This window comes from Serinus canaria, chromosome 2, assembly GCF_022539315.1.
Source record: "Serinus canaria isolate serCan28SL12 chromosome 2, serCan2020, whole genome shotgun sequence".
Taxonomy (NCBI): Eukaryota; Metazoa; Chordata; class Aves; order Passeriformes; family Fringillidae; genus Serinus; species Serinus canaria.
The window spans coordinates 74,231,730-74,303,818 of record NC_066315.1 but is presented as its reverse complement, the minus strand read 5'-3'; positions in this window follow the sequence as shown (position 1 = coordinate 74,303,818).

Sequence of the window (72,089 nt, the reverse complement as noted above, 5' to 3'; positions counted from 1 at the left end):
ATTAATACCCCTAGGACACAATAATCCCTGCATCAAGGAAAATAAAGAGATCAAATCTTTGTTAAAATTCAGAAGATATTAGTGAATGTGCACTACATGAAAATATCCATTTCAGCAAAAAATAATAATGGAAGCAATTTTCTGAGAGTGCTATAGTAGTAATCTTCAGCAGCTTTTTCTAGATATTGAAGACAAGTTTCAGAGGAGTGATGTATGATACATGAAACTTTGACATGTCAGCTGTTCAAAAGAAAAGACTGATAACAATTTCATTGCTCTTTTAACTAGTCCTTGTATTTCTATTATATGTTTTCACTGAAATTTAAATGTAAAAAGAAGGGAAATGAAGTTGATAGTAAGGAAGCAATGGCAAAGATGTTGGCACAGTACTGATTTATAACATCCGTAAAATGAAATTCTCAGTTCCAGTAAGATGACTCCCATTTTGCTCTTTAAATAAGAACTCACTTAACCTTTTAACTACAAAAGTTTGGTTCATCTCAAGCTTTTTTTGATTTTTTATAACTTTGAAGTCATAATGAGATGTAAAATAGATTGTATGTCAAAACTCAACTCAGATAATATGTTATCTTCCATGTCATAAAGAGAACAGAATTGACATTTCTATGTAGAATAAAAACAAATGCATATAAATGTCAGAATCCAATGAAAAGAGAGCAAGCAAAGACAAAAATGGTAGGTATTTATGGTTTTTTTGCTGTATTCCTTGAAAGCCACACTGAAGATTCAGCTGAAAAAAAGCAACCCAGCTGAGAGTAACTGCCTCATAACATCAAATAGTAAATTATTTTTTTGAAAAGGGAAATTATTTACCTATCTGAAGTATCTTACAATAACACAAGCAAACAAACTGATTATCCTGTCTATGAAGTAAAATATTTTTCTTATTTCTACTACTTTTAAACACTTTTTTTTTGATGGGAAATATACAGCCCACAGAACAGCTTTGCTTTAACTGAGGCTGGTTTCTTTCCACATTTCAAGCACGTCTAGATCTTATGTTCTAGAGCAAAATTTCATTTTGTTACTTATACATGAACAACAGACGCTGTTACAAGTGTTTCTAGGCATTAAAATTTTTTTTTTATCGCAGCTTGATTTATTGAGCTACAAGACAGAAATAGAATGCTAAAATTCTCGGATGCGTGATCACTTCCTTTATTCCATTATTCATAAAATCTTTTTTTTTCATGTGATGTTTCAACAGTTCTTAATTTGGATTTGCATTTTAGAAAGCATATAAACCACTGGTGCATAGCAAGAAGAAAATAATGGCCCAGTGTTCATGGGTGGCAAACAGTATCAATGATCTGTGATAAATTAAATTTTAAAACACGTTTATAAAGGAGGAAGAGTATTCTGTTGAATTTGTTTATGACTAGAGAGGGGTTAAGGGAAATATAACTTTTAAATTCAGCCATGGATTTTGATTACTCTTATTTACTTACAGCACAAAATTTTAGTTCTGAAATGAAAAAGCAGGTTTTTCTGGAAAGCAGATGAAGAGCTTGTGGAATTAATGGAACAGAAATGTACTGTTTTCTACAGACTACTAATCAACTGATTTTCAGAAATTAAACTCAAATGTCATTCTAAGGCATGTTGAATTTTATTCCACAGAAGTTTTTTTTACAGTCAGCCAATCTATAAAGTGACATGGTACACAAAATACAGGCAAGTGATCAGGTTATTTGAGACAAAGTACTTACTCCATTCATGCAGATTTAAAGTGGTTTCCTTGTTTACTGGACAGATATCTTCAAAGAACTCTTGTTTGGAGTATGTTTATCTCTCAGTCCGTCTGCTCAGTTTTTGTGCTGAATTCTGCCACAGCCTGCTTGCCTTAAATGTGATTGCTTGTTCAAATGCATACCATGAAGTAAAATGTCTGAAAAAGGTGCCTGGTTAAGAGCTTAGACTTACATGACATCTATAAATTGAGAGCCCTGGTGGCCAAACCTGTATGTATGCTAACAGAAGTACTGACACCCTGATCCAACCAAAATCTACTTGTGACTTTTACTTCCAGCAATTTGAGTTTTAATTCATGCCTGCATAATTCACACCTTAAACACCTCCATAACTCTCTTAAATTCTGTCCCTATGCCCCTTTACAGCTCAATTAAGTTTACATTGTAACACCTACAAAGTTTAAAATCTCTATGAATGCACAACCACCCCAAATTTAAAGATGTAATTTTAGACAAATAAAAGAAGTAGCCTGCAAACTGAATGGTAGATTGCCACCCCATTGCTCTTCTATCCTCCATCCAATTTAATTAGTCTAAGCTGTTTCTGATTTTACATTCTTATCATGCTGCTTCTTATACATCTCCTTCCCTGGAATAAAAAATACAAACACTACCTCACCCACTGCTCAACATATTCATAGTGAGTCTTTCAGAGCAATTTGAGAGACCTCTGAGATGAGATACCCTATATTGCTTCTCATATTAACAACACATTTACAGACTTAATGTTCTTATTAAGCATTTTGGTTTTACTTTTGAATTGAAATTGCTCACTGAGCATCCTACAGCAAGTTTTCCGCTTTAGTAACCAGATCACTTTCTGGAGTGGGTGCATTTAATTTTGAAATCTGTATCAGTGTGCAGTTACAGGGTGTCATCCCCTCATACAACTGCTTTACCTTCCTAAACACTTAATTTCTTTCAGTTTCATGGTACACATTGGTTTATTTACTCAGCTGCCTTTTATTTTCTTTCTGGCATAATAACCATCTTTACCATCACCTGCCAACTTTGATCTCTCACTGTTTATCCCATGTCCCTGATTAATGAACTAAACATAAATCAAAACTTTGTTAACCTGCTGTCATGGTATAAGCTGCTATTAGGTCATGGTCTAATGTTTTTGCACATGACAGAACTTAGAAATGCACCCCATCTTGTTCCTAATTTCCAGGTTTGGGGTTTTTTTTCAAATTTTGGCAGTCTTTTTCAAAAATATATTTCATTTTGAATGTTTTTGAATACATCATGGGAGAAGAGTCATATAATATTAATGCTTTAATCTTATACTAAAAAAAATCTATTTCATATATATTCAGAGGTGAACAGATATTACTGGATCCAGTTAAAAGATAACTGACTTCATCAAACCCGATATGTGAAAATATAGATAAGTACTAACAAGTAAATGCATCTTAGTAAGACTTAACCAATCAACAGCTTAAAAAAACCCAAGACACTGAACATTACTTCATTCTTCCAGAGTCTGCAAGTTTTATAGGAATCTAGAGTAATTTATGTAACAGTTATGAAAAGACTTTTTATAGTTTATTGAAAATATTTTTACTCTGCTAAAACAGATTGACCAATCTCTCAACCACTGAGCAAGTACATCAGGCATTGTCAGTGTATCAAGGTCTCTCCAATGCTCTGATAAATCTAGTCAGCAAATAGGAACTATAATATGAAGGAAAAAAAACCCCAAAACAACCCAAACCCAAAATATTTGCTGTGAAATTCACACAGTGAAAATCAGATCTACTTCGAGAAATGTACTGTAGAGATGCTGAATCTGTCAGGGTTTTTCCAGTAAGCCAAATCAAAATTCTCTAAGCTGATGGATGACAGGTACCTGAAAATCACCTAGTGATGCTAATTTTCACGTTGACATCTAAGGAGGTGATTGCAGATATTATTCTCCAGAAAAGACTAATATCATGGTTTAAATAAAAACAAACCTTTACCTTATAGCATTTCTGACTTTTGGCTGTCCTTTCATCTTTTGTTTGCTATCTATAGAAGCAGCAAATACAACAGATTCTTTGAAAGAGCATTCATTTCAGAGAAGCTCATATCTTCAATTAATATATTCCTAATTGTTTCTGCACTCCTTTGGAACTGCCAGAAGTAATTGCCACAAAAGTTGCAGTCATCCTCTCACTATAATATGATATTGAAAGACCATGCACCTATGTATCTATTCAAGATAATGGGATTCGTGTATGTCATACTTTGCAAAGTAAATGAAGCAATAAAGAGACACAAGTAAAAAAGTCCCAAAACAGTAATTCTGAATGAAAACAGCAATTGTTACATATCTTAGATTTAAGTGTACGAATTTTAGATCAGCCTGTGTCAAGCTTTTCTCAGGTTTAAAAGCCATTGAAATGTTCCTTTTGCATATATTTGAATAAATTTAAAAATAAAATTACACTGTAGCATGTTTTCAGCTTTCTTTAATCCTCTTTGATTTTGCTTATCAACAACCATCATCTTTGATCGTTCAACTATGTGATGCTTGCTGTCAGGTGTACTGCTTGTTTCCAAAGGAAGAACATGAAGGCTCACAAAATGAGCAGAAGCTTAATGTCATCAACTACATGTGACATATAAAAAGCCAAAAGGTGAGAAATAATACTGTGGGGAACTTTCAGTGTAGCCAAACCTGAAGGCCTGGCCAGGGCATTCTGAGCTCAGTATTGTGTTTGACTGATAAATTCTGATCTTGTTAGAAGATGATGTTGGTATGCACAGACATGTCTTCTCTGATTTTGTTTAATACTTTTAAAAATAATGACATGATACTAATAAAATACTAATAAAACTTCAGAATAAGCAATAATTCCTAGTTTTCAGCAAAAGAAAAACCCCCTACCACTCTGACCTTTAAATACTGTTTGTGAGACAGATAAGCTACCAGCCTGCAAAGAGCTAAGTGTTTGGATTTTCTTAGAGGGCCAAAGTACAGGATCCTAAATTCAAGTTAATTAATTTCGTTCTAAAGAATGCACCTCTAACCATTTTCAGCACAGTTTGGGTTAGTTTGCTGAAAATTTGGTAATTTCCATGCCAGATATTATGGCCCATATGTTTAAGATTTTGTTCCACACCAAGTACTCATAAATGATTCAATGAAAGAGAAAGAACTTCCCTGTGCTTGGTAAACAAGAAGATAAAATTAGGTTGTGACTAAAGTTATACTTAAAATTCCCTAATATGACATTAATCAAAATTTAGGTGTCAGCAAAGGTAGGAAGCAGTGTTTATCATCATGTTAGCTAAGTGGCAGGCAAACCTGCCTGGAAATGTAATCCAACCACACAGGAAATCTCTTCCTGATGCTTGGAAACATGAAGATTTTATCTCCTCTTCCTGAGGGGATTTATCTTATCTAAGGGTGTAGCCTCAGTAATATAAAGAATTAATCCTTTAATGCTACAGACTTTGTGTTAGTCATAGCTTGTAGCAATGACTGCCAGAAAATAATTAGTATTGTGTAAAGAACTTAAATATTTAGCTTTTTTAAAATTAATTGCTTTCTGTTTCATTAGTACCTTTGTCCATGTATTGTGAAACAGCTAGCAAGAATCTCATTGTGTAAGATATTCTTTACATAAGAGCTCTCGTTTTCAAAAAGCCCTATTAGTTACTGGTATTCACAAGACTTAAAAAAAATTAAATTAGAGAGTCCATATAAATACTCAAATGTTTCATTAACTCATTGACTCTTTGTTTTCTCCTATTTGAGAAGTGTATTAATGTCCAAATACAGAACAGCTGGAGGGTAACTGTGCTCAACATTTTGAAGTAGTTCATTCACAAGATCTGTGGTTGAAGTATTGTGCTCAAAACAGAATGTAAAACAACTGATTGTCTGGTACTGGGAATTCATCTCCTTCTCAGGATTTCAGTATCTACTCTGTATGAATCTGTATTTGAGTGAGCTGCTTCAGCTTTTCAGTCAATAAAATGAAATTCATAGTTTTAGGCCATGAATCTTATAACCTCTTTCAAACATTTTCTTTAGATTAAGATCAATTGTGCACTTAAAGCATCTCTTTCTTTTCACAGATTATAAAGTTAAGCTGCACAGTTCAAAAGTGAACATTTGATCCAGTGCACCTTCCAGTGTAAAGCTACCTCACAAGTTAAAGCTGCCTGTGTGTGCATAGCTGAAACCAGGACTAGTATAAAAGCTATTTTTATTGCAATCTCATCTGTACAAACATCTCACAAAATTACATCAAAGAGTTGTAGGCTCGTTTCCAGTGAAGGATGTATCCATGTTGACAATACTGGCGATTTACACAATATGGTAATTAAATTTCTGAACAGTCCGTTGCAGTGAGTTGACACTGGCCCAATACCAGACACACACCAAAGCCTCTCACCCACTCCTCTTTCACAGATGGACAGAAGAGAGAAAATTTAATGGAGGGTTTATGGGTTGTGAGGAGGACCAGGAAAAATTGCTCATCAAATACCTCACAGGCAAAACAGGCTCAACTTTGAGATATGCATTGATTTTATTACACTAACAAAATCAGGTCAGGATAATAAGTAAAATAAGGCCTCAACACCACATTCTCCCCACCCCTCTCTCCTTCTCAGCCCTATCTCCTACTGCAGCAGAACAAGGAGACATGGAATGGGGGTTTTGGTCAGTGCATCCCTGAAGGTTTTCTCCTGCTGCTCAGGGAGAAGAGTCCTTCCCCTGCTGCACCCTGGGGTCCCTCCCACAGGAGAAAATTCTCCAGAAACTTGTCTGATGTGGCTCCATCTCATGAGCAGCAGCTCCCTGCAAACTGCTACAATCTGAGTCCCTCCCATAGACAGACAGTCCTCCTAAAACTGCCATGGCATGGGTCACTCTTTGCAGGATGCAATTCTTCAAGGACAGGCTGCTCCAGCCTAGGAGCAGGGCCCCTCTCTCCATGGGTTTCTCATGGGCTCACAGCCTCTTCTCAGGCATTCACCTGCTCAGGTGTGGAGCTCCTCCACGGGCTGCAGGTAGATCTCTGCATCCCCATGGCCCTCCATGGGCTCAGCTGCTTCACCATGGTCTGCACCACAGCCTGCAGGGGAATCCCAGATCTGGTGCCTGGAGCACCACCTGCCCCTCCTTCTTCACTGACCTTGGTGTCTCCATGTTGTTCTACATGTTCTCACTCAGCTGTTCTCTGGCCACAATTAAAACCATAAAAAAACTTTTTGTTTTGATTTCTTCTTAAATATGTTACCACAGAGATGTTGCCACCATTCCTAATTGGCCCAGCATTGGCCAGGTGCACATCCATCTTTGGAGCCCTCAGGAATTGGATCTGCAGGACATGGAAGAAGCTTATATCAGCTTCTCACAGAAGCGACCCCCTACCACTATTAAAACCAGGCCAGGCAAAACCAATACACCTGTATTCATCCTTGTTTTTTTTAAACAGTAGGAGAGGACCCTTATACAATTCTGACACTTAAAACTTATAAAATTGGTGCAGTTATGACAGAAGTTGATGACTCTTACAGGATTCATCTTGTTACAGCACACTTTCTCAATACAGAGTTCATAATAGAAGCATATTGCATATGGCACTTTGAATCCTCATTCAGCCAGGCTTAATTGATATCTGAGAAACAGCAGGGCACCTTAAAACCACTATGGTAGCTGATGCCGCTGATGCCAACGTCTGATATCTACAACTCCCATAACACAGTGACTTTGCAGATGTGGCTTTAAAGGACTGCTGTGGGCTTTGATATCTCACAGAACAAAAGGATTGGTAGTCTGAAGGAGAGCAAATTCAAAAGTTTTCTAAATATTCTCATAGCATAAATAATGATAGACTGTAAAAGCTATGAGTTGATGTAATCAACACCATGCAGTAGGAAAATAAGGAAATAAAGCTAGGCTCCATATTACAATGCCCATGACAAATATTCTGACAAAACCTATCACTAATTGTATTCTCTAAGCTGAGGTGGAATAAACTAATAAGCTTTTAATATCAGAAAAAGAAAGTTGTGAAGGCTGAACATCTGCATGCAACAATGAACATTCTTTAACTGGAAGCAAAGACAAAGGAAATACCAACTGTTGCACTGAAAATTGCTGAGATTCACTCTTGATTTACTAACAGCTGGAATCTCTAATTATCTTAATATAATGAGGCACTTTAATCTTCACTAAAGTATGTTTCAAAAATCTATCCAAAGATTTTTCTTCATCAGAAAAATGCAGTTAAACATAATCTGTCAACAGTGTGTACAATCTGATTAAATTCTGTTCTTGGCTCCAGCCATTTACTTTCACCTGTTGAGGTGACCTAAGTATTTCTGTATTGCAAATTTAATTTAGAGTGCAGCTAAAAAAAAATGCCATTTAATTTACAAATTTTATTTAAAGATGTGGGGTTTTTATAAAAGAAAACCCAAAGCAAACAAACCTCTCCCCCCCCAAAAAAAGAAAAAAAACAGAAAACAACAACTATAGAGCAAGCCCAAAATTTAACATTTGTATTTTTTCATTGAGTTATTGCAATTGCACACTTGACAGGAAACGGCCTCTGCAAAGCCATTTTCAACACAAACAATAGGCATCTTAAGGATACCCAGGCTGCTCATTTTGAGTATGCATTCTGTAATGATATTCCCTATTAAAACTGGAATAATTGTCTGTATACTTACAGTTCACATGCTGGAGAGGTTTTCTTGTCACAAGAATTTCTTTTTCAGAAAGATTTTCCTTGTCAGAAGGAAGTAGACTTTTCTCAGGTATTAGTGTTTTTGTATAACAATAGGTCCAAACACAACTTGGTACTTCAATTTAAGAAATAAGCAGAAACAAAAATTACATTGGGGGAAAAAAAAAAAAAAACAAAACAGAACCAAACTCAAGATGGAATCCAGAGGAGAAATGGGTTTAAGTTCTAATATTCTGCATGTCTAAGATTTGGAGGTCATAACCCTAAATCTTTGAAATGCATTATTAAAAGATGAAAGAGCGGAATATTCCTATTAGTTTATTTTCTCTAGATTTAAATATCCTTGTTACATTTTTTGAGCTCATTTTGAAGTTATCCTTACTTTAGCTGTCACTACTTGGGATTTCCTTAAAAAACAATGGTGTTATAAAGCAGAAGTGGCTAAACTAGCATTGGGAGACATTTTATAAAACTGTTTGCAAAGTCATTTGGGGGATATAAGAGTGAATCCTATCTTCATTTTTGCTAATTCCTTCAGAAAACTTTTAAAAGCAGGAGGCTCTGATATCTTCTTAAAAAAAAATCCATTCTCAAACAGACCACACAGATCCAGATGCTGACTAATTAATACAGTTTTTCATATAACTGGTTTAATAATGATGTCAGGCTAATATATCTGTACTTTATTATATCTCTTTCTAGAGCTTTTTTTATGTCAGTGCTGTATTTTCTATCCTAGCTTGGTAGCAAGGAAACTGATAAACACCTGTTTAAAAATACTATGAGTCATTTATCTGCTCTACCCCTAAGTTCTGATAGAAAGTAAATACCATTCCAGTCCTGCTGACTTGTGAGTGTACGTGCTATCAACTTGTTCCATATCCTCCTCAATTTTAAACTTATCCTCTGCTGCGCCATCTGCTATGATGAGTTCTAGCATGTGAATTGCTGTCATTCTTTCATAGTGTTACCTCTTCAACAAGTTTAGCTTTTCTGTCCAGGTCTTGCCTTCTCTAAGCACTCTTTAACAACCTCATCTGCAACTAAATTAGCAGAATTGCTAAACATTTTTTTTTTAATTTTCCTGTCTGAAGAAAGTATTGCTGTTTATTGCTGTTGTTTCCTATGTCCATTGCTTTTCAAAGTCTTTTGGATTAATTTAATTTTAATATATTTTTGCCAAGCTTCCTCATATTTTCTGCTTTCTTTCTGAAAAAGCTCTCTTCAGCTTTTTATAGATATGAGACATTTTCTTATGTGTAAAGTTTTTTCTTATCTTTTAGCTAAAACACCTTTTTTTAAAATCATTAGTGCTGCACTTTTTGGAAGGTATACTTCAATAATGGCCACAAAACAGATAAGGATTTAATCCCCTTAGCTTTTCTCATCAGTTTCTTCCTTCAAAGTGTCTTTATTTTCACATGGGTTACTTTTCAATGACCCTACTGGCTTTTGCAAGTCCTGTGAGGATGCTAAATATGATGGTGATTATTGTTAAATAGTTACTCCTCATCAATAAAATCTTTACCCAGACCCTGAACACTGCTTGGCACCAAATCACAGATTGCACCTCCTCTTGCAGCTCCCTATACAGCTGTTCCATGAAACAAATAATCAGCAGATTTAAAACTTTCATCGCATCCTGATGTTATGTTTGCCACATGTACAAAGCATAGGAAGAGGAAAAGGGAGAAAGTGGAGAGACCCACCATGCTTTAATTTCTCTTTTTGCCTTTTTATGTGTCTTGGCATATGGTAATAAATGACTGTCTGAAGACTCACTGCAGAATCTGCATTACTTGCTAGGATGGTTATTTTATTTGATTTGATTCTAGCTTTCTTTAACTTACACCACTAATTTGTAACCAAAATGTCTTACTGTGATTTTTTTTTGTAGTTAAGTTTGAAAAAACCAGACCATGGTCCTTCCAGAGGTCTGCTATTGAAGAGTATGTCAGAGACATATTGGATGGCTAGACATTCCATCTTCCTTCTTTGTCACATTTCTCTCTCAAAATTAGGTGACACACAAAGTAAATGTCAAACAGAGACTAAAAGAGATTATTTTTATATATTGAACATGGCAAGGGTTCTGCCTAAGACATGTTATATAATATTAATGATGACGTTGTGGGTTTTAGTGTCAAGAAGGAAAATTGAAGTTAGCTTTTGAACTGCAATACTTGGGAATAAAACAAACCATGAGACCCAGCAGTAGAGACTTTATTATTAATGTCTTTTTCTCTCTTTGATTATTTTACTTATTGCTTTACGGCTATTTTTTTGGATGACAGTCATCAGCTGTTACTTCTACAAATCACAGTCTGTCATGGTCTTTTACTTTGCATTTCTTACATGCCTCCAATTTTCCAGGCAACTGAGCAGAAAAAAGTGGCAAAGTTCTCTGCTAGTGTTCTTTATGTACATAAGGCTTTAAGGTAGGCTTTGGCTGAAATCCTTTGAAAAAAGCCTTAATTTTGAGAATTTCTATTCTTCAAGCTTTTAACCAGAAGTTAGTTTTAATAAAAACCTAGGTATTTTAAAATTTTAGAGAACAGTGTAGTATAGTTTCCACTTGAACAGCAAAAGCCATTTCTTCCCTGTAAAGTGAAAGGATATTTGTTCCAAGAAATACAAAAGCTTTTTCAGAATTATCAGTACTTTTAGGGAAGGAGGCAGGACATGACACAACTGGGCAAGAAGGTGATAATATAGTTCAGCTATTAAATTCTTATTATGTGAGTGTAAGAGTGACAAAAAGGTACTATTAGTTTCTATTTTTACCTCTAATTATATATTTCTGAAGTCTATACTCTGTTTTGAATTTCCATTCTAGTTAGAGTGAAATTTACTTTTCCGAAAATAGGAATTTTGTCAATTAAAGCACTGAAGAGGAAAAAAATTATTAATTTTAAGATTGAAGTTACAGGTATTCAAATTTTTATCCTTTGAATACATATTTTTGACAGAGGTACTAGACCACTGTACCATCCTGTGAAATACATCAATACTAAATGTGGATTTACAATTTACAGCAGTAGTAACACAAGGCTAATTACCATGCCAGCCATTTGCTTGATTTTATTGAATGGTGTTGATTCCATCTGGTGATGCTTCATGGTGAAATATAACCATACTGTAGTTTCTCAGAATTTCAGCTTTTAGAATGTTTTTCTGAAGTATATGGTAATTTTAATTTTCACAAAATTATATACCAGAACAGGCCTTCTCGTGTTGTATGATTGCCCAAGTTATCAGAAGTTTGCCCAAGTTATTAGAAGTTTATTGCATAAAGAAACCTCCTGATAAGAACTTGACTATTTGAAATATGAGCAAAATTTAATCATATCATTCTAATTAAAATGCCATTTTTAGCAAATGAAACCACTTCTATATTTATTTCTACAATTATTTTTTCTCTACAATGAGATCATTCATTGGCAGATGGACGCTGAATCCAAAAACATGGCCTATAAATGTTCCTCTGCATTTTGTTTCTGCTGTTTCACGAAAAGTGTTCTGGAATTCATCTTAACATGATTTTCTGACTATATATATAGAACTACAGTTGCTTAAATAAAGTCTTAAATTTTTATCAGCCTAGAAAGCCTTTTTCATGTTCAAGTTTTAGAGATTATACTGCAACTGTGAAAATTTGAATTGTTTCATATACAGATCACTCCCAAAGCAGACTACACAAAATGAAACAATACATGCATACATGTACAATTGTTGCTGTATGTTTTCTTTGTTCAACAGGTTCACTGCTTAATTTTTGGGTTTGTTCACTGTTTGATCTGTGGGTTTTGTAATCCCCCTGTATTGTTGTCCCCCCCCCCCAGCCCCGCCTTCAGAGTGGCACAGACATTTTTTATCTTGTGTTTCTAAAACTAGATGTGCTCCCTCATTGTTATTCAGTTCAGTTAGATGTCAATCTCTTTGTTGTCACCCAGCCACTCCCTACAAAGTGTTAATCCCCAGTTGTCAATCCCTCTTGTCCCTGCCTCCCCCAGAATGTCAATCCTCCCCTGAACCTGCCCTCTCTTCTGGAAAATTCCCTGTCTATCCTGTGTCTTTTAGAACCCTATTGGTTTACCCAAGTTATGTTCCTCCCCATTGCCTCCTTATTGGTTCAAGTGTGAAATGTCCCACCTTCAACCCCCCTTCAGCCATACCTCTATTGGCTTGCTATCCTAAACCCCTCCTCCCGAGTTATAAAAGCTCTTGTTTGCCCCAAGTCCTTGTCTTGCGTCCCCAAGTCTTGGGCCCTCATCTTGGGTCCTTGTCTTGGGTGCTGGTCATGAAATAAAGCCACCCCACGACCTGTGCTGCTGCCTTTTTGTTCCTGCGCTGAACCACTGCTGGTAGCTGGGATTCGCAGAACTTGTAAGGGGGATCTGTCGCACCCCCATTGTCATTGTCACCTGGCCAGGCCAAGGTCAGCGCCGTGGCGTACAATGAATAAGTGAATCATATTTGTTTTGCTTCAGAATGCAGTGTACTGAACACACCGTTTCCCTTATTTTCCTCCTCTTCCACCTGAAAGCATTAAACACCTGTAATATCCTCAGTGTGTGGTCAAATGTCATCACACAGAACCCAGTTATTCTATTAGCTTTTCTCAGCAATTTCAAATTATTCATCTAAAAAAATTTTTTATTATAGGAAATATTTTTTTAATCATTGATTTGATAGAAATTTTGCTTCTAGGACTATTTATTTGAGATTCAAACCCCAGACATTAGAACAAAGACGTGATGATTAATTAAGAGCTTGAGCACTCAGCTCAGGCTGTGTCTTCAGGATTACAGCAGACTCTAATTTATAGCAGGTAGGCTCACAAGCTTAAGATACAAACATTTCTTGATGCTAATTTCCATTGAAGTGGTAATTCTTTCCCTTTCTAATTAGCAAGTAATACCCTACGGATTAATTGCTCTTTCCATGTATTTTCTTCTTTTCTTCTTTTTCTAGTATTCTTTCTTGTCTCATTGTGCAGGAATATTTACTAAGTACGTATTCAGTACTATCTATTCTGATACATTCTCCATGAGTATCAACAGGAACAAGGAGCCAGACATCAGAGTACAAAGAGAAACAGCAGAAGATGAAAAAACAGTGATTTTTAGAGGTAGCACATGCATGTGCTGGTTTTGGGTGAGGTAGAGCTAACCATCTTCACACTGGCTGGTGTGGGGCTGTGTTTTGTGCTGAACACAGGGTTGATAATTCAGAGATGTTTTTGTTATTGCTGGGCAGGGATTACACAGAGGCAAGGCCTTTTCTGCTTTTTGCACTGCCATGCTGGTGAGGAGCTTTTGGGTGTTTAGGAGGTAGAAGGAGACACAGAGCAGGTGACCCAAAATGACCAGGGGGATGTTCCAAACCATATAAACGCATGCTCAATATATAAAGTGGGGGAGAAGTAGGAGGAGTGAGGGGAAATTTGGAGTGATGGTGTTTGTCTTTCCAAGTCCCTGTTACACATGATGGGGCCCTGCTGTCCTGGAGATGGTTGAGCACCTGCCCGCCCTTGGGAATCAGTGAATTAATTCCTTGTTTTGCCTTGCTTGTGTGCATGAATTTTGCTTTCCCTCTTAAACTGTCTTTATATCAAGCCTTGAGTTCCCCAGCTTTACCCTTCTGCTCTCTTTTCAGTCCTACTGGTGAGGGAGTGAGTGGGTCTTGGCTGCTGGCTGAGGTTAAAACACAACAATGCATTACACCCCAAACATCCCAAGAAAATAGTAGATTTTGGTTTATTCCTTCCTGTGCTTACCTACAGTAAAGTATAATTCTGCATGGTTCAAACCATTGTGCTGTTAGATGCCACTGTGTTTGCAGCTGCATGGTTCTTGCCTGATATCTCGTTGTCCTACTTCAAAATGATACATCCTTATGTCAGAATATAAGGGAGAATTCTTTCAGCTCCAAACAGAAATAGGGAAGAGTGTAATGGTAAACAAAATCAATGACTTAGAAGAGGTAGTTCTAAAATACTCAGCACGCATAGCGTCTTGTTCTTCTTCATCTGAAGAAAAGATATCTTGCATGAAAATGTATCCTGAGAACTGGAACTGAATTTTAAACAAACTGCTATGTGTTAAAAATGTAACACCTATCACCAAGATGAGCAGGAAAGAAGCCACTTTATATGCAAATTTCTGTGCTACTCATGAAATCAAAAGTCTGGTATACACTCAGCAACATAATTGTGCAGTGCACAGGAAGACACACAGACAGACATGACTACATCTTAATGGTATATATACATGGGTAGAAACTCATAAAATAAAGTTAAAAAGATTCCTGGAGCTGCTGGGTGATGGGGTTTTTTTCTTGACAGGCTAATATGCAATGCGCTTGGTAGAAACTGAACACCACTACTGAAAACAAAAAAAATCTTCAGTTTCCTTTATGCACACTAAATCTCAAGGAAAATAGTGCACTTTGGCAGGACTCAAAACTTAGATATCTCTTCAGAAAATGCAAGTATAGACACATGCTTTTTGTTTGGTTTTGTTTTGTTCAAATCAATTATGTGATTAAAAAAAAATTATTGTATGATCACACTGCTGTAGTTAAGACAATGTCAGCATTTCAGCTGTGAAAATATTTTCAAGGGACTTCAACTTGCCTAAAAAATTACTCAGAATTTCAATTTGTCAAATAAAAAACTCATCCTGGATAAGACCACTCTTTTATGATTAAGACTTCTCTTGCATTTAATATAAGATTTTTTTAAAAAAGGGGTTTTTTTTAACGTCTAAAGGAGAAATATAAATATTACTCATTGGCAAGTTTCTGGTTTATATATTTTCTTGCCAAACTTCAGCTACATTGTTTATCTTCAAAAAAGCCCCATTTTTTTCAAAATAATGCAGTTTTCAATCTAGACCAGTCATTTCCTCTTAAGTGAGTCAGTAACAGTAACTTCAAAGTGAATATGTGGAATGAAACTATATGATTTGCTCGATTTCTGGTAAAAATATCACCCAAGTGAACCAGAAGGAAAAATAATGCTCATAGATTTTTTTTTTCCTTTCTTTATGCTGATTGCCTCCATCTAAAAAGTTTTCCTATGGTATGACACTGAAGGAAGAATCAAGCCCAAGTCATTACCAAAAACTCTACCCTGTCCCATTATAAAAAAAGACACACCAAAACCCCACAACTGCATAATGCAACATCAACACCACTGCTATTTGTTTGACAAGTGACTGTCCTCAAAGGAACTCTTCATCCTTAGAATTGTTACTTTTAACTATTGCATCTTCTTCATTCTCCCATTCTATTTCATGAGGAAATCTAATATCTTTTTTCCAACACTCCACAGCAAGGAGCAATTGCTCTCAATTGCAATTTGTCATATGCATAGTTCGTTGTCAAAAAAACCTAACTACAACACTGGGAAAGATTTCTATTCAATTATAAGAAAATTATACCGAACTCTGAGTAGTCTTTCACAAGCCTTGCTTAAAGAATACACTTCACAACCCAGGGTGTTCAATGTATAAGCTCCCAACCATGTGCAGTCTGTAAGACCCCAACAAAATTGTTCATTTATCCTGAGATGCCACATGATTCTGGAGGACAGCAGTAAGTTGCATGGCTCAAATAATGACAGGAAAACTACACTGACAGCAGGGTAGGGCTGATTTAATAGGTCAAATGTGGGCACTGTAAAATTAAGGGAAAAATTATAAAAATTTTCATAGTATTCTTGAAATCAAGACTTACAAGGATCTTTAAGATGAATTTCTTTAGGAAATAAAGCCATACACTACAGATATTTGAAAAATTGAACTTTATTATAAAAGCAGTGTTTCTGGAAAGCAGTTTAAAGTGGATTACTAGCAAAAAAAATTACTACCATAAAAATATGTCAAAGAAAAGCAGGAATCACATTGAAGTAATCCAGCCAGGGCACTGCTGTACAGAGATCAGTTATTTAGTGTTCTGGCAATTTGAAGAAACATGTGTCTCATTAAATTTTCATTAGCAGAAATCCAGTTGAAGAAATCAAATTTCAGAGTGCAGATACTTCTTTCTCAGAAGTAAAAATCTTAGAACAGTTAGGATGCAAAAATGTACTTTTTAGAGTTTATGGAACTTCAGTAAGGTGTAGCTACCACAGACCGGGATTCAGTTTTATAAACCTTTTAGACTTGGGTGAAGCTGGAAATGTGCCTGGTCTATTAAATTTCAGGATGCAGTCATTTACTAACTTAGGCTTCACAAAAAATGGGTTAGGATTTTGGCTGGAGTCTCTTTTGCAGGTGTGAACTTTTAAGATAATTTTCTCTAAATCCAAACTTACTTCCGAATGCAAGGACACCTGTTATTGTTTAACATCCCTACAGTTCAGGTCATGATCACTATTTTCAGGCTGGTTTGTTTGTTTGTTTCCTTGTTTATATTCAACAGTTACAAACAAAAGTTGTGATGATAGAGTTCTCCTGTGATTTTAAGAGTATTATATACCTAAACCAGAGAATTTAATTGAAACTGCATCTGGAAACAACTCAGAAGTTAGGAGAGTTTAATTCTGTAGCACATATGCCTTTTAAAAAACACTCATTTTCAGAAAAAAAAAGATAGTTTTTATTCAAAAATAGCAGACAGAAATTTTGCCACTTAAATGCACTTCTCAACAGGCAGATTAAATATTGACTATGGACTTTCATATACACAAAAATGCATTACTCAATATGAAATAGATGTTTGAAACTGGTGATACAAATGTTTGTCCAAGACTCTGTACTGGTAGTTTAGTTGGCTGGTGACATTGATGTAGTGTTCTATGGAGCGTTTACTGGTTTACAGGCATGAACTGAGGGGGTCAATATTTACTTTTCTTCCAGTAAGACACAAGAAGACAAATGTCAATGTTCTTCTCATGAGACACAGCAGCTAGGTATTCATTTGGGTAGATTCCTATACTTACCTGTATTACTGAAATAGACGTGTTGTCACATTCGTACATTGTTACATATCTAAAAATAAAAAGGTTAACGTCCCTTACAGACCATATTTCTGGCACTGCTTTCCTTTGAAACTAATGTTTAACAATGAGATAAAATCCAGGGCAAAAATAAACCCCCCTTCTCTCAAAACTTCTATTTGGAGCAGTATTGGAATACTGCTGCAAGCAATTTTCTGTCTACATCTGGCTGAATATTACAGGTAAATAACTGTTTAGGTAATCTTTAAGAGTGGTGTGTTCCAGCCAAGCTGAAACAAGTAATTGCCATGCAATTTTCTTAGTCTTTGGGCATTGTATTTAAGACTTTGCATTTAAAGTGAGTGGGTTTTTTTTATGGTTTTGTTTATCTGTTTTCCTTCTCTCTTCACAGAGTCTCTTGTCACATTTTTCTTCAGGGATGCCCATGTTTTGGCTCCATGTCTTTTGCAGCATCTAGACAGTGTTGTAGAAAAGGCTTTACCTTTTAGGCCAACCAGTCATCACTTCCCAGTTCCATCTTCTGTGAATAAAAACTTCAGAGCTAGTGTACAGAAGGGCACCATTTCCTTTTATTATGACTGTCACAGAATTCATATGTTCCATGGCTCTCATAGAGCAGGGCAGCTGGAGAAGATCACTGGATTTTAGAAAAATGCTGAATGTCACAACTGATGTTTATATGCTCCTTTTAAGTTTTCAGCAAGTCATACCCCTCAAACTTTAGCTATGCTTGTATAGCTGACTACTGGCTTGAAAACAGGGAGAAACTTAAACAGGATATTATTTTTTCTTACTCAGTTTTCCACAGAAAAACAAAAATATATGGGGTTAGTCACGTTGTGCAGGATGATTTCAAAAAGTGGATGTAATGGATCTTCAAGAATGCAGGTTTGCAAGCAGGCTATCTGCAAATTAGGCCAGCATCATCACATGCCATACTTAAGGTCTCCTATTTCCTTGAGAAAATCCTGTGGAGTATCGTTGAGAAAGCCATTAACTTAGTAAATTATAGAGATTTGAGCATTTTCAAGTATATTGCTTAGTGCAAAAAGGTAAAATAAGTAATTTGGCTTACAAAATAAGGATTGAAACCACTATCAATCCAAATAGCCTTTTCTCCATGGCTTATTGTTGATGAGCACTAAAAGATTACTGGGGAGGAAAATCACTCAATAAAGCTTAAACATTATCTGATTATCATTTGATTGTTTAAGAAAAGTCAAGTATGGTACAGAAGATTTTTTTGTAATTGGATTTTTTTTTTCTAAAAGCATCTGATGTTTTGGATGTGAAATGGTTGCAACTCTAAAAAAATCAATTATGGAAATTATCTCTAGATTATAAACTAGCATATTATTAGTGTGCAATTAAAATACAGATGGGAAACAAGTTTATCCATTAAGTACCTCTGAATCTTTCAACTGATGGAAATTACTACAGCTACTTGAAATATTTCTTAGGTTGATTAATTGTGTTTGCAATCCATCAGGAAAGATACAATCCCAAAGTATATAACCATCCACTTAGTGAGACTTTTTAAAAAACTCAGCTGAGGCCTCCATAAAGTTTTAATTTTTCATTTTCAGAAAAAAAATGATACAGGCTATGTTTCTAAGGAGTGTAGCTGCAATCTTCACTAAACTCTGACACAAAAAAATGAGACAACTGATTATACAGACTAATTGTATGTATCTTAGTGTTTGTTATATTTCCACTTGCAAACATCTCTCCTAAAGCATCAGTCATGTGAAAAATCATAGTATTGTGGATCAGTTTGTTGATTATATACAAGAATTTTGGCCCGGTTTGCTTCAATATTATGACAATTACACAACACACATTTAAGGAGACATGAGGGTTTATGTGTCTGAGGAAATACTCATTATGATTGTGTCATTATGATTTCATTTTATGCATTGCAAAAACCATTTTCCATCAAACTGAGGAAAATGTTAAAGAAGTAATAAATTTTCCTTCAGTTCATTTTCTTCCTATGTGGAATCCAAATATAAATACTTAGACTTAAAAGTTTGTACATACAGTATATTTTAGAAATAAGCTGTTCCACTGAAATCAGTAGGACTGTTCATATATGTGTATATATATGTATAATGAGCTTCATATGTAGCATGTGGTGGGCTTAGTCTTACCTACAAATATACAAAGGGGAAAGAGATGTACAGATAAAAAGTGGAAAGGAAAATTATTAAAGTGCAAAAATATTTCACGTTACATAACTTTTATTACAAATAAGGACACTTAATTAAATTAAGGACGCTTAGGGTACGAGACCTAAGCGAGGGTACCTTTCCTATCCCCATGCATAGGAAATCAAACAAGGCAGGCAGGAAACTGAAATGGCTAAGCAAGGATCTGCTGTTCAAACTGAGAAGAAAGAAAAATATGTCAGTGGAAGGAGGGACAGGTTACCTATAGGAAGTACAAGAATTCAGTTGGGACGTGTAGGAATGGGATCAGGGAAGCCAAGACACAGACACAATGGATATGAACAATAACAAGAAGGGATTCTATAATAAGCACATGGGTCAGAAAAGAAAGGCCAACCAAATTGCACCCCATCCCCTGATGGAATCAGCCCAGGCTGGGGGATGAAGAGACCAAGAGTAGCCCTGCTGAGGACTCGGGGTGCTGGTGGATGAAAAGCTGAACATGACCCAGCAATGTGCACTCACAGCTGAGAAAGGCAAAAAGCAGCATGTGCAACAGGGTGAGGGAGGGGATTCTGCCCCTCTGCTGTGCTCTGGTGAGGCTCCACCTGTAGTGCAGCACCCATCCCTGGGGACCCCAGCACAGGAATGACATTGACCTGTTGGATGAAGTCCATATGAGGGCCCACCCAAGGGATTGAATGGATGGCGCTCATGTCCTATCAAGAAAGGCTGAGAAAACTGATTTTTCAACCTGGAAAAGAGAAGGTTTTGGAGTGACCTAATATCCAATAATAGGACGCCTCATGCACATGAATCAAATTACTCTTGTAATTCTATGCTTCACATCCTAGCCTCTCTCCTTTTTCAGCAAAAGATATCTTTGAAATTTTTTGTGAAACATCCAACTCTGTTTTGATGGGCAATATCTTGAATTACTTTTCCCCAAGTTGAGTCTGCTTTGCCCCATCAAAATAACTGGCCAGTGGTGTCCCTGTTTTCATCTCAACCAATAATCTTCTCCATTTTCCTGGTCCTTCCTAGAGGAGGGGGACTGAAAGATCAGCTGAGTGTGGTTTTGTAGATGGCCAAGGTCATCCCACCATAATAACAAAGTCGGCTCTCAGTGGTAGAGGGATGCAATATTTTTGCACGCTAAACAGAGTATGACAGTCCATTTTCATCATCTGGGCTAACAAAAAAAAAAAAAATCACAAGATAAATATTGTAATACTATGTAATTTGAAAAACCTTTTTTCTCTCCAATCCTAAGCAAAGTTTTAGAATGCACAATAATTCAAAGCTGATGTATAACATAGGTCATTCACACCTGTGTGAGGTAAGGCTGTTAATAACGTAATATTGCTAATGGGTCCGAAATCCTGAAACCTTTCAAGTGTTCTCAGCATTAGCAAGCAATTTCAGATTTCCAGGGAATTTAACTACCATAACAGAAACCACTTTCATTTTTATAAACCATTTCTTCAGGTAAAAAGTTGTCAGGCGATATTTACTGAGACAACTAATATGCCATAAAATTAGAGTAAAAGAATTACAGACTAGATGAGTGATGTATTTGAAGGGCCATATTCTGACATTCTCTGTCTATGAACTGGATAATTTAGTCTTAATTATACACTCTAATTCCAGTTCAGTAATTAACAAACCTCGTCACCATGCATTTTGGGGTCTGCTATTTTCAGGATTACCTTTATTGCTAGTCTCTGTTGACTGTGCACTTTCATAGGGGCAATTTAAAAACTTCTAAAATTGAAACAGATAATTGAAAACAATTGCATAACGTTAAAGATGTACACTAATTAGAACTATCAAAATATCTGAAGGAGTAAACGCATCTGCAAATCTGAGGGCTTTGCAAGGAAATTGCAGGGAATAGGTGGTGGAAAATTATCCCATAAACACAGCACAGAGAAGTATTGGCCTTAGACTGAACTCAGATCAACAATTCCAGCAAAGCAGCAGATTTCTCTGATAACAGGCAATTTGAAAGCCAATTAACATATGAATTGCAAGAAGGACATGCAATGAAACCTCAGTGTGCTATTGAAAAATAATAAAAATAGAAAACATTGCAATAAAATCTAAAATGGTAAGGAGGCAATGTTCTGCTAGTCTAGTGATGATCCTGGTATACAGAGGGTGAGACAGAGCTTTCCCTGTTGTTAAGGCTGCAAAGGCTAAACATCAAGGACAAGGTAGGAATCTCTTAAATAATAGGTGAGGGAAGAGCCATAAATAGAAGCATGTCTAAACCCCACCACCTCCGTCTGGAGTGGCCTTAATATAACTCCTGCTTAGGGGCCCTTAGAGTAAGAAAGAAAATGTGTTTAGGCCTGGTGAGAAAGTGAGAGTATCCAAAGGGAGTCATGTTCCTTGCAGTCACATTAATGTTGCTCTGTGAATGTGAGATGGCTGAAGAGTAACTCCACACGTGTGAAGGCAAATACTCACATCTGCGTGCCCAGGCTTCACACTTAAAAGATGGGACATGTATTTTGAGATCAAACATGACAATTCAAGTGCCTGTAATTGCAGGGCTCAATCAACTAATGATGTAGACACTGAAATTCCTCACCACATAGGCAGTCAACAGCTTTTAGTTCAATTATATGTAATGTCATTTCCACTGGGGTATCAGGCAGATGCCTTCATAAACTTTTTTTGGAGTAGAAGTGCCTGTAACTGAGGGATTAGTAAAGGCTGCTGTGATATACTTCCCAAGGGTTGATTTAGTAGTGATGTCAGCAAATATTATACCACCACTATCAATACATATCATGTATCATTACTTATAAGGCACAGTCTGCCCTGCAAAAAATGACTTTGTAATACCCAACATACTTTTGATTCAAAGGAGCTCTTGCTTATTATACCAGTAGCATAAAAGAACATCAAGTTCTTCTGCCATCTTTATTGTTGGGCTTTTTACCATGCTGTGGTTGGATAGCACCACATTGTGCTGTTTTTCATGAGAAGAGATAGTACCCATGGTTAAAGCCCTGTGGTCATACTACACTGCTAGTTTTAGATATACAATAATTTCTATTTATGTTCGTGTTTATGTGAATGAATAAAACAGATATACAGACTAAATCTAACGGCTTTGTTTAGGAACAGTGGTTTCATACAGAAGTAATGAGGATTGCATTTCAATATGTGATACTTGTATGACAGACTATGGTTGCTAACAAAACGCTTCTTATTCCTTTGAAATTTTCTGTTCAATGCGCATAGGCATGCCACTGTGAATTTTTGCATTATACAATGACAGAAGATCAACATTTTGCTCTAGGACTACAAATGTTATCAGTTCTTCAAGAAAATATAAATCTTACTACCATCATTTTAAAATGCATAATATTTGCTTTATGCATGAATAGAGAGGTAGTTATCAGTAAAATCAACATAATTTAGTTATTTTTGCTTCTCTTTTCAGATAGATGGTTTATTGATTAATCAGTTTGCTCATAGGCTAGAATTTCCAAGATAATGTCTCAGAATAAGGGCAAGCAGATCTAGAAAATGAACCACTTAGTTCATGATGTTGTAAGAGTGGGGCTACATCTATATGCTACATTTTTGATATTACATGTTGTGAGGTAAATTTCAAGATGAATGTCTAAACAAGCTGGTTTGAGTACTGACAGTAACATAACTCTCAAGCAGAAAAGATCTTTTTCAGATTTCTTTACATATAATTTTGATCCCAGATTTTCTAAGGATAAAATACACCATGTGTCTATTTTATGGGTAGATTTTGCTACCTAAACTCATCTGGGGATCAATTTTTCAAAGTATTTTCATTAAGTGATCGACTTCCCATTTACTCTGAGCTGGAAGGTACCAGTACAAACCTTCTTAGTAGGTACTAAACTGCTTTTGAAACTGGTCAGCATGAGACACCGACACACCCTGACGACCATCTTGTGCTTAAATACTCATTTTTAGATTAAATTTCTTCATTAATTATATTGACAATTATTTTTCAAAACCTGTAGACTTTCTTGGTGAAAGAACAGCCCTTACATATCTTCTGATGAAGGTCAGCATAGAAAAGCATTTTTGATTTACGACTTATGGGTGCAAATGTCACTGAATGTGGTCAGAAAGTCTGTAGGTAACGCCATTGGCTAGATAACATTCTCATTGATTTTTTGAGTCATTTTTCTGTACTTAATTTACCCACTTTTACTGGAAACCTTAAAAGTAATCTCAGCTCAAGGCTAGCTGCCAAATAGATTGAAAACTGAGCTGATATTACGGCACCCTTTCTGTAGACTGATTGCTCTTCTGCTGTACATCCACCTCTATATTAAATAGTCCAGAATAGCTGCTAAAGTTCTAGTGTCTATTATACATGCTGCTCTCCCTGGATATCCTCTGTGTAAGCCAAATCTTTTTTTATTAAGGACATCTTATAATAACATCCTTTCTCATAGAGAATCACTGAATCACTCTCTATGACAAATTCTTCATGAAACAAGATGCAAGTTTCTACATGATTCAGCTGGAGTCTACTTGTTCTCAATACTTCCAAAGCTGTATACAGAGACTTATTTCACCAAATAACATTTCTTTGGCAGTTCCTAATAGATACAGTGTGGGTTTACTTGCCCCTGCACCACTATAACATTGAATATTTTAATTTAACCCACTAGCGTGAAGCATGAGTGACAAGACATACCTGCAGGTTCTCCTCTTTGTTGGGTTTTTAATAATTTCAAGTCTGTCACTACTCAGTGCAGCTGAGTTTTCACAGATGTCAATTAGTCATCCTGAAACACTAATATTTCACCTCTAGAGCATCATCTTTTAGCTAAAAATCCATACAGGATTGTACAGAATCCCACTGGTCAAATTCTTAACACTACCTAATGTAACAAAGAGGGGAGGTAGTTATAGGGAGGTAGCTTTTTTTGCAAATACATCCAGAGAAAATATTTAGGTCCTAAAGCTGGAAAGTTATAATATAAGAGGAAAGTGTTATTATAGAGAGAAGAGGCTTGACCTGGGGGAAGTTACATCACCACTTGTCTTCCTAATTGGTGTTTTTTATCATTTATGCTAATTATGCTAATTTCCTAAAACCTATAAAAATGTACACACCCCTGGGGGAGTATGCTTTTGTGGACATCTTTCCATAATTGCTCCTGAAGGCTTTCAAATAAATATCCCCTTTTATATTGTCTCCTTACTAAAATTATCTTGAGTTTCATTTCCAGGTTGGACCAAAGGCCCAACAAAAACAAAAAGGCTTCCAGAATGATGTAATGAAGCAGCAGACTTAGTGCACAGTCAGTGTGCACCTAATTCAGTTCTGGGCCTGGAACTGAACAGCAAAGTAATGGAAACCTAGAATTATTTAGATTGGAAAAAACTTGTAATATAATTGGTTTCAACCATGTCTAAATAGACTAAAGTATGTGCTAATGAAATATAACACTCTCCGCCTTTGTGTCCTGATATAGAGTTTAATGTACTTAAGCTGAGAAATAAACTGCCTGCGAACTTCAGTGGAGGTAGAGGACTCCTCAAATTCCATCTTCATTAGTTTCTGATAGATATATACATGTACACACACATATATATATGTATATCTATGTACACACACATATATGTTATATATATACACACATATATATATTCTGATATATGTATACACACATATATCTATGTAGACATATATACATATATATATATATGTATCTTAAGATGAACTTCAGCAAAAATACTAAAATGTCAATGGTATGATTCAAATTAAAACTATCTAATATACTGGCCACTTAGGATGGGTGTACACCACAAAGCTTCTTTTTTCATAAAGAAAATTACTTTTACTGTCACAGCAGGTTCTCAGCAGACAAGTAAATTTGATCCTATCTTAAAAGATACCACACAATCAAATTCAAGAATGACAGCAATAACATTGCATATTAGACTCAATAGTAGGGCTGCAGAAATTCCAAGGTGCTAGATCTTAGAAGAAAACATCTGTAAACCTGTCCTTTCTCACAAGTGGTTGCTATCAGGCTGTCATATATATGAACCCTAGTTAGACCTTTTTTCTGACCTAATATATGCCTTTTGTGCTAGACAGATGTCATGTAAATGTTCAATGTTAAATTCTTCTCTCTTTCTCTAAGCTTCTACTCTTCTCATACTGGTGAGTTATATACAGCTATTCTATCTGTAGATTTCTAAACTTCCTTTCTGCCATATCATATCAAAGTATTTAATGGTTTGTAGCACAAACATTTGCCTACCTCTTCCCCAGCCCTGCTGGCCTGTGCTGCTTTCTTCATCCAGTTCCCATAGGAACTGTCTCCACCTGTGCCACCAAGCATCCCTTGATGAAATTGTTCCCCTTTGCCAAGATTTTCCTCACCTCTCTCTTTATTATGTCCCCGAGTTTTCACGGTTGTCAGCAACTCCATTACTGACTTCTTCAGGTAACAGAGAGCAGGCCATCACCTGCTGTCTCCTAGTGCAAGCCTTACTTTGCCTTGGACATCTTCTGATTTGTCCCACCTAGACTGGGTCTTGCTACACCAGTCTCACAGCAGGGCCTAGGGAAGACAAGAGGAAATGCACTTGGCAAAGTGTCACCAGACTGCATAATTTATGATATTAGCAAAATTACCCTTAAAACAGGAAAACAAAGGCAAAAATAGCCTGATTGGCTACCGGGCCTCTTTGCCATAAAAAAAACCCAACAGCCAATAAAAACAACAAGGATGTGATCCAATCCTGTCTTAGCTCCATTGGATTGATTGCCACACGGTGTTTGATCCAGTAGCTGAGCTGGGCTGACAGTCAAGGGTGAAGAAGGGTAAAGCTATTTCAGCGGTTTAATGAGCCAGGAAGACTCAACAACTGCCAGAAGCACTTTTAATTTTCAGATCAGTAGCCATGTTTACATGGTGTGGAGGAGCCACAGTGAAATAAGGCTCAGCCCTCCTACTGCCACTGGACCAGGTGTTTCATTGCCAATGCCTGCTGCCACTTTTGGTATCTGGAGCACTGTGTCTCCTCTGCCTGACATGCAATAAACTTTCGCAGGAAAAAGATATGGGAGGGAGGATTCAGAGCAGCAAGTATTCAGGTGCACCAATTCTTACTTTTCCTTGCTGTATGTCTTGCAAGCATTGTCCTTATGCCCACTACTACATGCACTCCCAACTTCCCTCATCTGCCAGCTGTGCTTTGCTTATCCAGACAAACCTGACAGCAAATTGAGGAATGCTGCTGGGAAATGGAAAGTTCCTACCTTCAACCATGTCAGCTCTGACTAGGATTCTGCTGTTGCTGGTTGGATCTGTTGCCTTCACAAGCACAGCATGGGAACAATCCAGTTTGTGCTCAAGGGGCATTTTTAGGGCTGGGTAGAGAAAGGTACACAGTATCACACCAATGATATGCCCATGTCTGGCTGTGTTTAGATGCCTACTGAAAACTTTCCAGATGAGAGACGACTCTTCCTAATACACAAGCACTTCTGGCCTCTGGATGGGTGCAGATGTCAGCTATTAAATCCATATACGAAACCATCAAGGGAGCAAGCAGTACTCTGCTACTGCAGCAATAGCAGGCTGTAGGTGATGATGAATCATAAATGCTGACTCAGGTAGCACAGCCCATTTTCAGTTCTGTCCAAGATGAATCGTTCTAAGTAGAATTTCTTCTCATGGTGTGCTCCAAACAATGCTGGGAAGGGCAGAACACTGGCCGCTTTCTCAAGACAGCCTAGGACACTGTTCCTATGGCAGTTGTGCTGAACTGCTGACTGAAAGAGGCCTGCAAGGCACTTTCCTACTCCAACACCCATGGCAGAAACTCAAGAGCAGCTGAAGTGCAGAAGGCATGGCTGCCAACCTTCCGACAGGAGTATAGGCCAAAATCACGCTTTTATGAGGCAATGAATTTCAAGGTGGGATTCCAATTGCCAATGAGGGCAGGGAAATGGACCAAAGGTTAAAAAAACTGATCCCCACTGATTCTGTTTCTGATCCTGGAAACAGAAAATAATGACTTTCAAATGCTCTGGAAAGGAGATACCATCAAAGGAAATGCAAACGATCAAGAAAAAAAAATAATTGGGACGGTTAGAGACTGCAAGAAAATGGACAAGGTTAAAATGCAATGCAGCACAAAGGGCCACACCAGGCCAAAGTAACCTCAAAGATGTTGCAAAAGCAAAGGAAAAAGTCAAGAGAACAAAAGAACGGCATGAAATCAAGTGCAGGGACTTGCACCAAAGCTTACCCAAAAGATTGAAATGGCAAGATTTCGTTTCCCTTCCCAAAATGAAATGAAATTTCCTTTTGGGAAGGGAAATGAAATATTGCAGAACAGCAAAAAGACTTAGAAACACTCTGGAAAAGAGAGGTTGTCAAAAAACACTCAATTGAAAAAAATATTAAAAAAACCCGAAAACTTGGAGATTTAGAGACTAAAAGAAAGCGGTCTGGGAAGAAATCAGGTGTATTGCAAAGGAACAAAAAAGGCTAAAACTAACCTCAGAGATGTTGCACAAGCAGGGGAAGAATCAAGGAGGAAGGCAAAACTCGAAGGAGAAGATATGAAGAACATGATATGGATACATAAAAAAAAAATTTAAAAAAAAATATCATCTCCTAAGCAAAAGCCATCAAAAGGAAATTTCATTTCCTTTCAGGATGGAAAATGAAATCTTGCGATTTCAATGGGGATCAATTGGGCTAGCTTTGGTGCAAGTCCCTGCACTTGATGGCATGACATGCATTTATAGCTTTGACTTTGGACAAGATTTTTTTTCTTTTTTTTTTTTAAATTTTATGTATCCGTGCCTTGTCCCTCATATCTTCCCCTCCAAGTTGTGTCGGCTTCCTTGATGTTTTCCCCTCCTTTTGCAACACCTGTTTGGATACTTTTGGCCTCTTTTGCTCCTCTGCACTGCACCTCATTTCTGCCCAGACCACTTTCTTGTAGTCACTAAATTTCCAAAAATTTTTTTTTTCCTTCAACTTCTTTTCCTTTGATGGTATCTCCATTCCAGAATGTTCATTAGTCCTCCTTTTCTCTTTTGGCCTTCAGCAGAGATCAATTTTAGCAAGCCTTGGTGTATGTGGCAGTTGTCCCTGTAGATGATGGCATGCCATGCCATTTGATGGCTTTGACTTTGCCAAGATTTCTTTCTTTTTTCTATTTCACGTATCCATGCCATGTCCCTCATCTCTTCCCCTCCAAGTTGTGTCTGCCTCCTTGATTTTTCCCCAGCTTTTGCAACAGCTGTTAGGTTAGTTTTGGCCTATTTGCTTACCTGCAGTGCACCCTATTTTTTCCCAGACCACTCTCTTGTAGTCACTAAATTTCCAAAAATTCTTTTTATTTTTTCCCTTCAATTTTTTTTATTTTTGATGGTATCTCCATTCCAGAGTGTTCATTAGTCCTTCTTTTCTCTTTTGGCCTTCAGCGGGGATCAATTTTTGCAAGCCTTGGTGAATGTGGCGTGTGTCCCTGTAGATGATGGCACGCCATGCCTTTTGATGGATTTGTCTTTTTCCCTGATTTTTTTTTTTTCAATTTTAACATACCCTATCCATGTCCCTTATATCTTCCCCTCCAAGTTGTGTCTGCCTCCTTGATTTTTTTCCCCAGCTTTTGCAACAGCTGTGAGGCTACTTTTGGCCTCTTTTGGTCCTTTCCACTGCACCTCATTTCTGCCCAGACCACTTTCTTGTAGTCACTAAATTTCCAAAATATTGGGTTTTTTTTCCCCATCAATTTCTTTTCCTTTGATGGTATCTCCATTCCAGAGTGTTCGTTAGTCCTCCTTTTCTCTTTTGGCCTGCAGCGTTGATCAACTTTGGCAAGCCTTGGTGTATGCCGTGCGTGTTCCTGTAGATGATGGCATGCCATGCCATTTGATGGCTTTGACTTTGGCCAAGATTTCTTTCTTTTTTCAATGTAAGGTATCCATGCCATGTCCCTCATATCTTCCCCTCCAAGTTGTGTCTGCCTCCTTGATTTTTCCCCAGGTTTTGAAACAGCTGTGAGGTTACTTTTGTCTTCTTTCGGTCCTTTGCACTGCACCTTTTCTTTGTTCCCAGAGCACTTTCTTGTTGTCACTCAATCTCACGATTTTCTGGTTTATTTGGGGTTTTTTCAATTGCATTTCTCTTGATCACATCTCCTTTCCAGAGTGTTTGTAAGCCTTTCTTTTCAGGTTCGCAAAATTTTGTTTCCTGTCCTCAAAGGAAATTAAATAAATAATAATTAATAATAATTAGTAATTATAATAATTTTTAATAATATCAATACTTTAAAATTTCTGTTAACACTCTTGAGGCATATTGTGATTTTACTTTTTCCTATGTGGCTTGCCTAGAGAGACTTTTTTAGATAAAGTATTTTCTTTTTTATGCAAAATTTCCAGTTCTCCTGAAGAAAAATAACTGAGAAAATGTATTCGATCAGATATTTTTTACCCAATTCAAATGGATTAGCAGAATACTTTGGACAAATACCAAAAAATGCAGCTTTACAAAATGAGGTAGAGTCTTGCAACAACGAGGCTCATTATCAAGCAGTTACATGAACTCCCACCATTGCTTCTTACAATGAAATAAAATAAATTTTTCTTGCCTAGACAAGATGCAACTAATGAAAAATCAACCCTCTCCACACTGATTTATAAAAAAAATTAAAGAATAGTAGAATTCCTTGTGTCCTAATATAAAAGATGAAACCTCTCAAGGAAAAAAAGCTCTTCCTCTGTAGCTTCATCTACATTCTTTCTGGATTTTACTCAATTGATTCATCTGGTACATTAAATTTGTTCCATCTAGGCGTGCACTTGTCTTCTGGGTTAGTAAAATCATATGAGAGTCCAGTGATGAGAAAAGGAAAAGAAAATAAAAGAAACATGGGACAATAAGTGATACAAAACACTGCAAAGTCACCATTATGTGGATTGCCAGATGTCAACCCTTCTTGGGGATAAATATAGATATATGAATTCTGGTAATCTTACTGTGCTGACTGTTTAGAAAGCATATGAAAGTGTCTATCTGCTTTTTTCTTCTTGGTTTTTATTTTTGTTTGTGTTTTTTTTCTTTTTGTTGAAGCATTCTCAAACAAAATTTATTTTTTGAGAACACGAAACTTTTCAAAGCGCTCTTAGAAACTACAAAGTAAGTATCAAAACTAGAATCATCACTTTAACTACATAACTCTACAGATAATGAAAGTTTTATGCCAAAAACTTTGTTTCTGCTTTGCTGGATGTTGAGAGCTACATGTTTCTCATGAATGGGCTGAAGAAAGTGCTGTCATCCTCTGGCCTTCAAAGTGATGTTTTATCATAGGTATGGAGTCCTTCCTGGAAAGAAATCCTTACCTGGGCTCTCATTCCCATATTTTCCTTTAATATTAGACTTCTTTTCTGTGATTAAATCTTATCAGACTTCCTAACTTCAGTTGCCATCAGTGGTTGAAGATGCAAAATAAAATACATATTTGTCATTTATCCTATCAATGTTTCAAAATAGTTGTGGAGCAGCAGCATTCATTGGCGTGAGGGTGGGGTTGGTAGGGCAGGTAAGACTCTGTGCCTTTGCAGACAGTACCATCTTTAGAGAACTTTCCTGAAAAGAGCTATACACAAGATGGCTTTCTGAGTTCTGAGTTTGTTTGTTTCTCACAATTCTACTTAAATTTAATTAGTTTTCAATTAAAATAATCTTCTCCAAGCTGAGTCTGTTCTCTTTTGTCACGATAATTGGCAAGTAAGTGATGTTTCTATATTGATCCTGACATTTAAATTTGCTATCTAATTTTGTCCCCTATCCTGTTGAGGAGGAAAAGGAGTGAGAAAACAACTGGGTGGACATCTAGAAGCCAGTCAAGGTCAACCCACCACAATTGTTTGGCTTGATTTTCATTTTCACATTTACAGAATTATTTATTTGCTTTACGCTCACATAAAAGGTTAGCTTATTGTGTAGCGGAAATAGTATCAAAAATGATTTGTCCATCCTATCTTGATAGAAATTGATTTAGAATTGATCATTACTTTCTCAGCTTTCAGGCTAATTTCATGTCCATGACCTCTTTTCCAGCTGTTTTAAGGAGCTAACTGCTCTCCTGTGCCTCCATATAGCCACTTCTCGTCTAAAATTTACAGTACTCTCTGTAAAGACAAAGACTTAAATTTAACTTTGAGAGAGGGGCCATGATGGATGACAACACCAGGACAGAGCTATGCTACTACTATGCCTAAAAGACCCAGGAAAGGTAGTTTAGTATGTTTAGCAGTTGAACATGAGACTAATGAAGAACCTGACATCACTGCCATACTAGTATATCCCTTGCTAGGAATGAAATACATTTGACTAAAAGTAGATATTTATGAGAATGATTCCTCTGGTTTGGGGGTTATGGTGCAGTTTGTGTTAGTGCTTGAGGTCAATCTTGTTTGTGAGACCTCTGATACCCATTTCCATCCACTTAGCTATTCTCAGCCACAGCTTCCAAGACCACTTTGCATTCTCTTCCTGAAGAGAAAATTTAAAGATTTCTTTTAAAATGAACATAAACTGTCCAAGATACTGAAATTTCTGGCTAGCTCTTGGTGATCTATTTCTAAGAGAACCACCTGAAGACATCCCAGACAGATACACTCACCCAAAAACATGAATTCCTCTTGGAAGTCCTGGAGTACATACTTGATTAATCTGAAAGGTGTAGTGATATGGAACTAAATTGCGATCTTAAAAAGTGTTAGGGCACACAAGAGGTAACCACCTCTTATATTTGAATATATTCTTATATATAAGCCCTCAATATATTTGAATATATTCTTACCGAATATGCCTCTCTGTATTTTTCAAGCTGGCCCAATCTTTTCAACTCCACCCCCAAGTTACCAACAAGGCCATGTAGACACACACACTCCAAGTATATAGGTTTATGAGCAAAACCCAGAGATGCAGCCTTCCACTTCTTGCATTTCTTGCATGTCCACAAAAAGACAACTTGGTTGGGGAAAGGTCTACAACACAAGTCTAGAGCACAGTCTAGAAAGGCTGAATTGGCTGTTGTTGGTTAGCGAGCCTCAGGGGAGAACTTATTTATCTCTATAACTACATGAAAGTAGGTTGTATCAGACTCTTCCTCACAGTACAAGGATAGGTTGAGAGGAAATGGCTACAAGTTGTGCCAGGAGACATTTAGATTGGACATTAAGAATACTTACTCAACCTAAAGGGTTCAGAAGTGTCAGAAGAGATTGTCCAGGGAAGTTGTGAGAGCAACCAGCCCTAGAGGAAATAAAAAGACTAGTTAGTGTTTTGCTTGGGGACATGGTTTATTGGTGAACTTGACAGTGTTAGGTTAATGTTCAGACTAAGTGACTTTAGAGGTCTATTCTTAATTAATGATTCTAGGATCTTCTGTGGATATAGGAGTAAATAAGGTATTCAGCACTTGAGACCATGCACCATCTGAACAACGATAACTACATCAGGAAAGGCAGTCAGGCTAAAGATAGACACAGTTAATAATTAATCTCACTTTTATAGTCTGTGTGGAACTAATAAGGAAATTAGGCCTCAGGAAGTTATTGGCAGAAATATGTTAATGTATGTTGCAGTCCAATATTTGATTCTTCATTTAAAAAGTGTAGCAACTACAGGCAGTGCCTTCCTTGAAAATATGCCTCTTCACCATGGGAAACTAGAGTCTAGACTCACTGAAGAAACACCAAGAAGGACCTCACTCCTCCTGCCCCAAACGCTTGTGGGAGCAAGCACACTAATACCCACATATCAGTTATAAAAAATATTTCATGGGTTTTTTTATGTACTCAATGATATTGCTGAGGGACACTTTTTACAGGCTGAGATGGTTTTCTTAAAACTTATTTACATTGTGACTGCACATAGAAAGTATAAAAGCCTACTTGTTCCAATATGTGCTTTCAGTATTATACCCATATCTTGAACCCTATTTAAATTCAATATTATATAAAAGGTTAAATTTATGTGGGTTTAGACAACGACGACAATGTCAACACCCATAGAATTTTGCCAAAAATAGTTTCTGACTAAATAGGCTTCAATCCTCAATGTGGCATGGCTGAATGCATTATGAGGAAAGCAGAGCAAAAAGAGATTTCTGACCTCTTGTCAATGGTCTAGAAGAAATAAGGTCATAGTCAATAATTTAAAGATGACAAAGATTCTGTAACTGGTTAAATAATGAGCAAGACAAATCATTGCCACAACAAGATATGGTACACTTGGTAAACTAGGAAAAGAAAAATATTCCTTTCAAAACAAAGCAACGCAAGCTATGCATACACAAAGACTATTTTAAGAATAATTATATTAGAATGCAAATACTCTAGAAGACTAAGTAGATAAATAAATAGAAATTTGCAATAGTCTCCAATAGCATAACTACAACAGGTAATTAATGAACTAGGAAAGAAAAGTAAGAGGTGCCTGTTACAGAGATCCACACCTTGAGAAGGGTCTTAAAACACTGGAGAGATTTTACAACAGAAACAAAGCCATAGAACATGCTGGTTTGGAACAAATGCATTAGGATCCTAAGCTCCAATGCTTGGCACTCTGCAAGACACTCCAAGAATCACACCACATGCCTACGAACCTTGTCCATACACTTCTTGAACTCTGGCAGGCTTGGTGCTATCTGATCACTCCCCTGACGAGTCTGTTCCAGGTCTCAACCACCACATGGGTGAAAAAGTTTTTTACTGAAATCTGACTTAAACGTTGTCTAACTCAACTCCATGCTGTTTCCTTGAGTCCTGTAATTGGTGATAAGAGTGAAGAGATCAGTGCCTACCCCACCTCTTCCCCTTGTGTGGATCTTAAAGACCACAATGAAGCCTTCTCCCAGTCTCGCTTTCTCCAGACCAAGTAACCTCAACCCTCCCCTGCTCAGCTGGTGATGTTGTGCCTGATGGCCCTTAGGACTTGCTTGGCCTGCCTGGCTGTCAGGGTACTACTGACTCATATTCCATTTGCCATTAACTGCTATCATCTTATCACAAAAGTTCCATACCTTCTTGGTAATTTCTTATGGGCAGCTCCTCACAGCACTGACTTCTCCCCCACAGCACAACCAACAAATGCCAACTCCCCCCTCAACCAGCTAACCCACTCTTTTGTAGCACTCTTCTTCTTATTGGACACAGCTGTAGCCTATTAAGGTCAGGCCTATTCCTAATCTTTGGGGTTTAGTACAGGTGCAGCTCCTCAGGTGTGAGACTACCTTCTTCACTATCTTTATTTTCTTACATTCTATTCCCCCCACAACTGACCAGGACCCCCAGGTCCCTTTCCACAGTGCTAATCTCCAGCTTCATGTTCCTCAATCTATACACACAACCAGGGCTGACTTGGCTTAGGTACAGAATCTGGCACTTGCCCTTGTAAAACTTCGTATAGTTGGTGATTACCCATCTCTCTTAACAATCTAGCTCTGTCTGCAGGGCCTCTCTGCCCTCAAAGTCAACAACTGCTCCCAGTCCAGTGCTGTCAGCAGACTTAGTTTTGCTTAGAGTATCACATTCAGGTGGGTAATGAAGATGTTAAAGAGAGCTGGGCTGGGAGTGGAGCTTTGCAGAGCCCAGCTAGTGACAGGTCATTGGTCTGATGTTACCCCACTCACTGTAACCCTTTGTGCCTGACCCACGAGCCAGATGTTCACACATCATGTAACATAGCTATCCTACATTTTGTCCAGAAGGATCCTGTGAGAGACAGAATCAAAATATTTGCAGAAGTCCAACAAGAATCCATCTACTGGCTTTCCTAGATCAAATAGGTGAATTTTCCTGTCATAGAAGGAAACCAGGTTCGACAAGCAGGACTTCACTCCTCCTGCCCCAAACGCTTGTGGGAGCAAGCACACTAATACCCACATATCAGTTATACAAAAATATTTCATGGGTTTTTTTATGTACTCAATGATATTGCTGAGGGACACTTTTTACAGGCTGAGATGGTTTTTCTTAAAACTTATTTACATTGTGACTGCACATAGAAAGTATAAAAGCCTACTTGTTCCAATATGTGCTTTCAGTATTATACCCATATCTTGAACCCTATTTAAATTCAATATTATATAAAAGGTTAAATTTATGTGGGTTTAGACAACGACGACAATGTCAACACCCATAGAATTTTGCCAAAAATAGTTTCTGACTAAATAGGCTTCAATCCTCAATGTGGCATGGCTGAATGCATTATGAGGAAAGCAGAGCAAAAAGAGATTTCTGACCTCTTGTCAATGGTCTAGAAGAAATAAGGTCATAGTCAATAATTTAAAGATGACAAAGATTCTGTAACTGGTTAAATAATGAGCCAAGACAAATCATTGCCACAACAAGATATGGTACACTTGGTAAACTAGGAAAAGAAAAATATTCCTTTCAAAACAAAGCAACGCAAGCTATGCATACACAAAGACTATTTTAAGAATAATTATATTAGAATGCAAATACTCTAGAAGACTAAGTAGATAAATAAATAGAAATTTGCAATAGTCTCCAATAGCATAACTACAACAGGTAATTAATGAACTAGGAAAGAAAAGTAAGAGGTGCCTGTTACAGAGATCCACACCTTGAGAAGGGTCTTAAAAACACTGGAGAGATTTTACAACAGAAACAAAGCCATAGAACATGCTGGTTTGGAACAAATGCATTAGGATCCTAAGCTCCAATGCTTGGCACTCTGCAAGACACTCCAAGAATCACACCACATGCCTACGAACCTTGTCCATACACTTCTTGAACTCTGGCAGGCTTGGTGCTATCTGATCACTCCCCTGACGAGTCTGTTCCAGGTCTCAACCACCACATGGGTGAAAAAGTTTTTTACTGAAATCTGACTTAAACGTTGTCTAACTCAACTCCATGCTGTTTCCTTGAGTCCTGTAATTGGTGATAAGAGTGAAGAGATCAGTGCCTACCCCACCTCTTCCCCTTGTGTGGATCTTAAAGACCACAATGAAGCCTTCTCCCAGTCTCGCTTTCTCCAGACCAAGTAACCTCAACCCTCCCCTGCTCAGCTGGTGATGTTGTGCCTGATGGCCCTTAGGACTTGCTTGGCCTGCCTGGCTGTCAGGGTACTACTGACTCATATTCCATTTGCCATTAACTGCTATCATCTTATCACAAAAGTTCCATACCTTCTTGGTAATTTCTTATGGGCAGCTCCTCACAGCACTGACTTCTCCCCCCACAGCACAACCAACAAATGCCAACTCCCCCCTCAACCAGCTAACCCACTCTTTTGTAGCACTCTTCTTCTTATTGGACACAGCTGTAGCCTATTAAGGTCAGGCCTATTCCTAATCTTTGGGGTTTAGTACAGGTGCAGCTCCTCAGGTGTGAGACTACCTTCTTCACTATCTTTATTTTCTTACATTCTATTCCCCCCACAACTGACCAGGACCCCCAGGTCCCTTTCCACAGTGCTAATCTCCAGCTTCATGTTCCTCAATCTATACACACAACCAGGGCTGACTTGGCTTAGGTACAGAATCTGGCACTTGCCCTTGTAAAACTTCGTATAGTTGGTGATTACCCATCTCTCTTAACAATCTAGCTCTGTCTGCAGGGCCTCTCTGCCCTCAAAGTCAACAACTGCTCCCAGTCCAGTGCTGTCAGCAGACTTAGTTTTGCTTAGAGTATCACATTCAGGTGGGTAATGAAGATGTTAAAGAGAGCTGGGCTGGGAGTGGAGCTTTGCAGAGCCCAGCTAGTGACAGGTCATTGGTCTGATGTTACCCCACTCACTGTAACCCTTTGTGCCTGACCCACGAGCCAGATGTTCACACATCATGTAACATAGCTATCCTACATTTTGTCCAGAAGGATCCTGTGAGAGACAGAATCAAAATATTTGCAGAAGTCCAACAAGAATCCATCTACTGGCTTTCCTAGATCAAATAGGTGAATTTTCCTGTCATAGAAGGAAACCAGGTTCGACAAGCAGGACTTCACCCTAATGAACCCGTGCTGGCTGTGACCTGGCCTTAAAATAATAATTCCTGCAGTTGAAATAAAACATATACAAACCCTCAGAAAAATTCTTAGTGTTTTTAACTTGAGGCAACTTGAAAGATTGATTTGACCATACCCTTGAAGTGTTTGCATATCTGTACTTGTATCTTAGGTGTACTTGTATGCCTTGTTAGGGATTTTCACTCTAGTAAAGGAGAAAGTTGTGTCACTATTCACTAGACAGTTTGCTGGATGTGTTAACTTTAATTATTAATTTAATGCTCTGGAATTTAAATAACAGGATCAAGTTTTTGAAAAGGACATTGAGAATGGACTGCCATGTGTAGAGGCCTGAATTAACTGCTGGCCATCCCATAAGAGTACACTGTACCAGCATAGCAACTGGTTTTGAAGATGTGGAACCTATTTTCCATACTGGAGAAGGACAGGAGGGAAATTGAAGCTTGGATGAGGATCATGGTTGTCTGCTTTGGTGATTGTGACAGGAGCTGGTTCAGAAAAAAAAACCAAATCCAAGATGACACCCGGACTTCCAGAGGCAGAACAGAATTTTTAGTGTGCAACAATTCTGTGAGTCCTGACTCAGGAAGAGGTCAGTTGCCATTTGGTCTGAAGAAGATGTAGACAAAAACCTCAGTAACTGGAACATGATGAAGAGTTAAAATTTGTATTTGAGGCAAGAAAACTATCAGATTTTGAGATCATGAAGAAAATCTATTTCATCCCAAGTCTAATATAACTGAAAAAAACTAACATTATTTTAAAATGTATTTTAATTCAAAATTACATTTTTAATGGAGAATGTTGTCAATTTTTGTATTTAAACATCTCACTGTAGCTTTCAGGAAATGTAATAAAATATGTATTTTTTAAATGTTTGGAATAATTTTCAATCTCTTCCATATTGACTGAAGTATTTCTTAAGCAAATGTTTGCATATGTAATTAGAAAACTGTATGCCTGAATATGTGCAGCAATAATATTTGCAGCACTGTACATTTTTGGACATTTATACCATTGAAATTAGATGCCTCAAATATTTACACCTATTACTTCATTTTAAAATGTTATCAGAGACACTTAAGTTATACTAGAAATCAATGCTGTCTATGTTATTATTTCATACACATACAGAATGACCTTTCCTTTTTTTTTATCCATCTGCTTTTACTTCATTTTACTCTGAAGTCAGGGTAATTAAAGATTTCATAATATTTCATTTTATAACAGATTTTTTGCATGTGTGTGGGATGATGAGGAAAAACTTCATTGCTTTGAGTGACATATCTTTTATTTCTGTTTCAAAAAGCACTCTACTCACATGTTCAAAGACTAATCTGAATTCCAGGAATGTTTTAGTTTCAAGTCATACATGGAAGCATGTTAGTCATAACATGTCTTCCATGTTATGACTAACAATTATGTTAATAGAAAAGTATATTTATATATAACATGGACAACATTTGTGAGTTTAGCTATCTAACCAAAGAATGTCTTTTATTTTCTAAAGTTCTATGGAATTTTTATGTATTTCTCAATGAATTTTTGTAACTTTGAAACATACTGTTTTGGAAGAATAGGCTTGGGTATGTTGTTAAGTACAACATTTTTGGAGTTTTTCAAATTTGTATATCTAATGAACTGAAAGGTTACTTTGATGAAGCAATGATTTCTGCTCTGATCCCATATTCATTAAAAATAAAATATGAGAGTTCTTCATGCTGAACTGTTTGTTGTCTTACTGGCTGAAGTACCTTTGGTTGTTGTGCAGGGCTCAGGGGGCATATTTTCTGTTTGCGCTTCAACCACTCAAGCTTCAAACACAACTGCTAAAATTTATAATAGATTCAAAATCAGTGGCAAAGTTACACTTTCCACTAACCCTGATTATGCACACAAATACTTCAAAAGTTTTATTTTAATACGCCATTTATTGACTTAACCAGTGATTAGCTTTGCTCTAGTAATAGGAAGGTTGTTCTAAAATTTGTATTATGATAGTGTGGTTCTTTACCAAATATGGCTATAACTGAGAATTAAGACAAAACTCAGTATTGCTTAGGTGGTGACTCAATATGAGTGAAATATTAAAGGAATGCAAGGTCAATGTCTCTTCACTTTGATGAAATACTCAGACAAAAGTATGTGTGGATGTATTTATGCTTTCAAAGCAAATGAATTGAACAGAGTGAAAAAAGAACATTTTCTTCCCAAGGAAAAAAAGGCTATCTGTACATCTGCAGTTTGAGATGAAAGGTAGCACAAGGGCAATAGTGCTTTCATTGGTGGTGCTCTTCTCCCGTTATAGCTTGGCCCCACAATGCTTCATTTATCAGGAATGTATTATGGGAGACAGTTTAAAAATATCCAATAGATAGACATTCTTTTCCTGTTGTATTTAGAATAAATGGCTTACTGTAATACTGGAATTGCAGAAGAATTTAGTTCAGAACTTCTGGGAAAATGAACCTAATAAGCCCTTAAACCATTCATCTATTTCTAAGCCTTTTCAATATTTTTTGTTAAAAGACTAAGCCCATTTCAAAAATCATTGTCCATATTTTTCTGACATTTTTGAGGTATGAGTGACAAATGCACATTTTTCTCACTGCTGGTCCATTTTTCAGACCTTTGTGTGTATCACAAATCTAATTTCTGGAATAAGAAGTTTATAGTTTTATCTGCTGAACACAAGTATTTGCAGATTGACTCTCATGCAATATTTTTCGTGATAAAAATTAGTTTTACAAATTACTTGTGATACCTTTATGATGATTTCTGCTGCATTTACAAGAGTGTTTTCGTAGTTAAACCATACCAACTCCGATACATGTACCAACTCAGCAGTGTAGGAATATTCTGGGGAGAAATCAGCTGTAATATTGAACAGTATGCACCTCTGTGAGTATATATATCTCTCTGCCACTTCAAATTTTACTGTGTATCTCATTTGAAAGTGAAATCATGAGTCAGAGACTGACATTAAAGTTACACACTGTGGTGCTGGGAGCGGAGGGTACCCTGTTAAGGCTGGTGCCACAACAGCAGGCTCAGGGTGAAGGGTGCCAACAAGGCTTGGCCTGTCAGCCACAAAGCTTTACTTCAGACATAAGGAAAGGGCAGCTCAGACCAGAGAGAAAAAGTAGTCTGTTTTCCTTCAGATCACCCATCAATCCCTGGGGCATGAGTCCATGGAGAAGAATGGGTAAGACTCTTTAAAGACAGGGATTCCCTATGCACATTTCTCAGTGTCCCTTTCTGAAATCCAGCCCACCATACCTCCTGGACTAGAGAGTTACTGAAATTTCTATCTTATTGCAATTCTCTATGCCTAGTTTCGATGCACAGCAAGGACCAGCTGATTTACTGTTTTCCTGAGGAACCCATACACTTTGCTACCCTGCCAAATAGGATTTAAGCTTCTTCACTGAGCAGACAACCAAAGCACTGGGAACTATGAGCCAAAATGCACAGCAGCTGCAGGGATCTGAACACTGTGGGAGTAGGCCTCTGCTGGAGGGAGATTGGGCATTGTGGGACGCAGTACCAGGGAAGGAGATGGGCTGAAGACAGCTGAAAAACTAAAGTTGATGGCCAAGGCAGCAGAAAAATCAGAGAAAAGTTTTTAGCATGACTTAATGGCAGAGTTGAGGGGAGAGAGTTGTCAGGGGAAAAGCATGGAGATGTTAGAATTCAGCAGAATGAGGGGCAAAGGGTTGGTCTCCCTTCTCCATTAAGAAACAGTCCTTGGCCAGAGGTAGCTAAGGTTTGAGATCCCTGGCAGTGCTGGTTACTGCTTAGGTGATTGATCACCTCGGGACCCAGTTTCAACAGCTCAGCCTAGAGAAGACCTTATATTTTTGACATACCAGCTCATCTGCCTTGCTTTTATTGAAGCAGAGAGCACTTGACTGAATTGTTATGCCAGCAGGTCCACAAGTCAGTAGCCCCAGCAAATAGTGCAGATAAACAGCTGGGAACAAGGCAGGGCTGACAGTGTCTTCCCGTGGCTCTGCTGCAGTAAGGTCAGGATGTGTGACCACAGCCTCAGTATGGTGGTCAACCACTCTGGTCAAAATTAGCATCAGAGATGCTTTGTTATTTTGGTGCCCATGTGCTAAATTGTGAGAAAGCAGCACAGCAGGTTTTTCTCCTTTACTGGGTTCTTGAGAAAGAAGGGGACTCTTCAACATTTTTCTGTGATTAAATTGTTCAAAAATAAGCTTTGCTTCTCTTTATTAAGAAGATCCAGCATAAATTATTGAAAATTTCCTGCAGTTTTTCTAAATAAGCCTGAATTTTGCTGAATGTCCATCATCATCATCACCTGCTAGAAGCTTTCAGCTCCCTTTCGATGAAAGTTTGTCCTCTCTGGTTACTCTTCTCCAGGGTGGGGAAGGTGATGACCTCTCAACATGAGTGCTGTTCTCCCTCTGTGCTCCCCCACTCAGGGCTCTGCATTGCTACTGTGGAGGCACCCAGGACAATTTTTCCTTTCCTCAGCTTTCTGGGTGTGTTATGTTTTTGTTCAGTGACCACACTTACCATGTCCCTACCATTTTGGCTTCCCTTTGCTTTTGGCATGTGTATATTTCCCCCTGCAGCCTCAACTTATTCTGTTCACATCTCTTCCAAGATTATGTGGTGCTGAAACTGCAATGACTCAGAGAGTCATTCTGGGCAGCTAGAATTGCACTGGGCAGCTGAGCACTACAGGGGGGAGGACAGAGGCAAGGCATGATGCTGAGCTCTGGAGTTGGGAAACTGCCTAGCAGCCTTACAGGCCACCAGGGCAGCTCTGGGGACTACTGTCTCTGTTTCTTTTGATTCTGGCTGAGCACTTTCTCCCAGTCAAGTAATCTCTGATGGCTTTATGCAGTCATGGGAAAAAAAAAACAGAGGATTTTATTTTCATTTGGAAAAAGAAAAAAAAAAAGACAAAAGGAGGTAGATTTAGGCATATTTTCACCAAATTACATAATTCCTCAAAGAAAGCTCTAGGAAATAGTTTTCTATAACGATGACAAATAGGAACAGAAAGACTTGTGTTGAGCTGATTGTGAACTCTTTGCTGGTTAGAGTGGTACCCTATAGATCTCAGATTGAGAGGAACCTTACTCTCCCAGAGAGAAACAAGGGGAGTTCCAAAGAAGCTTTTATTTTTTCTACTTGATGCAAGTTATACTTGATGATACTCAGAAGGAACTGGTTGGTGCCCAAATAAAGGTTCAGGTCCATAAAACTAATGTAATATGGTTCAGATATATAAAGATTAAGAAAAATAAACTATCATTCTCATCTCCTATGGCTTCATTGAAGGTAAAAACCTTCAATATAGTAAAAAGTTTGATTTTCAAACTTTTATGACTTGTAGTTTTGACCATAGCACTGTAATACGTCTCTATATGGGTTTGTTTTATTAATGTCTGAAGCAGTTACACTGAAAATGTGTCTCTTCTGTAGGAATGAGGCTGTTTCTCCCTTTTCTTAGAAAACTTCTGTTGCTTCCAGATTTATGAATCAGTGTTGTTTTCTTGTGTCAGATTTACTTGCAGTCAGGCTACTTGTCTGAACTTCTTTTCCTGTCGATGGAAGATAATACAATTTGCTCAAGAATGAGTCATCTTGTCCTTCAGCAGATATCTAAGGCAGGTCAGATGAATCATATTTCTTGGTAGCTACTTCTCCCTACTGACAATAAAGGGAATCTAACAGAGCAGCTCTGATATATCCCATACATGTTGTAAGTGTCTAAAGCTACTTGAGATGAAACCCACTTACAGTGTTTGTGGAAAATGTACACAGTCTATCAACAGGAATTGGCTTCTGGGTGAAATGGAAGCTATGGATACCTAACCTCCCAGCAGAGGTCTGTCCTTCAGTAAGGGAGTCCATGTAATCACGTTACCTACACTTGTGACTTTTGTCTCTTCAATAGGTTTGTTGTGTACCAACCCATGCCCTATGCAGAAAGGCTTCCTGCTATGTTTCAGGGGAAACAAAAAAAGAGTATTTAGCCTGATGAATTTAATCAAGTGTATGGCACTTTTCCAGCAAAACCTCTCACACCTATTTTATTTAATTGGAAAATCCTGTCCTGTTTTATTTGGGGCATTTGCTAACATGTAGGAACAGTAGCAGTAACATCTGACTTAGATGTCCACATTTTGGAATAGCTGAACCTGGGGCACCTGCATGGTACCTAATCAATGCAAAGAATTATGTTGTGGGCTTAATTAGCAGTAACAGACAATTCAGTAATGTTAGTGCACACACACAAAGTCAAAAAGAATAATTAATCTGACCTGCAGCTTCCTCTTCTTATTATTAAACATTTGAGATTACAGAAAAATTCAGAGTGGGCTAATAAGATACAGCCCTTTAAAATGAAAATATGGACTACATTAACTGAAGACCAAAACTGTAAGACTTGGACCATTCCTATTTGAATCATAATCAACATTGGCTCCTAAAGAAAATGTGATCTGTCAAAAGAGCTAGATATTTTCTAAAAGTCACAGTCTTAAGAGTTTCTGCTAGTAATCAAGACATTCTGTTACCAACTCTACTTACAGTTATAATTTTGCAGTCAGAATTGCTGCATTTGTTCCCATGTTATAATTTATAATACTTTTCTTGGATTTGTACTTAGACCTTCCTTAAGAAAATAAGAATACATTCAGTGGTTTGCATAATCCAAAAGTAATCATGAGAGAATTGGGAAGATGGCCTTCCATGGGATCTCACAGGTTGGAAGTGATCTCAGACAGGCATCTGCCCTAACATCTTGCGAGAGTTAATAGTGAATTCAGCATTTAGACCAGGTTGCTCAGGGCTTTGTTAGGTCTGGTATCTAAAGCCTCCATGGCAAAAACTCCACAACTTCCTGGGCAGCTTATCCCAGTGCTTTGCTGTCCTCGGAGTGATCCCAAGACAATTTGCTCCAGTTGGAACCTCTCCTCTTTAAGTCTGGGACTGTTGTTTTGGGTTCATCTACCATGCCTCAACAGAGGAGAAATCGACATTTTTGCTAACTTCACTGTGGTTATGGGCAGACTGCTGTAAGGCGGTCCCAAAGCCATTTCGTCTGTGGGTTGAACAACCTCTCTCTTGAAGCTTCTGCTCAGAGGGCAGATGTGCCGGCCCTGACCATTCTGTTTGCCTTCAGTCAGCTCACCCCACTTTACCAATGTCTTGCACTGGAAACCAAAACTAAGATCACATTCAAAATGTGATCTAATGAATATCAGACAAAGGCGAGTAATCATTTTCCTTTGTCAATCGGCTGCAATTTTTTTAACAAAGCCCTACATGCCAAGACAGTGCTGACAGATGCCTAGACAAAAACATACATTGATGTAGAACCAGACTGCTTTGCTGTACCTCAAGGATTTCCAGGCAAGCAATGGTTTTGAGCCAAAAAAAACATCTTTGCCTAGACAATCTTGGATTTTTTGGTGAACGTATATGTCAAACCTACCTGGCTGTCTGACTTCAGCCCCAATAAATCTGATGGTCTCACAGCAAGAAAAACTAGAATATAGGACATGTGCCAAATTTATGTTACCTATGAAAGTATAGCATGTCTTTGATGGCTCCATTTCTTCTTCGGCTAAAAATCTATACTTTGAAAAATGTGAGAAACAAAAATACAAAACTCTTCCAAAGAGTTGACACCTACTGTAGGAAACAGGCTAAAAATCTGTTTAAAAGAAAAAACTCAGAAAACACTGGATGAGCTTAAATAAACTTAACAGATGACCTGGCTCCTGACAAGTCACAGATGTACTAATTACCAAAGCAGAGGAACAGCATTGCCCTTAATTGGTTGCAGCTGTAACTAATTAAAGTAAAGGGTATAAAAGGGTGGGTGATTGGTTCAGGGAAAACCTTAAGGAAGGGGACACTGAGGAGATAGGGGAAGCTCTTCTCTCTTTTCTTCATCAGGATGACAGGCCTTTGGAAATGGAAGGGTAAGAAGCTTGCCCAACACATCAAGAAAGAAGAGCCATTTGAAAATGAAAGGCAAGAACCCTACTACTTCTCACCTTGAGTACGACAAGCCATTTAGAAGCAAAAGGTAAAAGCCCTGTCCCCTTCCTAGACTACCACAGGCCATTTGGAAACGGAAGGTAAGAACCATTCCTCTCCTTTCATAGAGTATCAAGAGCTTTTTAGAAATGGAAGGTAAGAACCTTGCACCTCTGCACAAGCACATCTGGCCCTTGGAAAAGGAAGGCAAGATACGTGCCCTTGTTCCTTCTCTGCTGTTATGAAGAGCCATTTAGAAAAGGTCGGTAAGAACCTGCCCCTTTCCTCTCCTTGAGTACAAATGGCATTTTGGAAATGGAAGGTGATAATGCTGCTCCTCTCCTCTCTTCTCCTCGAGTAGAAAGAACTATTTGGAAAAAGAAGGATAAGGTTTGAGATCCCTGGCAGTGCTGGTTACTGCTTAGGTGATTGATCACCTCGGGACCCAGTTTCAACAGCTCAGCCTAGAGAAGACCTTATATTTTTGACATACCAGCTCATCTGCCTTGCTTTTATTGAAGCAGAGAGCACTTGACTGAATTGTTATGCCAGCAGGTCCACAAGTCAGTAGCCCCAGCAAATAGTGCAGATAAACAGCTGGGAACAAGGCAGGGCTGACAGTGTCTTCCCGTGGCTCTGCTGCAGTAAGGTCAGGATGTGTGACCACAGCCTCAGTATGGTGGTCAACCACTCTGGTCAAAATTAGCATCAGAGATGCTTTGTTATTTTGGTGCCCATGTGCTAAATTGTGAGAAAGCAGCACAGCAGGTTTTTCTCCTTTACTGGGTTCTTGAGAAAGAAGGGGACTCTTCAACATTTTTCTGTGATTAAATTGTTCAAAAATAAGCTTTGCTTCTCTTTATTAAGAAGATCCAGCATAAATTATTGAAAATTTCCTGCAGTTTTTCTAAATAAGCCTGAATTTTGCTGAATGTCCATCATCATCATCACCTGCTAGAAGCTTTCAGCTCCCTTTCGATGAAAGTTTGTCCTCTCTGGTTACTCTTCTCCAGGGTGGGGAAGGTGATGACCTCTCAACATGAGTGCTGTTCTCCCTCTGTGCTCCCCCACTCAGGGCTCTGCATTGCTACTGTGGAGGCACCCAGGACAATTTTTCCTTTCCTCAGCTTTCTGGGTGTGTTATGTTTTTGTTCAGTGACCACACTTACCATGTCCCTACCATTTTGGCTTCCCTTTGCTTTTGGCATGTGTATATTTCCCCCTGCAGCCTCAACTTATTCTGTTCACATCTCTTCCAAGATTATGTGGTGCTGAAACTGCAATGACTCAGAGAGTCATTCTGGGCAGCTAGAATTGCACTGGGCAGCTGAGCACTACAGGGGGGAGGACAGAGGCAAGGCATGATGCTGAGCTCTGGAGTTGGGAAACTGCCTAGCAGCCTTACAGGCCACCAGGGCAGCTCTGGGGACTACTGTCTCTGTTTCTTTTGATTCTGGCTGAGCACTTTCTCCCAGTCAAGTAATCTCTGATGGCTTTATGCAGTCATGGGAAAAAAAAAACAGAGGATTTTATTTTCATTTGGAAAAAGAAAAAAAAAAAGACAAAAGGAGGTAGATTTAGGCATATTTTCACCAAATTACATAATTCCTCAAAGAAAGCTCTAGGAAATAGTTTTCTATAACGATGACAAATAGGAACAGAAAGACTTGTGTTGAGCTGATTGTGAACTCTTTGCTGGTTAGAGTGGTACCCTATAGATCTCAGATTGAGAGGAACCTTACTCTCCCAGAGAGAAACAAGGGGAGTTCCAAAGAAGCTTTTATTTTTTCTACTTGATGCAAGTTATACTTGATGATACTCAGAAGGAACTGGTTGGTGCCCAAATAAAGGTTCAGGTCCATAAAACTAATGTAATATGGTTCAGATATATAAAGATTAAGAAAAATAAACTATCATTCTCATCTCCTATGGCTTCATTGAAGGTAAAAACCTTCAATATAGTAAAAAGTTTGATTTTCAAACTTTTATGACTTGTAGTTTTGACCATAGCACTGTAATACGTCTCTATATGGGTTTGTTTTATTAATGTCTGAAGCAGTTACACTGAAAATGTGTCTCTTCTGTAGGAATGAGGCTGTTTCTCCCTTTTCTTAGAAAACTTCTGTTGCTTCCAGATTTATGAATCAGTGTTGTTTTCTTGTGTCAGATTTACTTGCAGTCAGGCTACTTGTCTGAACTTCTTTTCCTGTCGATGGAAGATAATACAATTTGCTCAAGAATGAGTCATCTTGTCCTTCAGCAGATATCTAAGGCAGGTCAGATGAATCATATTTCTTGGTAGCTACTTCTCCCTACTGACAATAAAGGGAATCTAACAGAGCAGCTCTGATATATCCCATACATGTTGTAAGTGTCTAAAGCTACTTGAGATGAAACCCACTTACAGTGTTTGTGGAAAATGTACACAGTCTATCAACAGGAATTGGCTTCTGGGTGAAATGGAAGCTATGGATACCTAACCTCCCAGCAGAGGTCTGTCCTTCAGTAAGGGAGTCCATGTAATCACGTTACCTACACTTGTGACTTTTGTCTCTTCAATAGGTTTGTTGTGTACCAACCCATGCCCTATGCAGAAAGGCTTCCTGCTATGTTTCAGGGGAAACAAAAAAAGAGTATTTAGCCTGATGAATTTAATCAAGTGTATGGCACTTTTCCAGCAAAACCTCTCACACCTATTTTATTTAATTGGAAAATCCTGTCCTGTTTTATTTGGGGCATTTGCTAACATGTAGGAACAGTAGCAGTAACATCTGACTTAGATGTCCACATTTTGGAATAGCTGAACCTGGGGCACCTGCATGGTACCTAATCAATGCAAAGAATTATGTTGTGGGCTTAATTAGCAGTAACAGACAATTCAGTAATGTTAGTGCACACACACAAAGTCAAAAAGAATAATTAATCTGACCTGCAGCTTCCTCTTTTATTATTAAACATTTGAGATTACAGAAAAATTCAGAGTGGGCTAATAAGATACAGCCCTTTAAAATGAAAATATGGACTACATTAACTGAAGACCAAAACTGTAAGACTTGGACCATTCCTATTTGAATCATAATCAACATTGGCTCCTAAAGAAAATGTGATCTGTCAAAAGAGCTAGATATTTTCTAAAAGTCACAGTCTTAAGAGTTTCTGCTAGTAATCAAGACATTCTGTTACCAACTCTACTTACAGTTATAATTTTGCAGTCAGAATTGCTGCATTTGTTCCCATGTTATAATTTATAATACTTTTCTTGGATTTGTACTTAGACCTTCCTTAAGAAAATAAGAATACATTCAGTGGTTTGCATAATCCAAAAGTAATCATGAGAGAATTGGGAAGATGGCCTTCCATGGGATCTCACAGGTTGGAAGTGATCTCAGACAGGCATCTGCCCTAACATCTTGCGAGAGTTAATAGTGAATTCAGCATTTAGACCAGGTTGCTCAGGGCTTTGTTAGGTCTGGTATCTAAAGCCTCCATGGCAAAAACTCCACAACTTCCTGGGCAGCTTATCCCAGTGCTTTGCTGTCCTCGGAGTGATCCCAAGACAATTTGCTCCAGTTGGAACCTCTCCTCTTTAAGTCTGGGACTGTTGTTTTGGGTTCATCTACCATGCCTCAACAGAGGAGAAATCGACATTTTTGCTAACTTCACTGTGGTTATGGGCAGACTGCTGTAAGGCGGTCCCAAAGCCATTTCGTCTGTGGGTTGAACAACCTCTCTCTTGAAGCTTCTGCTCAGAGGGCAGATGTGCCGGCCCTGACCATTCTGTTTGCCTTCAGTCAGCTCACCCCACTTTACCAATGTCTTGCACTGGAAACCAAAACTAAGATCACATTCAAAATGTGATCTAATGAATATCAGACAAAGGCGAGTAATCATTTTCCTTTGTCAATCGGCTGCAATTTTTTTAACAAAGCCCTACATGCCAAGACAGTGCTGACAGATGCCTAGACAAAAACATACATTGATGTAGAACCAGACTGCTTTGCTGTACCTCAAGGATTTCCAGGCAAGCAATGGTTTTGAGCCAAAAAAAACATCTTTGCCTAGACAATCTTGGATTTTTTGGTGAACGTATATGTCAAACCTACCTGGCTGTCTGACTTCAGCCCCAATAAATCTGATGGTCTCACAGCAAGAAAAACTAGAATATAGGACATGTGCCAAATTTATGTTACCTATGAAAGTATAACATGTCTTTGATGGCTCCATTTCTTCTTCGGCTAAAAATCTATACTTTGAAAAATGTGAGAAACAAAAATACAAAACTCTTCCAAAGAGTTGACACCTACTGTAGGAAACAGGCTAAAAATCTGTTTAAAAGAAAAAACTCAGAAAACACTGGATGAGCTTAAATAAACTTAACAGATGACCTGGCTCCTGACAAGTCACAGATGTACTAATTACCAAAGCAGAGGAACAGCATTGCCCTTAATTGGTTGCAGCTGTAACTAATTAAAGTAAAGGGTATAAAAGGGTGGGTGATTGGTTCAGGGAAAACCTTAAGGAAGGGGACACTGAGGAGATAGGGGAAGCTCTTCTCTCTTTTCTTCATCAGGATGACAGGCCTTTGGAAATGGAAGGGTAAGAAGCTTGCCCAACACATCAAGAAAGAAGAGCCATTTGAAAATGAAAGGCAAGAACCCTACTACTTCTCACCTTGAGTACGACAAGCCATTTAGAAGCAAAAGGTAAAAGCCCTGTCCCCTTCCTAGACTACCACAGGCCATTTGGAAACGGAAGGTAAGAACCATTCCCCTCCTTTCATAGAGTATCAAGAGCTTTTTAGAAATGGAAGGTAAGAACCTTGCACCTCTGCACAAGCACATCTGGCCCTTGGAAAAGGAAGGCAAGATACGTGCCCTTGTTCCTTCTCTGCTGTTATGAAGAGCCATTTAGAAAAGGTCGGTAAGAACCTTGCCCCTTTCCTCTCCTTGAGTACAAATGGCATTTTGGAAATGGAAGGTGATAATGCTGCTCCTCTCCTCTCTTCTCCTCGAGTAGAAAGAACTATTTGGAAAAAGAAGGACAGAAGCTTTCCCCTCTCCTTTCTTCTCCAGAAGCATGACAAGCCTTCTGGAAATGGATGGTGAGAACCCTGTCCTTCTCCTCTCTTCTCCGCTAGTATGATGAGCCATTTGGAAAAGGAAAGTAAGAACCATGCCTCTCTCTTCTCATTTTTTTGAAGAACGACAAGACATTTGGAAAAGGAAGGTAAAAACCACGCCCCTCTATTCTCATGTATGAAGAGTCATATGGAAATGGAAGGTAAGAACCTTTCCCCTCTCCTTAAGTACAAATGGTCTTTTGGAAAGGCAAGGTAAGAACCCTGATTCTCTCCTCTCTACTCCTTGAGTATGAAGAGCGATCTCGAAATAGACGGTAAGATCCTTGTCCATCTCCTCTCTTCACCTCGCATACTACAAGCCATTTGGAAAGGCAAGGTAAGAACCCTGATTTTCTCCACTCTACTCCTCGAGTATGAAGATCCATATTGAAAAACAAGGTAAGATCCTTGTCCCTCTCCTCCCTTTGCCTTGAGTACAACGAGCCTTTTGGAAAACGAAGGTAAGAACCTGGATCCTCTCTTCTTAACAAGTACAACAAGCCTTTTGGAAATGGAAGGTAAGAACCTTGCCCCTCTCCTCTCTTTGAGTACACATGGCCTTATGGAATTGGAAGGTGAGAACCCTGTCCCCTTCCTCTCTTCTCCTCATATATGAAGAGCCATATGGAAATGGAAGGTAAGAACTGTTCCCTTCTCCTTGAGTACAAATGGCCTTTTGGAATAGCGAAGGTAAGAACCCTGATTCTCTCCTCTAATCTCCTCGAGTATGATGATCCATATTGAAATAAAAGGTAAGACCCTTGTCCCACTCCTCTCTTCTTTTTGAGTACAACGAGCCATTTGTTAATGCAAGGTAAGAACCACACCCCTCTCTTCTCCTAAAGAACAACGAGCCCTATGGAAATGGAAGGTAAGATCCTTGTCCCTCTCCTCCCTTTGCCTTGAGTACAACGAGCCATTTGGAAAACGAAGGTAAGAACACGTATCCTCTCTTCTTCTCAAGTACAACAAGCCTTTTGGAAATGGAAGGTAAGAACCTTGCCCCTCTCCTCTGTTTGAGTACATATGGCCTTCTGGAATTGGAAGGTGAGAACCCTGTCCCCTTCCTCTCTTCTCCTCATATATGAAGAGCCATATGGAAATGGAAGGTAAGAACCTTTCCCCTCTCCTTAAGTACAAATGGCCTTTTGGAAAGGGAAGGTATGTAACACTGATTCTCCCCTCTCTTCACCTAGAGTATGATGATCCATATTGAAATAGAAGGTAAGACCCTTGTCCCACTCCTCTCTTCTTTTTGAGTACAACGAGCCATTTGTTAATGCAAGGTAAGAACCATGCCCCTCTCTTCTCCTAAGAATGACGAGCCCTATGGAAATGGAAGGTAAGAACCTTTCCCCTCTCCTAGAGTAGAAATGGCATTTTGGAAAGGGAAGGTAAGAACACTGATTCTCCCCTCTCTTCTCCTCGAGTATGATGATCCATATTGAAATAGAAGGTAAGATCCTTGTCCCTCTCCTCCCTTGCCTTGAGTACAACGAGCCTTTTGGAAAACGAAGGTAAGAACCCGGATCCTCTCTTTTCTCAAGTACAACAAGCCTTTTGGAAATGGAAGGTAAGAACCTTGCCCCTCTCCTCTGTTTGAGTACACATGGCCTTCTGGAATTAGAAGGTGAGAACCCTGTCCCCTTCCTCTCTTCTCCTCATATATGAAGAGCCATATGGAAATGGAAGGTAAGAACTGTTCCCTTCTCCTTGAGTACAAATGGCCTTTTGGAATAGCGAAGGTAAGAACCCTGATTCTCTCCTCTAATCTCCTCGAGTATGATGATCCATATTGAAATAAAAGGTAAGACCCTTGTCCCACTCCTCTCTTCTTTTTGAGTACAACGAGCCATTTGTTAATGCAAGGTAAGAACCACACCCCTCTCTTCTCCTAAAGAACGACGAGCCCTATGGAAATGGAAGGTAAGATCCTTGTCCCTCTCCTCCCTTTGCCTTGAGTACGACGAGCCATTTGGAAAACGAAGGTAAGAACCCGTATCCTCTCTTCTTCTCAAGTACAACAAGCCTTTTGGAAATGGAAGGTAAGAACCTTGCCCCTCTCCTCTGTTTGAGTACATATGGCCTTCTGGAATTGGAAGGTGAGAACCCTGTCCCCTTCCTCTCTTCTCCTCATATATGAAGAGCCATATGGAAATGGAAGGTAAGAACCTTTCCCCTCTCCTTAAGTACAAATGGCCTTTTGGAAAGGGAAGGTATGTACACTGATTCTCCCCTCTCTTCACCTAGAGTATGATGATCCATATTGAAATAGAAGGTAAGACCCTTGTCCCACTCCTCTCTTCTTTTTGAGTACAACGAGCCATTTGTTAATGCAAGGTAAGAACCATGCCCCTCTCTTCTCCTAAAGAATGACGAGCCCTATGGAAATGGAAGGTAAGAACCTTTCCCCTCTCCTAGAGTAGAAATGGCATTTTGGAAAGGGAAGGTAAGAACACTGATTCTCCCCTCTCTTCTCCTCGAGTATGATGATCCATATTGAAATAGAAGGTAAGATCCTTGTCCCTCTCCTCCCTTTGCCTTGAGTACAACGAGCCTTTTGGAAAACGAAGGTAAGAACCCGGATCCTCTCTTTTTCTCAAGTGCAACAAGCCTTTTGGAAATGGAAGGTAAGAACCTTGCCCCTCTCCTCTGTTTGAGTACACATGGCCTTATGGAATTAGAAGGTGAGAACCCTGTCCCCTTCCTCTCTTCTCCTCATATATGAAGAGCCATATGGAAATGGAAGGTAAGAACTGTTCCCTTCTCCTTGAGTACAAATGGCCTTTTGGAATAGCGAAGGTAAGAACCCTGATTCTCTCCTCTAATCTCCTCGAGTATGATGATCCATATTGAAATAAAAGGTAAGACCCTTGTCCCACTCCTCTCTTCTTTTTGAGTACAACGAGCTATTTGTTAATGCAAGGTAAGAACCACTCCCCTCTCTTCACCTAAATAATGACAAGCCCTATGGAAATGGAAGGTAAGAACCTTTCCCCTCTCCTAGAGTAGAAATGGCATTTTGGAAAGGGAAGGTAAGAACCCTGATTCTCTCCTCTCTACTCCTTGAGTATGAAGAGCGATCTCGAAATAGACGGTAAGATCCTTGTCCATCTCCTCTCTTCAACTCGCATACTACAAGCCATTTGGAAAGGCAAGGTAAGAACCCTGATTTTCTCCACTCTACTCCTCGAGTATGAAGATCCATATTGAAAAACAAGGTAAGATCCTTGTCCCTCTCCTCCCTTTGCCTTGAGTACAACGAGCCTTTTGGAAAACGAAGGTAAGAACCCGGATCCTCTCTTTTTCTCAAGTACAACAAGCCTTTTGGAAATGGAAGGTAAGAACCTTGCCCCTCTCCTCTGTTTGAGTACACATGGCCTTATGGAATTAGAAGGTGAGAACCCTGTCCCCTTCCTCTCTTCTCCTCATATATGAAGAGTCATATGGAAATGGAAGGTAAGAATCGTTCCCTTCTCCTTGAGTACAAATGGCCTTTTGGAATAGCGAAGGTAAGAACCCTGATTCTCTCCTCTAATCTCCTCGAGTATGATGATCCATATTGAAATAAAAGGTAAGACCCTTGTCCCACTCCTCTCTTCTTTTTGAGTACAACGAGCCATTTGTTAATGAAAGGTAAGAACCATGCCCCTCTCTTCTCCTAAAGAATGATGAGCCCTATGGAAATGGAAGGTAAGAACCTTTCCCCTCTCCTAGAGTAGAAATGGCATTTTGGAAAGGGAAGGTAAGAACACTGATTCTCCCCTCTCTTCTCCTCGAGTATGATGATCCATATTGAAATAGAAGGTAAGATCCTTGTCCCTCTCCTCCCTTTGCCTTGAGTACAACGAGCCATTTGGAAAACGAAGGTAAGAACCCGTATCCTCTCTTCTTCTCAAGTACAACAAGCCTTTTGGAAATGGAAGGTAAGAACCTTGCCCCTCTCCTCTGTTTGAGTACATATGGCCTTCTGGAATTGGAAGGTGAGAACCCTGTCCCCTTCCTCTCTTCTCCTCATATATGAAGAGCCATATGGAAATGGAAGGTAAGAACCTTACCCCTCTCCTTGAGTACAAATGGCCTTTTGGAAAGGGAAGGTATGTACACTGATTCTCCCCTCTCTTCACCTAGAGTATGATGATCCATATTGAAATAGAAGGTAAGATCCTTGTCCCTCTCCTCCCTTTGCCTTGAGTACAACGAGCCATTTGGAAAACGAAGGTAAGAACCCGTATCCTCTCTTCTTCTCAAGTACAACAAGCCTTTTGGAAATGGAAGGTAAGAACCTTGCCCCTCTCCTCTGTTTGAGTACACATGGCCTTATGGAATTAGAAGGTGAGAACCCTGTCCCCTTCCTCTCTTCTCCTCATATATGAAGAGCCATATGGAAATGGAAGGTAAGAACTGTTCCCTTCTCCTTGAGTACAAATGGCCTTTTGGAATAGCGAAGGTAAGAACCCTGATTCTCTCCTCTAATCTCCTCGAGTATGATGATCCATATTGAAATAGAAGGTAAGACCCTTGTCCCACTCCTCTCTTCTTTTTGAGTACAACGAGCCATTTGTTAATGCAAGGTAAGAACCACACCCCTCTCTTCTCCTAAAGAACGACGAGCCCTATGGAAATGGAAGGTAAGATCCTTGTCCCTCTCCTCCCTTTGCCTTGAGTACAACGAGCCTTTTGGAAAATAAAGGTAAGAACCCGGATCCTCTCTTTTTCTCAAGTACAACAAGCCTTTTGGAAATGGAAGGTAAGAACCTTGCCCCTCTCCTCTGTTTGAGTACACATGGCCTTATGGAATTAGAAGGTGAGAACCCTGTCCCCTTTCTCTCTTCTCCTCATATATGAAGAGCCATATGGAAATGGAAAGTAAGAACTGTTCCCTTCTCCTTGAGTACAAATGGCCTTTTGGAATAGCGAAGGTAAGAACCCTGATTCTCTCCTCTTATCTCCTCGAGTACGATGATCCATATTGAAATAGAAGGTAAGATCCTTGTCCCACTCCTCTCTTCTTTTTGAGTATAACGAGCTATTTGTTAATGCAAGGTAAGAACCACTCCCCTCTCTTCACCTAAATAATGACAAGCCCTATGGAAATGGAAGGTAAGAACCTTTCCCCTCTCCTAGAGTAGAAATGGCATTTTGGAAAGGGAAGGTAAGAACCCTGATTCTCTCCTCTCTACTCCTTGAATATGAAGAGCGATCTCGAAATAGACGGTAAGATCCTTGTCCATCTCCTCTCTTCAACTCGCATACTACAAGCCATTTGGAAAGGCAAGGTAAGAACCCTGATTTTCTCCACTCTACTCCTCGAGTATGAAGATCCATATTGAAAAACAAGGTAAGATCCTTGTCCCTCTCCTCCCTTTGCCTTGAGTACAACGAGCCTTTTGGAAAACGAAGGTAAGAACCCGGATCCTCTCTTCTTAACAAGTACAACAAGCCTTTTGGAAATGGAAGGTAAGAACCTTGCCCCTCTCCTCTGTTTGAGTACACATGGCCTTATGGAATTAGAAGGTGAGAACCCTGTCCCCTTCCTCTCTTCTCCTCATATATGAAGAGCCATATGGAAATGGAAGGTAAGAACTGTTCCCTTCTCCTTGAGTACAAATGGCCTTTTGGAATAGCGAAGGTAAGAACCCTGATTCTCTCCTCTAATCTCCTCGAGTATGATGATCCATATTGAAATAGAAGGTAAGATCCTTGTCCCACTCCTCTCTTCTTTTTGAGTACAACGAGCTATTTGTTAATGCAAGGTAAGAACCACTCCCCTCTCTTCACCTAAATAATGACAAGCCCTATGGAAATGGAAGGTAAGAACCTTTCCCCTCTCCTAGAGTAGAAATGGCATTTTGGAAAGGAAGGTAAGAACCCTGATTCTCTCCTCTCTACTCCTTGAGTATGAAGAGCGATCTCGAAATAGACGGTAAGATCCTTGTCCATCTCCTCTCTTCACCTCGCATACTACAAGCCATTTGGAAAGGCAAGGTAAGAACCCTGATTTTCTCCACTCTACTCCTCGAGTATGAAGATCCATATTGAAAAACAAGGTAAGATCCTTGTCCCTCTCCTCCCTTTGCCTTGAGTACAACGAGCCTTTTGGAAAACAAAGGTAAGAACCCGGATCCTCTCTTTTTCTCAAGTACAACAAGCCTTTGGAAATGGAAGGTAAGAACCTTGCCCCTCTCCTCTGTTTGAGTACACATGGCCTTATGGAATTAGAAGGTGAGAACCCTGTCCCCTTCCTCTCTTCTCCTCATATATGAAGAGCCATATGGAAATGGAAGGTAAGAACTGTTCCCTTCTCCTTGAGTACAAATGGCCTTTTGGAATAGCGAAGGTAAGAACCCTGATTCTCTCCTCTAATCTCCTCGAGTATGATGATCCATATTGAAATAGAAGGTAAGATCCTTGTCCCACTCCTCTCTTCTTTTTGAGTACAACGAGCTATTTGTTAATGCAAGGTAAGAACCACTCCCCTCTCTTCACCTAAATAATGACGAGCCCTATGGAAATGGAAGGTAAGAACCTTTCCCCTCTCCTAGAGTAGAAATGGCATTTTGGAAAGGGAAGGTAAGAACACTGATTCTCCCCTCTCTTCTCCTCGAGTATGATGATCCATATTGAAATAGAAGGTAAGACCCTTGTCCCTCTCCTCCCTTTGCCTTGAGTACAACGAGCCTTTTGGAAAACGAAGGTAAGAACCCGTATCGTCTCTTCTTCTCAAGTACAACAAGCCATTTGGAAATGGAAGGTAAGAACCACACCCCTCTCTTCTCCTAAAGAACGACGAGCCCTATGGAAATAGGAGGTAAGAACCATGCCTCTATCCTCTCCTCTCCTCAAGGACAACGAAATATATGTTGTAAAGGAAGGTAAGAACTTTGCTTATCTGGTCAACTGCCATGGGCTTTTGGGAAAGGGAGGTAAGAACCCTGCCTCTCTACACTCCGCTTTTAAAGTATAACGAGCATTTGGAAAAGGGGGGTAGGAACCTTGTCCCTCTCCTATCCCCGAGTACAATGAGCCATTTGGAGACGGAAGGTAAGAACCTTTCCCCTCTCCTTGACTACAAATGCCTTTTGGAAAGGGGAGGTAAGAACCCTGATTCTCTCCTCTCTATTCCTCGAGTATGAAGACCCATATTGAAATAGATGGTACGATCCTTGTCCCCTCCTCTCTTTTCCTCGAGTAAAATGAGCCGTTTAGAAATGGGAGGTAAGAACTTACCGTTCTCCTCTGCTAGCCTACATATGGAAATGGAAGGTAGGAACCCTGCCCCTCTCCTTTCCTCTTCTCGTGGGCGACCAGCCTTTTCCAAATGGAAGGTAGGGACAATGCCCCTCTCTTCTCTTTGCCTCGTGTACAACGAGCCATTTGGAAATGGAAGGTAAGAACCCTGATCCTCTCCTCTCTTCTTTTCAAGTATGACGAGCTATTTGGAAAAAGAAAGGTAAGAACCTGGATCCTCTCTTCTTCTCAAGTACAACTAGCCGTTTGGTAATGAAAGGTAGGAAACACGCTCCTCTGTTCTCTTAAAGAACAATGAGCCCGTTGGAAGTGCAAGGTAAGAACCTTGCCCCTCTCTTCTTTTTGAGTACATATGGCCTTTTGGAAATGGAAGGTGAGAACCCTGCCACTTTCCTCTCTTCTCCTCATGTATGAAGAGCCATATGGAAATGCAAGGTAAGAACCTTGGCCCCCTGTTCAAGTACAACGTGCCTTTGGATAAGGTTGGTGTGAAACATGCCCCTCTCCTCTCTACTCCTCGAGTACGAAGAGCCCTTTGGAAATGGAAGGTAAGAAACATGCCCCACGCCTCTCTTCTCCTCATGTATGACAAGCCATTTGGAAAAGGAAGGCAAGAGCCTTGCCCCTCTTCTCTTCCAGCATGAGAACCATTCAAAAATGGAAGGTAAGAACCTTCCCCCTCTCCTCTCTTCTTCTCAAGTACAACCAACCATTTGGTAATAGAAGGTAAGAAATATGACCCTCTGTTCTCCCAAAAAATGATGAGCCATATGGGAATGGAAGGTAAGGTCCTTGTCCCTCTCCTCTCCTCAATTACAAAGAGATATATATGGTAAAGGAAGTTAAGGATCTTGCCCCTCTTCTCCTCATGTATGAAGAACCATTTGGACATGGATGTAGGAACCATTTCCCTCTCCTCTCTTTGCCTTGAGTACAACGAACCATTTGGAAAAGGAAGGTAGGAAACTCGCATCTCTTTTCATGTATGAAGAGCCATATGGAAATGGAAGGTAAGAACCTTTCCCCTCTCCTTGACTACAAATGGCCTTTTGGAAAGGGAAGGTAAGAACCCCGATGCTCTCCTCTCTTCTCCTCGAGTATGATGATCCATTTTGAAATAGAAGGTAAGATCCTTGTCCCACTCCTCTCTTCTCCTCGACTACAACGAGCCACTTGGAAAAGGAAGGTAAAAACCTTGCCCTTCTTCTCCTCATGTATGAAGAGCCTTATGGAAGTGCAAGGTAAGAACCTTGGCCCTCTATTCAAGTACAACGTGCCTTTGGATAAGGTTGGTGTGAAACATGCCCCTCTCCTCTTTACTCCTCGAGTACGAAGAGCCCTTTGGAAATGGAAGGTAAGAAACATGCCCCTCTCCTTGACTACAAATGGTCTTTTGGAAAGGCAAGGTAAGAACCCCGATGCTCTCCTCTCTTCTCCTCGAGTATTAAGAGCCATATCGAAATAGGACAAGGACAAGGATCTTACCTTCTTTCTTCTCCTCGAGTACAACGAGCCATTTGGAAAAGGAAAGTAAAAACCTTGCCCCTCTTCTCCTCATGTATGAAGAGCCATTTGGAAATGGAAGGTAAGAACCCTACTCCTCTCCTCTCTCCTCCTCGATTATGAAGAGCCATTTCAAAATGGAAGCTAAGAACCCTGCCCCTCTCTTCTCTTCTCCTCATGTATGAAAGGCCATTTGGAAATGGAAGGTGAGAACCTTGCCCATCTCCTCTCTTCTCCTCATGTATGAAGAGCCATATGGAAATGGAAGCTAAGAACCTTGCCCGTCTGCTCAAGCACCACGGGCCTTTGGAAGAAGAAGGCAAGATCCATGCCCTTCTGATCTCCTCTCTGCAATTATGAAGAGCCATTTAGAAAAGGATGGTAAGAACCTTGCCCCTCTCCTCTCCTTGAGTACAAATGGCATTTTGGAAATGGAAGGAGATAATGCTGCTCCTCTCCTCTCTTCTCCTCGAGTAGGACGAAGTATTTGGAAAAAGAAGGTCAGAAGCTTTCCCCTCTCCTTTCTTCTCCAGAAGTATGACAAGCCTTCTGGAAATGGAAGGTGAGAACCCTGTCCTTCTCCTCTCTTTTCCGCTAGTATGAAGAGCCATTTGGAAAAGGAAAGTAAGAACCATGCCTCTCTCTTCTCATTTTTTTTGTAGAACGACAAGTCATTTAGAAAAGGAAGGTGAAAACCACGCCCCTCTCTTCTTAGGTATGAAGAGTCATATGGAAATGGAAGGTAAGAACCTTTCCCGTCTCCTTGAGTAGAAATGGCCTTTTGGAAAGGGAAGGTAAGAACCCTGATTCTCTCCACTGTACTCCTCGAGTATGAAGACCCATATTGAAATAGAAGGTACGATCCTTGTCCCCTCCTCTCTTTTCCTCGAGTAAAACGAGCCGTTTAGAAATGGGAGGTAAGAACTTGCCGTTCTCCTCTGCTAGCCTACATATGGAAATGGAAGGTAGGAACCCTGCCCCTCTCCTTTCCTCTTCTCGTGGGCGACCAGCCTTTCCAAATGGAAGGTAGGGACAATGCCCCTCTCTTCTCTTTGCCTCGTGTACAACGAGCCATTTGGAAATGGAAGGTAAGAACCCTGATCCTCTCCTCTCTTCTTTTCAAGTATGACGAGCTATTTGGAAAAAGAAAGGTAAGAACCTGGATCCTCTCTTCTTCTCAAGTACAACTAGCCGTTTGGTAATGAAAGGTAGGAAACACGCTCCTCTGTTCTCTTAAAGAACAATGAGCCCGTTGGAAGTGCAAGGTAAGAACCTTGCCCCTCTCTTCTTTTTGAGTACATATGGCCTTTTGGAAATGGAAGGTGAGAACCCTGCCACTTTCCTCTCTTCTCCTCATGTATGAAGAGCCATATGGAAATGCAAGGTAAGAACCTTGGCCCCCTGTTCAAGTACAACGTGCCTTTGGATAAGGTTGGTGTGAAACATGCCCCTCTCCTCTCTACTCCTCGAGTACGAAGAGCCCTTTGGAAATGGAAGGTAAGAAACATGCCCCACGCCTCTCTTCTCCTCATGTATGACAAGCCATTTGGAAAAGGAAGGCAAGAGCCTTGCCCCTCTTCTCTTCCAGCATGAGAACCATTCAAAAATGGAAGGTAAGAACCTTCCCCCTCTCCTCTCTTCTTCTCAAGTACAACCAACCATTTGGTAATAGAAGGTAAGAAATATGACCCTCTGTTCTCCCAAAAAATGATGAGCCATATGGGAATGGAAGGTAAGGTCCTTGTCCCTCTCCTCTCCTCAATTACAAAGAGATATATATGGTAAAGGAAGTTAAGGATCTTGCCCCTCTTCTCCTCATGTATGAAGAACCATTTGGACATGGATGTAGGAACCATTTCCCTCTCCTCTCTTTGCCTTGAGTACAACGAACCATTTGGAAAAGGAAGGTAGGAAACTCGCATCTCTTTTCATGTATGAAGAGCCATATGGAAATGGAAGGTAAGAACCTTTCCCCTCTCCTTGACTACAAATGGCCTTTTGGAAAGGGAAGGTAAGAACCCCGATGCTCTCCTCTCTTCTCCTCGAGTATGATGATCCATTTTGAAATAGAAGGTAAGATCCTTGTCCCACTCCTCTCTTCTCCTCGACTACAACGAGCCACTTGGAAAAGGAAGGTAAAAACCTTGCCCTTCTTCTCCTCATGTATGAAGAGCCTTATGGAAGTGCAAGGTAAGAACCTTGGCCCTCTATTCAAGTACAACGTGCCTTTGGATAAGGTTGGTGTGAAACATGCCCCTCTCCTCTTTACTCCTCGAGTACGAAGAGCCCTTTGGAAATGGAAGGTAAGAAACATGCCCCTCTCCTTGACTACAAATGGTCTTTTGGAAAGGCAAGGTAAGAACCCCGATGCTCTCCTCTCTTCTCCTCGAGTATTAAGAGCCATATCGAAATAGGACAAGGACAAGGATCTTACCTTCTTTCTTCTCCTCGAGTACAACGAGCCATTTGGAAAAGGAAAGTAAAAACCTTGCCCCTCTTCTCCTCATGTATGAAGAGCCATTTGGAAATGGAAGGTAAGAACCCTACTCCTCTCCTCTCTCCTCCTCGATTATGAAGAGCCATTTCAAAATGGAAGCTAAGAACCCTGCCCCTCTCTTCTCTTCTCCTCATGTATGAAAGGCCATTTGGAAATGGAAGGTGAGAACCTTGCCCATCTCCTCTCTTCTCCTCATGTATGAAGAGCCATATGGAAATGGAAGCTAAGAACCTTGCCCGTCTGCTCAAGCACCACGGGCCTTTGGAAGAAGAAGGCAAGATCCATGCCCTTCTGATCTCCTCTCTGCAATTATGAAGAGCCATTTAGAAAAGGATGGTAAGAACCTTGCCCCTCTCCTCTCCTTGAGTACAAATGGCATTTTGGAAATGGAAGGAGATAATGCTGCTCCTCTCCTCTCTTCTCCTCGAGTAGGACGAAGTATTTGGAAAAAGAAGGTCAGAAGCTTTCCCCTCTCCTTTCTTCTCCAGAAGTATGACAAGCCTTCTGGAAATGGAAGGTGAGAACCCTGTCCTTCTCCTCTCTTTTCCGCTAGTATGAAGAGCCATTTGGAAAAGGAAAGTAAGAACCATGCCTCTCTCTTCTCATTTTTTTTGTAGAACGACAAGTCATTTAGAAAAGGAAGGTGAAAACCACGCCCCTCTCTTCTTAGGTATGAAGAGTCATATGGAAATGGAAGGTAAGAACCCTTCCCGTCTCCTTGAGTCGAAATGGCCTTTTGGAAAGGGAAGGTAAGAACCCTGATTCTCTCCACTGTACTCCTCGAGTATGAAGACCCATATTGAAATAGAAGGTACGATCCTTGTCCCCTCCTCTCTTTTCCTCGAGTAAAATGAGCCGTTTAGAAATGGGAGGTAAGAACTTGCCGTTCTCCTCTGCTAGCCTACATATGGAAATGGAAGGTAGGAACCCTGCCCCTCTCCTTTCCTCTTCTCGTGGGCGACCAGCCATTTCCAAATGGAAGGTAGGGACAATGCCCCTCTCTTCTCTTAGCCTTGTGTACAACGAGCCTTTTGGAAATGGAAGGTAAGAACCCTGATCCTCTCCTCTCTTCTTTTCAAGTATGACGAGCTATTTGGAAAAAGAAAGGTAAGAACCTGGATCCTCTCTTCTTCTCAAGTACAACTAGCCGTTTGGTAATGAAAGGTAAGAAACACGCTCCTCTGTTCTCCTAAAGAACAAGGAGCCCTTTGGAAATGCAAGGTAAGAACCTTGCCCCTCTCTTCTTTTTGAGTACATATGGCCTTTTGGAAATGGAAGGTGAGAACCCTGCCACTTTCCTCTCTTCTCCTCATGTATGAAGAGCCATATGGAAATGCAAGGTAAGAACCTTGGCCCTCTGTTCAAGTACAACGTGCCTTTGGATAAGGTTGGTGTGAAACATGCCCCTCTCCTCTTTACTCCTCGAGTACGAAGAGCCCTTTGGAAATGGAAGGTAAGAAACATGCCCCACGCCTCTCTTCTCCTCATGTATGACAAGCCATTTGGAAAAGGAAGGCAAGAGCCTTGCTCCTCTTCTCTTTCAGCAAGAGAACCATTTCAAAATGGAAGCTGAGAACCCTGCCCCTCTCTTCTCTTCTCCTCATGTATGAAAGGCCATTTGGAAATGGAAGGTGAGAACCTTGCCCATCTCCTCTCTTCTCCTCATGTATGAAGAGCCATATGGAAATGGAAGCTAAGAACCTTGCCCGTCTGCTCAAGCACCACGGGCCTTTGGAAGAAGAAGGCAAGATCCATGCCCTTCTGATCTCCTCTCTGCAATTATGAAGAGCCATTTAGAAAAGGATGGTAAGAACCTTGCCCCTCTACTCTCCTTGAGTACAAATGGCATTTTGGTAATGGAAGGTGATAATGCTGCTCCTCTCCTCTCTTCTCCTCGAGTAGGACGAAGTATTTGGAAAAAGAAGGTCAGATGCTTTCCCCTCTCCTTTCTTCTCCAGAAGTATGACAAGCCTTCTGGAAATGGAAGGTGAGAACCCTGTCCTTCTCCTCTCTTTTCCGCTAGTATGAAGAGCCATTTGGAAAAGGAAAGTAAGAACCATGCCTCTCTCTTCTCATTTTTTTTGAAGAACGACAAGACATTTAGAAAAGGAAGGTGAAAACCACGCCCCTCTCTTCTCAGGTATGAAGAGTCATATGGAAATGGAAGGTAAGAACCCTTCCCGTCTCCTTGAGTAGAAATGGCCTTTTGGAAAGGGAAGGTAAGAACCCTGATTCTCTCCACTGTACTCCTCGAGTATGAAGACCCATATTGAAATAGAAGGTACGATCCTTGTCCCCTCCTCTCTTTTCCTCGAGTAAAATGAGCCGTTTAGAAATGGGAGGTAAGAACTTGCCGTTCTCCTCTGCTAGCCTACATATGGAAATGGAAGGTAGGAACCCTGCCCCTCTCCTTTCCTCTTCTCGTGGGCGACCAGCCATTTCCAAATGGAAGGTAGGGACAATGCCCCTCACTTCTCTTAGCCTTGTGTACAACGAGCCTTTTGGAAATGGAAGGTAAGAACCCTACTCCTCTCCTCTCTCCTCCTCGATTATGAAGAGCCATTTCAAAATGGAAGCTAAGAACCCTGCCCCTCTCTTCTCTTCTCCTCATGTATGAAAGGCCATTTGGAAATGGAAGGTGAGAACCTTGCCCATCTCCTCTCTTCTCCTCATGTATGGAGAGCCATATGGAAATGGAAGCTAAGAACCTTGCCCGTCTGCTCAAGCACCATGGGCCTTTGGAAGAAGAAGGCAAGATCCATGCCCTTCTGATCTCCTCTCTGCAATTATGAAGAGCCATTTAGAAAAGGATGGTAAGAACCTTGCCCCTCTCCTCTCCTTGAGTACAAATGGCATTTTGGAAATGGAAGGAGATAATGCTGCTCCTCTCCTCTCTTCTCCTCGAGTAGGACGAAGTATTTGGAAAAAGAAGGTCAGAAGCTTTCCCCTCTCCTTTCTTCTCCAGAAGTATGACAAGCCTTCTGGAAATGGAAGGTGAGAACCCTGTCCTTCTCCTCTCTTTTCCGCTAGTATGAAGAGCCATTTGGAAAAGGAAAGTAAGAACCATGCCTCTCTCTTCTCATTTTTTTTGTAGAACGACAAGTCATTTAGAAAAGGAAGGTGAAAACCACGCCCCTCTCTTCTTAGGTATGAAGAGTCATATGGAAATGGAAGGTAAGAACCTTTCCCGTCTCCTTGAGTAGAAATGGCCTTTTGGAAAGGGAAGGTAAGAACCCTGATTCTCTCCACTGTACTCCTCGAGTATGAAGACCCATATTGAAATAGAAGGTACGATCCTTGTCCCCTCCTCTCTTTTCCTCGAGTAAAACGAGCCGTTTAGAAATGGGAGGTAAGAACTTGCCGTTCTCCTCTGCTAGCCTACATATGGAAATGGAAGGTAGGAACCCTGCCCCTCTCCTTTCCTCTTCTCGTGGGTGCCCAGCCTTTTCCAAATGGAAGGTAGGGACAATGCCCCTCACTTCTCTTAGCCTTGTGTACAACGAGCCTTTTGGAAATGGAAGGTAAGAACCCTGATCCTCTCCTCTCTTCTTTTCAAGTATGACGAGCTATTTGGAAAAAGAAAGGTAAGAACCTGGATCCTCTCTTCTTCTCAAGTACAACTAGCCGTTTGGTAATGAAAGGTAAGAAACACGCTCCTCTGTTCTCCTAAAGAACAAGGAGCCCTTTGGAAATGCAAGGTAAGAACCTTGCCCCTCTCTTCTTTTTGAGTACATATGGCCTTTTGGAAATGGAAGGTGAGAACCCTGCCACTTTCCTCTCTTCTCCTCATGTATGAAGAGCCATATGGAAATGCAAGGTAAGAACCTTGGCCCTCTGTTCAGTACAACGTGCCTTTGGATAAGGTTGGTGTGAAACATGCCCTCTCCTCTTTACTCCTCGAGTACGAAGAGCCCTTTGGAAATGGAAGGTAAGAACATGCCCCACGCCTCTCTTCTCCTCATGTATGAAAGCCATTTGGAAAGGAAGGTAAGACCCTGCTCCTCTTCTCTTTCGAAGAGAGCCATTCAAAATGGAAGCTAAACCCTGCCCCTCTCTTCTCTTCTCCTCATGTATGAAAGGCCATTTGGAAATGGAAGGTGAGAACCTTGCCCATCTCCTCTCTTCTCCTCATGTATGAAGAGCCATATGGAAATGGAAGCTAAGAACCTTGCCCGTCTGCTCAGACCACGGGCCTTTGGAAGAAGAAGGCAAGATCCATGCCCCACGACTCTCTTCTCCTGCATGTATGACAGAGCCATTTGGAAAAGGATGGCAAGAGCCTTGCCCCTCTTCTCTTCCAGCATGAGAACCATTCAAAATGGAAGGTAGAACCTTCCCCCTCTCCTCTCTTCTTCTCAGTACAACCAACCATTTGGTAATAGAAGGTAGAAATATGACCCTCTGTTCTCCCAAAAATGATGAGCCATATGGGAATGGAAGGTAGGTCCTTGTCCCTCTCCTCTCCTCAATTACAAGAGATATATATGGTAAAGGAAGTTAAGGATCTTGCCCCTCTCTCCTCTGTATGAAGAACCTTTGGACATGGATGTAGGAACCATTTCCCTCTCCTCTCTTTGCCTTGAGTACAACGAACCATTTGGAAAGGAAGGTAGGAAACTCGCATCTCTTTTCATGTATGAAGAGCCATATGGAAATGGAAGGTAAGAACCTTTCCCCTCTCCTTGACTACAAATGGCCTTTTGGAAAGGAAGGTAAGAACCCCGATGCTCTCCTCTCTTCTCCTCGAGTATGATGATCCATTTGAAATAGAAGGTAAGATCCTTGTCCCACTCCTCTCTTCTCCTCGACTACAACGAGCCACTTGGAAATGGAAGGTAAAAACCTTGCCCTTCTTCTCCTCATGTATGAAGAGCCTATGGAAGTGCAAGGTAAGAACCTTGGCCCTCTATTCAAGTACAACGTGCCTTTGGATAAGGTTGGTGTGAAACTGCCCTCTCCTCTTTACTCCTCGAGTACGAAGAGCCCTTTGGAAATGGAAGGTAAGAAACATGCCCCTCTCCTTGACTACAAATGGTCTTTTGGAAAGGCAAGGTAAGAACCCCGATGCTCTCCTCTCTTCTCCTCGAGTATTAAGAGCCATATCGAAATAGGACAAGGACAAGGATCTTACCTTCTTTCTTCTCCTCGAGTACAACGAGCCATTTGGAAAGGAAGGTAAAAAACCTTGCCCCTCTTCTCCTCATGTATGAAGAGCCATTTGGAAATGGAAGGTAAGAACCCTACTCCTCTCCTCTCTCTCCTCGATTATGAAGAGCCATTTCAAAATGGAAGCTAAGAACCCTGCCCCTCTCTTCTCTTCTCCTCATGTATGAAAGGCCATTTGGAAATGGAAGGTGAGAACCTTGCCCATCTCCTCTCTTCTCCTCATGTATGAAGAGCCATATGGAAATGGAAGCTAAGAACCTTGCCCGTCTGCTCAAGCACCACGGGCCTTTGGAAGAAGAAGGCAAGATCCATGCCCTTCTGATCTCCTCTCTGCAATTATGAAGAGCCATTTAGAAAAGGATGGTAAGAACCTTGCCCCTCTCCTCTCCTTGAGTACAAATGGCATTTTGGAAATGGAAGGTCTGAACCCTGCATTCTCTCCTGTCTGCTCCTCGAGTCTGAAGACCTATATTGAAATAGAAGGTAAGATCCTTGTCCCTCTCCTCTCTTTGAGTGCATATGGCCTTTTGGAAATGGAAGATGAGAACCCTGCCCCTTTCCTCTCTTCTTCTCATGTAGGGGGAACCATATAGAAATGGAAGGTAAGAACCTTTCCCCTCTCCTTGAGCAGAAATGGCGTTTTGGAAGTGGAAGCTAAGAACACTGATCCTCTCCTCTCTTCTTTCCAAGTATGACGAGCTTTTTTGGAAAAAGAAAGGTAAGAACCTGGATCCTCTCTTCTTCTCAAGTACAACTAGCCGTTTGGTAATGGAAGGTAAGAAACACGCCTCCTCTGTTCTCCTTAAGAACAATGAGCCATTTGGAAATGGAATGTAAGTACCTTGCCCCTCTCCTCTCTTTGAGTGCATATGGCCTTTGGAAATGGAAGGTGAGAACCCTGATTCTCTCCTCTCACTCCTTGAGTATGAAGATCCTTATTGAAATAGAAGGTAAGATCCTTGTCCCCTCCTCTCTTCTCCTCAAGTACAACGTGCCATTTGGAAAAGGAAGGTGAGAACCTTATGCCTTTTCTCTTTGAGTATGGGAACCACTAAAAAACTGCAAGGTAAGAGCCTCCCCCTTCCCTCCCCCTCTCTTCTCTTATTCTCAGTATGACTCGCAATTTCGTAATGCAAGGTGAGAACCACAACCCCTCTCTTCTCCTAAAGAAGGACGAGCCTTTGGAAATGGAAGTTAAGAACCTTGCCTCTCTCCACTCTTCTCCTCTCAAGTACAATGAGATAGTATTATAAAGGAAGGTAAGGAGCTGGTCCCCTGCTCAAGTACCACGCGCTATTGGAACAGGGAGGTAAGAACCCTGCCTCTCTACATTCCGCTTTTCAAGTATGGCGAGCCATTTGGAAAAGGGTGGTAAGAACCTTGTCCCTCTTCTATCCCTGAGTACAACGAGCCATTTGGAGATGGTAGGTAAGAACCATGCCCCTCTCCTCACTACTCGTTGAGTATTAAGAGCCATTTGGAAAAGGAAGTTATGAATCTTTCCCCACTCCTCTCTTCTCCTGAAGTATGACAAGCCTTCTTCAAATGGAAGGTGAGAACCCTGTCCCCTTCCTCTCTTCTCCTCATGTATGAAGAGCCATATTGAAATGGACGGTAAGAACCTTGCCCCACTGCTCAATACAACGTGCCTTTTGGGAAGGGAAGGTAAAACATGATCCTCTCCTCTCTACTCCTCGAGTATGAAGACCCATATAGAAATAGAAGGTAAGATCCTTCTCCCTCTCCTCTCTTTTTCCTGAGAACAACGAGCCATTAGGAAAAGGAAGGTAAGAACCTTTCCCCTTTCCTCTCTTGTCCTCATGTATGATGAGCCATATGGAAATAGAAGGTAAGAACCTTGCCCCACTGCTAGAATACAAATGGCCTTTAGGAAAGGGAAGGTAAGAACCCTGATTCTCTCCTCTCTGCTCCTCGAGTATGAAGAGCCATATCGAAATAAAAGGTAAGATCCCTCTCCTCTCTTCTCCTCGAGTACGACGAGCCTTTTGGAAAAGGAAGGTAAGAACGGCGCCTCTCTTCTCTAGTTTGAAGAGACATTAGGAAATGGAATGTAAGAACCATGCCCTTCTCTTCTCCTCGAGTACAACCAGCCATTTTTTTTTTCCTTCCATTTCATTTCCTTTGATGGTATATCCCTTTCAGAGTGCTCCTTAGTCCTTCTTATTTGTTTTGACGTTCAGCAGGGATCAATTTTTTCCAACCTAGACGTATGTCGCGCAAGTGCCTGCACTGGACGGTGCGGGGGGTCGCGGTTCCCGGTGGTATGGGAGTCCCGCACGGGTCCTTGTCCTGGGCAGTCGGGCGGATCCAACTCCCCGGGAGAGCTGTCTCCTCAACTGCTCTGCAGGTGGTCCAGGCCCCGGCTAACTCTGGCACACCAGTTGAAGAAGGAGGGCTCCACACGAGCAGTCACTTTCCAAAGCAGGTTTATTCGAGGGAGGTGAAGGAAGGAGAAGGCGAGAAGGGGCGGAGAGAAGCGGGACGACAACCTGCCTGAAGGGTTGGCTGGCTGTAGGAGCCCCGAGAGGGGCGGGAACAAGGCTTAAGAGGGACCGGCGGAGAGGAGGGGTCAGGGTGCAGCGGTCCAATAGGGAGAGGGACCAGGGGAGGAACAAATGTGGGGTGATTAGGGGAGAGCAAATGGGGAGAAGGGAGAAGGGTGGAGCTGGCGCGCAGGCCAGTGGGGGAGAGGGGATAACAGAGCTTTCTAGAACTTGGGGAGGGAGCCCTGGAAGACAGGCATCTATAGGGGAGTGCCCTCCCATGGCATCTCCTCCCTGCAGTCCCCAGGGTCTCCTCCCACAGGACGGCATGCCATGCCTTTTGATGGCTGTTCTTTGGCTGAGATTTTTTTTTTTTTATTTTCTAATGTATCCATGCCATGTCTCTCATATCTTGTGCTCCAAGTTGTGTCTGCCTCCTTGATTTTCTCCCCTGCTTTTGCAACAGCTGTGAGCTTAGTTCTGGCCCGTTTTGCTCCTTTTCACTGCACATCATTTCCGCCCAGACCACTTTCTTGAAGTCAAAAACTTTCACAATTTTTTTTTTTCCTTCCATTTCATTTCTTTTTTTGTTATCTCCCTTTCAGAGTGCTCCTTAGTCCTTCTTATTTGTTTTGACCTTCAGCGGGGATCAATTTTTGCAAGCCTAGGGGTATGTCGTGCAGGTCCCTGCGCTGGATGGCATGCCATGCCTTTTGATGGCTTTGACTTTGGCCGAGATTTTTTTTTTAATATTTTTTTATGTATTCACGCCACGTCCCTCATATCTTGCACTCCAAGTTGTGTCTGCCTCCTTGGTTTTTCTCCTCATTTCACAAGAGCTGTGAGGTTTTTTTTTGGCCTCTTTTGGTCCTTTTCACTGCGCCTCATTTCCGCCCAGACCACATTCTCGTAGTCACAAAATTTTCCAATTTTTTGTTTTTTCCCCCTTCTATTTCATTTCCTTTGATGGTATCTCCCTTTCAGAGTGCTCCTCAGTCCTTCTTATTTGTTTTGACCTTCAGCGGGGATCAATTTTTGCAAGCCTTGGGTTATGTGGCGCGTGTCCCTGTAGATGATGGCATGTCATGCCTTTTTGTTGTTTTGAATTTTTCCTTTTTTTTTTAATTTTACATTGCCTTGCCAAGTCCCTCATATCTTCCCCTCCAAGCTCTGTCTGCCTTCTTGTTTTCTTCCCCAGCTTTTCCAACAGCTGTGAGGTTAGTTTTAGCCTCTTTTCTTCCTCCCCACTGCACCTCATTTCTGCCCAGACTTCTTTCGTGTAGTCACTCAATCTCATGATTTTCTGGTTTTTGTTTTTTTTTTTTTTTAAATTGCATTTCTTTTGATCATATCTCCTTTCCAGAGTCGTAGCCTTTCTTTTCATGGTCGCAAGATTTTATTTCCTGTCCCTGAAGGATATTTCATTTCCTGTTCGGGATGGGAAACGAAATCTTGCGATTTCAATGGGGATCAATTGGTCAAGCTTTGGTGCAAGTCCCTGTACTTGGGAGCATTCCATGCCTTTTGATAGCTATTGAATTTGGCCAAGATTTTTTTTCTTCATGTGCTGGTTTAGGATAGGAATGGGCCATTTTTTTTACATTTAGTATCTCTTGTAAACTTGAATCCTAGGGGGAGCTGCATAAAATGAAATGTATCAGAATATGGTTGTCTTTAAAACATCTTGTCAGGATAGCTAAGCTGATGTTTTCATCACATTCAATCGAGTACACAGGCAATATAATATTTGCTTACTGCTTCCTTTCACACAGAAAACACACAATTTCATTTTATTTACTTTCTTAAGCCATCTCATCTCTCCATACATAGCTTGAATCAGTAAAAAATGCCAAAACATGCTTGGCTATTGATAACCTTTCATCTTGTATTTTTACCTTTACTGTTTCTCAAGGGTTTAATATGCATTAACTTGATTATTACTAAGAGTAGAATAGTTCAAGGTCTTTGAGATGGGATAACTGTGAAAACACATTTTTGGTAAGATAACATGAAAACACCAAATGTCTTAAAAATATGTTTGGAAGGGCAAATAAACAATTTATTCAGCAGGTAAATATTGACAATATGAGCATTAACTCCCGAACATGGCCTTTCTGCACCTTCCTAGCTGCTGCTGGAAGGAAAATCAGATGAATAGCACATGATGTGAATTCATGGGGATGAGAACATGAACACTGAGTGCATATAACGTAGTAATCTCAAGGAAGAAACTTATGTCCCTTCTTTTTTTCCTTGTAAATGTATAGAGCAGAGACATAGATTCACTTCATCTCACTTTAAAGGAGAGAGTAGGATGCAAATACAATTTCTTCCTGTTATTCACACAATTCCCCACA